The sequence below is a fragment of the Eurytemora carolleeae genome, unplaced genomic scaffold (genome assembly GCF_000591075.1).
Source record: "Eurytemora carolleeae unplaced genomic scaffold, Eaff_2.0 scaffold92, whole genome shotgun sequence".
NCBI classification, from domain to species: domain Eukaryota; kingdom Metazoa; phylum Arthropoda; class Copepoda; order Calanoida; family Temoridae; genus Eurytemora; species Eurytemora carolleeae.
Genome location: NW_019396280.1, coordinates 170,532 through 242,059, shown reverse-complemented (window position 1 = coordinate 242,059; position 71,528 = coordinate 170,532). Strand labels below are relative to the sequence as shown.

The 71,528-nt window shown below is 31.8% G+C and overlaps 6 protein-coding genes and 1 long non-coding RNA gene across 7 annotated transcripts in view; 5 read left to right on the top strand and 2 right to left on the bottom strand.

Annotated features, from left to right (window-relative positions):
- LOC111700052 (G patch domain-containing protein 4) overlaps window positions 1-3,360 on the bottom strand; it is a 5,046-nt gene extending 1,686 nt beyond the window's left edge. The window contains exons 1-6 of the mRNA XM_023470869.1: window positions 3,280-3,360; window positions 2,631-2,718; window positions 2,258-2,336; window positions 1,816-1,898; window positions 1,440-1,524; window positions 294-373 (exon numbers count right to left, since the gene is read on the bottom strand). Of these exons, the coding sequence (XP_023326637.1) occupies window positions 294-373; window positions 1,440-1,524; window positions 1,816-1,898; window positions 2,258-2,336; window positions 2,631-2,718; window positions 3,280-3,346 (482 nt within the window). The 5' untranslated portion in view covers window positions 3,347-3,360. The remainder of the gene's footprint in view (window positions 1-293; window positions 374-1,439; window positions 1,525-1,815; window positions 1,899-2,257; window positions 2,337-2,630; window positions 2,719-3,279) is intronic.
- On the bottom strand, window positions 3,346-6,503 carry LOC111700054 (ubiquitin-like protein FUBI). The gene is made up of 5 exons (XM_023470871.1): window positions 6,398-6,503; window positions 5,333-5,413; window positions 4,721-4,840; window positions 4,329-4,396; window positions 3,346-3,502 (listed from the first exon to the last, which is right to left on the bottom strand). Exons 1-5 carry the CDS (start codon window positions 6,461-6,463, stop codon window positions 3,445-3,447), a joined length of 393 nt encoding a protein of 130 aa, XP_023326639.1. The 5' UTR covers window positions 6,464-6,503; the 3' UTR covers window positions 3,346-3,444.
- Window positions 6,504-7,166: 663 nt separating this feature from the next.
- LOC111700074 (uncharacterized) lies at window positions 7,167-7,780 on the top strand. Its single transcript, XR_002764912.1, has 2 exons — window positions 7,167-7,249; window positions 7,667-7,780. It is a non-coding gene; the product is annotated as an uncharacterized LOC111700074 (long non-coding RNA).
- A 632-nt stretch (window positions 7,781-8,412) lies between these two features.
- Window positions 8,413-22,706, top strand: LOC111700067 (uncharacterized). Its single transcript, XM_023470885.1, has 23 exons — window positions 8,413-8,500; window positions 9,030-9,138; window positions 9,636-9,685; window positions 9,999-10,066; window positions 10,294-10,353; window positions 11,199-11,291; window positions 11,997-12,068; window positions 12,728-12,781; window positions 13,707-13,813; window positions 14,330-14,385; window positions 14,777-14,868; window positions 15,307-15,369; window positions 15,820-15,849; window positions 16,091-16,128; window positions 16,311-16,375; window positions 17,344-17,461; window positions 17,690-17,779; window positions 18,167-18,256; window positions 19,257-19,322; window positions 20,068-20,155; window positions 21,645-21,706; window positions 22,294-22,392; window positions 22,572-22,706. Exons 2-23 carry the CDS (start codon window positions 9,037-9,039, stop codon window positions 22,635-22,637), a joined length of 1,629 nt encoding a protein of 542 aa, XP_023326653.1. The 5' UTR covers window positions 8,413-8,500; window positions 9,030-9,036; the 3' UTR covers window positions 22,638-22,706.
- Window positions 22,707-24,188: 1,482 nt separating this feature from the next.
- LOC111700072 (cell death-inducing p53-target protein 1) lies at window positions 24,189-27,837 on the top strand. Its single transcript, XM_023470888.1, has 5 exons — window positions 24,189-24,332; window positions 24,631-24,816; window positions 25,200-25,342; window positions 25,767-25,815; window positions 27,500-27,837. Exons 1-5 carry the CDS (start codon window positions 24,285-24,287, stop codon window positions 27,557-27,559), a joined length of 486 nt encoding a protein of 161 aa, XP_023326656.1. The 5' UTR covers window positions 24,189-24,284; the 3' UTR covers window positions 27,560-27,837.
- A 3,228-nt stretch (window positions 27,838-31,065) lies between these two features.
- On the top strand, window positions 31,066-35,549 carry LOC111700065 (flocculation protein FLO11). Its single transcript, XM_023470882.1, has 6 exons — window positions 31,066-31,475; window positions 31,695-32,102; window positions 32,647-32,678; window positions 33,600-33,707; window positions 33,993-34,041; window positions 35,057-35,549. Exons 1-6 carry the CDS (start codon window positions 31,068-31,070, stop codon window positions 35,114-35,116), a joined length of 1,065 nt encoding a protein of 354 aa, XP_023326650.1. The 5' UTR covers window positions 31,066-31,067; the 3' UTR covers window positions 35,117-35,549.
- A 10,496-nt stretch (window positions 35,550-46,045) lies between these two features.
- Window positions 46,046-68,310, top strand: LOC111700066 (band 7 protein AGAP004871). Its single transcript, XM_023470884.1, has 12 exons — window positions 46,046-46,209; window positions 50,684-50,755; window positions 51,681-51,781; window positions 53,718-53,752; window positions 54,677-54,797; window positions 62,909-63,006; window positions 63,268-63,344; window positions 64,112-64,179; window positions 64,479-64,495; window positions 66,264-66,342; window positions 67,117-67,203; window positions 67,536-68,310. The coding sequence occupies exons 1-12, from the start codon at window positions 46,197-46,199 to the stop codon at window positions 67,638-67,640; spliced, it is 873 nt and encodes a 290-aa protein (XP_023326652.1). The 5' UTR covers window positions 46,046-46,196; the 3' UTR covers window positions 67,641-68,310.
- Window positions 68,311-71,528: the final 3,218 nt, after the last annotated feature.

The following is a 71,528-nucleotide window of genomic DNA, read 5'->3' as shown; positions in this document are numbered from 1 at the left end:
CCTGTGAATGCACTTGATTTCTACAATTTCTTAAAATGATTTGCTCAAAATTCCCAAGGTGGCATTTTCAAAAATAAAGATTATATTTTAGTAGCCTGCAAATAAACATAATCCAAAGAAAATGTTCAGGTGTTTTGACCTGATCGTACATTTTCAGCAGTGTGCAGACCTCAAAAATTCAAATAATAACGGTGTGATCTTGTCTGCTTGCATTAGACTCATTTAATGCTTCATGAATTTAATTGATAAATAGTTAAAATAATAATCCGCCCAGTGCATAACTTCAAACTTACTTGTGCGCAGTTCGACCACCACAAGCTTTTAATAATTCCTCATCAGTCAGTGTTCGTATTTTTGACAAGTCCTTCACTTCCTATAATTAAATGAAAATAATTTTTTTTTAAAGATTATTTTGATGATACACCGAACGTAAAATTATCCTATCAAAGATAAGAAGTCGCTTTCAAAGATCAATACCAACCCCAGCACATCAAGTAGCAACGTCTTTTGAATTAAGTTGTCAATCCCTTAAAGGGAGTGACCGGCTACGTGAGGTAAACTGAGTATACAGCGTTGGGGAAAGCTTCTTTCGGATTCATTTGAGACGTATGAAACTTTCTAAAGATCTGTAAATCCTGAGTTTGAGTGCAAATTCGATGTTCAAAACTCCTACTTTGGGGTTGGATACGTTTTCAGAATTAGTTTTTTTTAAATTATTAAACAACGACGACATAAAAAGAAAAAAAAGTTTTACAGTAAACTACAAACATCATGTATAGGAACATGTTGAGAAAATAAAAATTAATCTTATCATCGAAAATAAGTAATCTTGTTCAATTATTAGTTTCTATTATATCATTATTCTGGCTTCTAATTATTCACAGATTTTTCGCAGATTTTCTATAATTATTATTGAATTTGAAAAGACGACATTTGAAGAATTTGAAGAAATCTGCGAATAAATTCAAAGAAAATTAGAAATTCAATATAATAATAAAAACGAAATAATCGATTTTAGCATTGATTTATTGACAAATTCCTTTTGAGAAATATGTTCCTAACCCTCTAATTACTGTATAATTTTTACTTTATTTTTCGTTGTCGTTATCTCATAATAAAAAAACTAATTCTGAAAACGTATCCACCCCCAAAGTAGGAGTTTTAAACGTCGAATTTGCGCTCAAACTCAGGATTTACAAATCTTAAAAAGTTTAATATGTCTCAAATGAATCCGAAAGAAGTTTTACACAACACTGCATACTCAGTTCAACTACCTGACATAGCCAGTCACTCCCTTTAAATATAGTCGCTTAAAAAAATTATAATTCAGTTAGTAAAAAGAATAAGCACTCGCGAACTTTAGTTAGTCTAATTCTAAAACCGGAAACAGTCTACTTAAAGTGAAAAATATGTGAACCATAAAAAAGAAGTGCTCTTACCTCAATCGTATCTGCAGTATCATCTTCCACCAGTTTTCCTCCTTCTAGAGTTCCAGATTTCACAAAGTGGGAATACAGTTTATTTCTAAAAAATATTTAAGATATAACTAAGATTAAAATTTTAGCTTGGCTTTCGCGTGGCCTGAACCCGATATCCATGTTAAACTTAATTATTAAGGGCAATCCACAAGATAATCAAGAAATAAGTCAAGAAACGGGTGGCTTAATATTAAGAGAGGAACCAACGGTTACAAACACTGGTTGGATAAGAATAAAAGAAATAAATAAACCGTAGGTGGAGTTAAAAGTACATAAAAAAATTGCAACAATTGATAAAAAAAAGACAAGAGATGTACCAATAAAAATCACAAAATACCTGATTTCTTTCTGCATTTTCCGTCGGAGTTTTTTGGTAGAAACTTCAGATTTATCGCTCAGAAATTCAACTTTCACTTCACCCTAAAATACAAGGTTACGTTACAAATATAAAAAGAAATAAAAGAAACACTGCGGAGATCGAAATTTAAGCATGAGCACGCAAGTAATACTAAGTACTTGATTTATGTAAGGTCAAAAGTTTGGGTGACGCTTTCAGTGGTTTAAGATGTAGGGGTGCATATNCCCCCAATGTTTGTTCCTATGTATGCTTGGCGCGGAGCGCTAATTACTAATTGTAATTAATGCATTTGAGAAACCCAATGAATTTTAAAGAAAACAATGAAAAAAAACTTTCCCTCTGATAAAACTGTTAATTTTTCTCACAGGGCATCAGAAAAAAAACCACCAAGTAAAGTAAGTAAATATTATACTTAACATACCTTGGATTCATCCACCGTGATTCCTTTAGCAGCAGTGTTAAACACGTGATCCCACCAATGAAATTCAAACTCCTCGGCTCTAAAATATATATTTATGAAAATAACAATGTTAAACTTAATTTAAGTGGCACTGATCTTCGCATACGGGTTACTTAAGAAAGGAAAAAACTTTCTTCATTATTGGATGAGAACTAAGAATTTTTTTATTATTAACCAGTTAACTCTATGAAGGAAAGGTCACTTGAATCAAGGCAATTCCTATATATCATTTTTCTGAAGTAAAAACTGATGCAAGAGTTTTTCTGTTCTAAGAAATTATTTTTTTTTATAAAAACAACTCGTCGAAAATAAAAGAAGATTATGAAAGGGTTACCTTGAATGTCCTATCCCTGATTGGTCGAATTTAAGTTTTGGTTTGAGTGCATCCGTTATACCCTGACCCTTTCTACCAAGTCCATCTCCTAAAAAATAAGTCATTTTTATTTACGGTGCTTTTATTAATAGTGAGCGATTTCTCACAAGTTTCATCACAAAAAATCGGATCGTACTTTTATACAACAGTTTTCCACTTGGGATTGTGTCGCCAGTTTAAAAGTACACGCAATGCCCTAAATTTAAAACCAAGAAGTCTATTTTAACGTTCACATGTTTCAGAGAGCTATCCTGTCAAATGTTATTTCAGAACCGGGCTTTATGATAAATTTGTTTAAGTTTAGCGTTGTTATAAAGTGAAAATTCCGACTTTGAGCGCGCAATATCAAGTGAAACTAAATGCTCGATTTACACCAATACCCTTAAGAGCTTTGTCTGATCAAGTACAAGTTATCCAAATCTTGGTTAATTTAGATGCTTTTTTAGTGGTTTCTCAGCCAAAGTGACTTGCTCATTTCTTGCTTAAAAGAAACAATAAGAATTTTCACGAAAAATTACACTTTCCGCTCTTTTCTATTTAAAAAAAAAAACGACGCAAACAAACGCAAATGCTTGGCACCGCAAAAATCTGAAATCATTGAAATTCTGACCTTTTTTCCATCCCTGAGTCTCCATGTGTTTCCAGGCAAACTCTGATCCGGCGCCGCCATTTTTCATTTCTGAAACCAAGAGATGGGGTCAAGGTTGGCAGACACTTATCTTGACCTCATGAGGTCGAGATAAATGATTTAAAGATGGGTCGACACAATACAAGTTTAGGAGTTGGAGTTAGGTCCCTTCTTACGTCCAAAGGTCTCGACAACGTTCACGAACCTGAAATAATAAAAAGAATTTAGTCGCAACTAACAAAACAGTTTTATCATAATTAACTTTTTTTATAAAAAAAATGTTTTCAAGGCTGAAAGAAATTGGATATAACCAAGAATGTGAAGCAAGGAAAGTTAATTGCAGTTGCGTATACTCTGCGTACATATTGAAACCAGTTCTCTCTGGGCGGAATTTAAAAAAAAGAATAGATGCCTCAGTGTTCGTTTAGTGTCCGAGGAGGTTAAAAGCACTGAATTTTGGTAATTTTGATAATTCACTTTATAGCTTCTTAAGACCAGAATATTTTATTGATTATTTAAGTGAAAGACGGATCCCATGTCAGGCTTCGACATCCGTCTTGTGTTTACATTACCGCCCAGGGACAGTTCACTGCAGTACAAAAGATGCGTACACCTCTGAAATAACTTTCCTTGTATTAAATCCTTGGCTATAACCGTTTAATTTCCTATTATTTAAGTGAATTACAAGAAACAAGTTTCACATAGACATTATCAGAGTAAGGTTCAATTCGTCGAGTTTAATAAAAAAACTTTGGTTATAAAGGAGAGTTCTGCCCCCTTTCGATTCATATCATATGAAAAAAAATCAAATTAAATATTAATTATAACGATTTCCCCCCCAACGGAACAGAACAATTAAGGAATCTACTTTAATTATCTCAAATAAGTCATCTAAACCTATTCTTGAATATTTTACTATTATTATTCAAGAATACACCAAATAAAAATGACTTGCAAAAAAAATCTGCAATTGATCGCATTAAACCGACCCTTACACAATATAAAGTAAATTCAACTTGAAAGTGTCCTACCTTCTATTGTACTGGATCCTCCTCTTGGCACGGCCAGTCTTCTTCTTCTTCTTCTCTCCGGCCTCAACCTGAACAAGAATATAATTATATAAACAAAATTCAATATTTGTTAGCCATCTTTTTTGCAATATTTAGAAAAATTAAGTATTATCTTCCGGAATGATCAAGAATGGATTCACAAAAAAAAGTTTAAATGTTGTTTAAAAGAATAAACACGAACATGATTTTAACAATTTGAAATTAATTTGATTATTATTGATTTTTGGAAATATTTTAGATTAGGACAGGACTATAGGTTGACAATAGTGTGCAATTGCTAGTCATTATCAAGACCTGTATCGACAATTTTCATTATGTAGCATTCTATTTAAAATAATTTAACGGATGACTACCTTGGGAGTCTGTCCCCTAACTTTACCAGCACGAGCCAAGGATCCGTGAACCTTTCCTCCTCTCAGGGGGATGGTGAGGTCAACAGCCTGGTTCTCAAGAGCGCTGAGGCTCATCTCATTCTAAGAAACACATACATTATATAATTATCAAATGGGTTCTCTAGGGCACTCCAACTCATCTCATTCTAGGAATAGAAGGAATTAAGGTTCTTTGAAGCACTCCAGACTTCTCATTATAGGATAAAAACGTAGTACAGATAACAGCATGGTTCTCTTACTTGCACACACTTCATGTATCGAATAAATTAACATTAAATAGGGACATAACTTACTTATGTGACCAAGTAAAGCAGGGACATACAGGGTGTCCCACGAAACATGACATTTAAAAAATCGTTATTTTTAGTTAAAACATCGTTTTGCTTCATTATCTTTTACTTTGAAATCAATTTTAATATAACATGACTCCCATATAATATTTTTATTGATCTTTGGTACCAAACAACTTAACAAATTATGGAAAAATTCATTCTAAACTATTCACCAACTGTCATGTTTCGTGGGACACTCTGTATTATTATCTTGTGAACACGGACATCACAAAAATCTCACCTCCAGGGGGGAACCGCAGCAGAAGAGGTTGAGCATCTCTGGCTCAACTCCCTCGAGGAGGGCCAGCTGGGACCTCAGAACCTATTCAAAAAAACATCAATAATGAGGAAATAGAACTCTACAGTAATTTCAATATACTTCTGGCGAACAATGCTAACGAAACAAACTTTGATCCATTACTTGGGAGTGAAGATTTTAGATTCTTTAACATGAAAGCAGCAGAAATTTGACTTTTATACTGAAGGGACGAACACGTGTATTGTATGATTAAATCGGCGGGTCTGTCCTTTTTACAGACCCCCATCCCCTTCCTAACAATTTTATACACGACTTAAATTTCAACTATTTTGAACAGAAAATATTTATTGTTTTATTTCTGGGCTGAGCGGTGAGGCCAGGAAAGACCTTCCATTTCTACAAAATTAGTATACATTTATAGTTGGGTTAAGACACTTTCAGGACTAAGCGCTGCGGCTTAGACAGGCCAGTATAGGCCGCTTCATTTAAGCCAAATCGTACGAATAATAAAGCCTGCCAGGTGGATTTAAGGCTAGATTATCAACCGTCGTGTTTCATCAGAGGTGTTTATCATGGCATTAACGATAATGCTTCGATGAGTTAAGATTTGTAAGTCCACCAGCACGGGTGGATTTACCCTAGATTTGCTACCCTATATCCTTTGATTAATTGGGTTTAGTTTAGATTAGGAGGGAGAACGAGATTTTTAAAAATAAATAAGATAGATGGATAGAAAAAAAGAGATAAAAGATGAAGAAAAAAGAAAACATCAAAAATGATAAAATCTTAAAAGGACTTTTTTGTTTAAAAAAAAACACTTTTCAACAATGAAAGAAACCATTACTACGAAAATATAGATCTTTATTAAAAAAGTATTATCTAAAAAATATTAGTTTAAATAAAAACAATATTTTTCAAAAATATTTTTGTAAAAAACTTAATTTTTAAAATGTTGCATAATATAATTTCACAGATTATGTTCAGAATTATTTTTGTAATTACAATCAATATCTACACTCAAAACCCTTAAATAAAGATCTACCTTACCTCGACATTAGCGTCGGGGCTCACGTCTAGGACGTGGGTAGCTTGCGAGCGAACAATCAACTGCATAATGGACTTCTGAAATACAAAATAAAATCTCTCTGCAACATGCCCAAATTGTGCCATATTTAAAGGAATTTTATAATATCATATGGAATACGAAAATCAAATAACTAACAAGTAAAAAACCTAAATCTTGAGTTTGGCTGTGGTGAAAGACTGGAACGTTAGATGAAAGATAAAGAATTGTACACAGTAAGCATAATTTAGTAGCCAGTTCTAAGAAAGTATTAGGAAGTATTCAGTATCTGTAAAATACTTAGTAAACAAATTTAGTTATAATTCTCAAACTGATAAGTCATTGATCAAAACCGTAACCCAGTTTCAAATGTTCACATTTAATCCAGCATAAAGCATTTAACAACCTAAAGAGTTCGAATCCGCTGATTCAAGAATTTTAAGTTTACTAAACGACGCTTGCACCCTCTCACACGTGAACACGAGGCGAACTAATTTGAAATAGTTTGGTTTGGTTTATTCTATACTCTTAGATATATCGAGTAGATTTATTTTTATCAAGACGACATTTATAACCTCTTACTTTACATAAAAACGTTTATTTTTTCAATCAAGCTTGAATTAATTTTCAAATTCGCCATGCTTTTATTAAAGATTAACAAATGTACCATTTTTAAGCATTAAAGTATCTAAAATCAACAAAAATGTATAATTGTTTAATGTTTTCAAGTAAGCGTATCTACTCGATATAAATCAGAATCAAAACAAAAACAGACGAATATTTACCCACGTGTGTGATGCAATTTTTCAAGTTTTAAAGGTTAAAAATCTAATAAGGTAATGTGAATATTATGGAAAAGACACTATAAATTAATTATTTAAAGGCATTGGGATCCAGTTAATGTGTAGAATGGATTGACGATATCAATATTCTGTGAGATAACTCAATTATAATAAACTTGGTTTTTATCATAGAGTATGTTCTCAAACATTAAGTACGACGGATACTTTGCGGCTAGGACACATGATACAGCAACGTAGCTGTTACGCTTAGTTTATTTTACTAGTTTGTCACAACATTTTTTCTGTTATTTGAAATGTATTATTACTTTTTTTTGACAATTGACCTATATTGTGCTTCATTGAATGTGAATTATTCTTCTTCTTCAAACTTTTATTAAATAAACAAATCAGCATCTTTTACAAAATTTAATAAACAAAAATCACAAGGTTAATTAATTATATTATGAGTAGTTCTAGACCTTCCGAAAATGGAGAATGTTGGAGGACTATTTGAACACTCTCCGGACGGAGACAGGGTTGCAGTTTCTTTCGGAAACAAAATATCTGTTCTCAATTCCGAATCAGGTTCATATTTTTTCTGGGTTAACACACTTAAGAGAATAAGGCTCGTCCCCACCCTATTTCTGAAAATTCTTATTCTAACAAAGTACCTAGAGGTCTAACTTGCTCTTAGTTTTCGATTCTACGTTTCTGGGGGGTCCTCCCTCTGTCTTGATTAAAAAATAAAACTTTTGTCCAGGTTTCTTGTATGCGTTTAGGGGTGTATTTACTAAAATAAGAAAAAGAAATGGTTGAAAGGGACGGAAAAACTAATTTTTATGAATCAAAAGTTACAAGTATCTTAATATTAACATAACACATTACATTAACGCTAATCGGTTTATTATAAATCTGTAAATGTCAATATTAACATCGATTAAATCAATAAATAACATCAATCGTCTCATTTATGCCTGGAATATTAAGGATCAACAATATGCTAGTTTAGTTGATGTTCATTATTTTGTCTTATCAAAAATGTTTTCGACACCTTTTTTAAATGTTTTAAACTTTTTTATTTTATTTCGAAATTTTTGCAGTTATGAGATTATTACATAATCTGAAAACGCCTGGGCGCAGGAATATCTTTAATTTAAAAAATTGAAACGATCAAGTCTTCTTTGTTTAAATTTGTTGACAATTTTTTAAATATTTTAGATCTGAATCTGTGAAGCAGAATGTGGTTGAGAGTTCAGCAGATATCATTGCTCTGGGTACAAGTGCTGGTACTGTTCTACTCTTCAGGTAAGCGGGGGGCCGAATTTAATGAATTTGAGCTACATCGCTGAACAAACTCTCGCCAGGCCTACTCGAATCTTCGGGCCCAGACCACTCAAACTCGTCAAACTCGCATTCACTGAACAAAAAATTATAGTATTTTTAAGAGTGGGGAGAATGTTTTACTGTAATATCATTTTTTTACATTTATTTTGGTTTGATCACGAAATTTTTTGAGGGAAACACGGATTTATTTTGGAGAATAAAAATTGTTAAAGCTTGCGTCTAGTTCATATTTAATTCCCCTTATCATTAAAGATCATTAAAACCCCTCTCTCAGTAAAATTTCTGAAACATAATGTATCAGCTCTGGAAATTGAACATTGGCAATAAATTCAACCCAATTCTTAAACCAAGCTAAGTAAGCTTTCCTGGGTTTACCGAACTCCCCAATCAAAATTTGAGACAAATCGGTTCAAGGGTTTTATTAGTTATGATTGGACAATCAAACAGACAGAGATTACTACTTTATATAAATATAGATAATTGTTTCCAGTGTTGAGATGTGTGATATTGCTGCTAGTCTGAAGGTTTCTCTACCTAATATCCGCATTCTCTCAATAGCCTGGAGTCATTCATGCAAATCCATGATCGTCGGAGCAGAGGTAATTTTTCTCTTTGAGCAGAGGTGATTTAGCTTATGGAGCGCAGAGGTGATTTTGCTCTTGGAGCAGAGGTCATTTTGCACTCTTAGCAGAGATAATTTTGCTCTCCATGCAGAAAAAGTTCTTCTCCCAAAGCACCTTTAAATGGATGATTTTCAGCTAAATGTCATGCGATTCTTAAATTGAGATTATATTTTCAACATCTCTGAGAAACGAGAAAGAAGATTCTTATCTGTATGTGGCGGTGCACACAATTTATTGTTGGATTGGTTTATAATTACTTTGTTCTGTAAAATATTCTACCTTAAGGTGAGATTTCAAAAGAAAAAACCTAAGATAATTTGTATCATAGAATTCTGAGTAAGGGGGCTAAAAGATGTAATTGGGGATATTCCTAAAAAAACACTTTAATTAATTGGATTGACTGTTTCTAAGCCAGTACCATAAAACGTTGTGGCCACAAATCACTAAATGTTATATCGACAATCTTTTTATAGGATGGATTGGTTTCCATATTTTCTGCCCTTGAACTTGAGCTCATGGTTAGGTAAACATTTGAATGATAAATAAGAAATTTTTAATTGAAATATATTTTTTGAAGAACTGGTAGATTATATGATTTTTGAGTAAAAAGTATCAAATGCTTGAATTAATTTTCAAATTCGCCATGCTTTTATTAAAGATTAACAAATGTACCATTTTTAAGCATTAAAGTATCTAAAATCAACAAAAATGTATCTCCCCTTATCCCCGGTTCAACCCATTTTATTTTTTTTTGATTTCCCACCGGGTCAGAACCCTTTATCTGTATTTTGTAGATTCCATACCGAAGCCGATGCAGTTAACCATATTATTTTCAGATTCCGTACTGGAGATGACCCTGTTAATTGTCTTGCGCTTACTCCAGACAATAAAAAGATTGTCGTAGGAAAATTATCATTCAGCATATTTTATAATTTCTAATAATCATTTTTTACTTGATAAATGTTTTTTAGCAAAGAAGAAGGATATTTTTTGTGAAAATTATTCAAAATATTGACCTTTTGTGAATACTAAACTTGAAACATAAAAAATTGATTTTAATTTAATCTGCATCCTGGAAAGATTTCTAGAAAAATCATTTTTTATTAATTGATTGATTGATTTGTAATCAAGGAACTAAAGAACTTCAGGTTTGGGAGATAAGAAACCAAACCCTTCTTAAAACTTTTAAAGGTTAGTATACATCTTTTTGGTCATACAGCGAGAACCAGAAGACTTTGGAATGAAAACTTCGGAATGAATTAAGTGACTACTTTAGGAGCGTCGCTACGTATTATGGGAATATAAAATGTTCAAGAAATTCTTCAGTCGCAAATTACAAAAATCTTTTTTTTCATAATAAAAAAAGAAGACTACGAGTACGAGAAATCTAATGCTTTTTGGTTCTAACTGTGTATTTATCAAATATATTCAAAATTTAGACTGGGCGATAATTATCTAATATTACACCCCGCCCCAGCCAACTGTAAGGGTTTGTTGTTTGTATGAATGTTTTTTTCTCGAGAAGTTTTCTCTAAACATGACTCAAGTAAACAAAAAATCTATTTCGCGAAAGACTGATAAAATTTGGAAAGGAGATTTATAGAGAAAAGGAAATTAAATCCCAAATTGACCAGGACAGCCAAGGATGTAATGCAAGGAAAGTTATTTCAGAGGTTTACGCATCTTTTGTACTGCAGTGTACTTTCTCGGTGGTAATGTAAACACAAGACGGATGTCAAAGCCTGACATGGGATCCATCTTTCACATAAAAAATCAATGAAATATTTTGGTCATAGGAAACTATTATGTGAATTATCAAAATTTAATGCTTTTAACCTCCTCGAATACTAAACCAACATTGATGCATCTATTCTTGTTTACAAATTCTGCCCAAAGAGAACTGGTTGAACTGGTTTCAATATGTACGCAGAGTATAGACGACCGCAATTAACTTTCCTTGCATTACACCCTTGAGGACAGCCCTACCGCAAAAAGTATTGGATGTATTAACTGTCACTTTTGAATTTAACTTTCAGGTTTCTCCGGCGAAGTGACAAAGCTGTGCAGTATTGAAGTAGGCGGTAAACCTTATATCCTAGCCGTAGCCTCAGATCAAATGAACGTGAAAGGTGGGTGACAGATATCAAATTCATAAATTAAAGGGACTGTTATAAATTTTATTGAACCTCCATATTAAAGGCCATCTCCGATTCACAATGAAAACCGTTGAACCTTCATCTGATCAATGGAGGATATTATTTTCCAGCTTTAAAAGTTTTTAATTCTGATAACTATAATTTCAATAATAAAGTTTTTAAGGAATACGCCATGGGTACTTCATTCACTCACAATCAGACAAAGCTTTTAAGGGTATCTTTGCGTCTCGAACATGCCACACTAACAGAGAGTTGTTTGAAATTACGACTACATTCCCTAAAGATTCCTAGCTAAGAATTATAGATTTCATTTTATGCATAATTATATTTGGATGAGGGTTTCCTACGCAAGTGGATTTTATTTGGCGCAATTGCGGAGCCTTGCAATTTCGCACAAATGCGCGCAATTTCGCACACTTTCGCTCAATTACGCGTAGCGGATTTCCGATTGGAAACCCTAATCTGGATAATAAAGTTAGATCAAGGATGGAAATTTTTGACTGAGAAGGTTGATTTAATACACTATTCAGATTTCTCAACCTCCTTTTTAACTGAGGTGGTTTAAAATTTGAGCAGTTCGAAAAAAGTTTTTCAAATTGTTCTGTAATTGTTCCATTAATGCATGCATTCTTCTGAAGTTAATAAAACAATTATTTTAAATTTATTTAAAATTGTTAGTTTGGTCCTTGGATAATAAGACTACTACACCCTATCTCACTCTTGACGTAAATCAATCAATCAATCAAATAGGTAGGTTCAAACCCATAATCTACTTAGATTGATGAAAACATATGATATATGATATGATTATTTATAATTAATTCAAACACGGAAAGTAAAAAATGTATAAAAACGTAAAAAATATACTTTTTTATCAAAACATTGAAAAAACAAAATATATTAAAAAGTGGTTTAAACATTTATAGGGGTGTATACTTTTTAAAAAATTATCATTTTGTAATTGTAAACTCGTTCTGTATACAGATATAATTATTTATCAATAAACTTTATCTTATCTTATCTTCATATCTGAAATTAAAAGTTTAATTTAATTAGTTAAATTTTAGGATGTCATGTATGGAACAAAGATGAAATATTATTTTAGGATGTCATGTATGTAACAAAGATGGAATACTATTTTAGGATGTCATGTGTGTAACAAAGATGAAATATTATTTTTGGATGTGATGTATGTAATAAAGATGAAATACTATTTTAGGATGTCATGTATGTAACAAAGATGAAATATTATTTTAGGATGTCATTTATGTAACAAAGATGAAATACTATTTTAGGATGTCATGTATGTAACAAAGATGAAATATTATTTTATGATGTCATGTATGTAACAAAGATGAAATATTATTTTAGGATGTCATGTATATAACAAAGATGAAATACTATTTTAGGATGTCATGTATATAACAAAGATGAAATATTAACAACAATCACCACATTGGAAGGTAAATTAAAGGGACTGTCGACGTTAATCTGAGTTTAAAGGGTTGTAAACCAAACAATGGGTTTAATTGGTTTGCCAACCACCGGAAGTATCTCCTTGATCCCCCCCGGCTGGGGAAAGCTTGGGGGGATTAAAGGTCGGCAGTGGAACGGGTGCTTCCCATATCTGCTGGCGGTCTGTGGGGTCCACATTGGGGTCTCTTGCAGATTTCGTTATGTTCTCAATACCCCGATACATTTCTTAGCGAACAATAAATAGTTAATCCGATTTCAATCATAGACAATGAAGGAAATCGAGAGAATTTAAAAAATTTAAGACATTAAAGCATCTATAAGTGATTTAAATTAAGGATCACTTGCAATTTGTTATTTTTATACATTTTTGGTGTCTGCAATGGGGTGGGGGGAGGGGAGGGTATGTTTATGTCTTTATTTCCTATTAATTTATCTTTTCTTTCTATAAAATGTAGGGAGCGTACTAGTTTTCAGATATAGATTGAAAGGTACAAAGGAACTACGCTCCAGAGCCCAAAACTTAAAACAGGGTATCGTTATAAAAGCCAGTTTTGAAACCTGGGTTTTACGAATGGGGTTAGGCAGTTTTGTAGATATCAATACTTTTGTTACGAAATATTATTTTATTTAGTTTCTTCGTGTTCTCCTTTTTTTCGAATCTCTTACATAAACTTAAATTTTAAGACCCCAAAATGGAAAAGAGACTCTTTTAAATTTGGGGCTCAGAGCCCCAAATTTAACGTAACTACAGAGTTTCATTTTTGGGGTCTTAACATTTGTGTAGAAGTTGATTTTTACAAGAGTGTTGATATCCACTATCATTCTTGAAGCCCGAGTTTCAAAAATTGGTTTTCATAACGATACAATGTTTTAAGTTTTGGGCTCAAAGTACACTCCTAATATAATGTTTAGGGAGCGTACAAGTCTTCAGATATAGATTGAAAGGTACAAATGGAACTACTCTACTGTGTACAAATCTAGTTCAGATTGCCTCGCCTAGTGGATCCACTGTCACTAAGGAAAATGAACTCAATAGTTAGCAACTTAAGAAATTTTAATAAAGATATATACCTCTTGACAGTTTCAGTTCCTAAAAAAAAATATTTTAAAGATCAATTTAAGTTGAATTTTTATCAGCGTAATCGAAAATTTAAATATGTTAAATAAAAAACAGTTTAACAATTAATTGGTAGACACTTCCTTATCTTTTTATTGGTTTTTGATGTTTCAATAATATCTCTCTTCCTCTTTATGATTATCAAATATTAGAGAGAAAAAAATAAAAATTAAAATAATCCATCCTGAGCTGTGAACTTTTGAATGGTGGATATCGGGATTAATGCTTGATCCAATCTTTTTCTTAATCTCGAGATTAAATATGACTTGTTCTTCTTTTGTGATTAATTAACAGATCGGGATCAAGGATATCCCATTCTAAAGTTTTCAGCTCTGGTTCTCCTTTCCATACTTTCATCTTTATTCCAAATTGAAATTTTGGCCTAATTTCAGTTTTGTATTGAGCGCTTATTTCTTAGATTCCTATCCGTTGCTGTTATTCAAATTCTTTGGACGAATTACACATTGCATATGGGTAAGCAAGATCCTAGAATCAGTAAATAATATATTTCGGTCTAAAGAAATCATCTTTTTGCCAAGTTTTGTATTCAGTGAAAATTTTGAATACTTTGGCTTATTTGATTTTCTTTCGTATTATAAAATTATTTTTCGAAAAAATTCAGCAATTTAGATCCTTTGCGACCTGACATTGAAATATTTTCTAAAATTTTTAAATAGTTTTAATGTGATGCAGACTAAGTTTAGTTTCTGTGTTTATTTTTTTTTTAATCAACCAAGGCTAGTTAACAATGGCAGTCCTCAAAAGCAATCCAGACAACAAGATGATGAGCCCGTGAAGCAATTAATCAATATACTCAATCAATCAGTTGATCAAAGGATTAATCAACCAACCATTGCATTTCTAGGTCATCTTCCGCTCTTGAGCTGGATATCCTGAAGAGTAAGGAGTTAAAACCGGTTCTTGTCATGAACAAACCAATGCCAACATTAAAACATGGTAAGCTAATTGAAACCGGTACTAGTTACATATAAACAAACCATACATCAAAACAAGGTAAGCTATTTAAAACTTGTTAAAACCGGTTCTTGTCATGCATAATCAAACCAATGCAAACACTGAAGCAAGGTAAACTAGTTAGAACCGGTTCTTGTCATAAAGGAACCACTAAAACTAAAACACTTTATGTCTTAATGTTCTTAAAACAAACCCATTCTCTAAAAATTTATTTATTTCGATGTGGTTTCTCTGTTAAAGTGACTAGTGCAAAGACATTGAATGAAATTATAAAAAAAAACATTTTTAAACAAAAAAATATAAAATTTTCCTTCATGTTATTTAAGCAGAAGTCAGTGAATCGATGCCACTTTATCAATGAAGAATCGTTTGAAATTTTCTCAAGTTTTTTTAAAAACATTTATTTATTATATTTTGAAGGAAAGGAAGTGATGAAGCAGCAAGCAGTTTCAGAAAACTCTAAATTCAAGTTTGTTCATCCAGGTGCAGTAAACGTTTCTTAAGATCNCATCCTTGTTCACACTTTCAACCCAAAATTTTATTATTTTCCCCATAAATTTATTTGTTCCCTTTCTGTGGGAAAAAAAGCCACTTCGTGCAAACATGCAAACTTCTGAAGGAGGAAAAAATTATTTCAATGAAGGGGTTGGAGAATGATTTTTCAGAAAAAAGAATGTACACCTCTGTGACCATTTAAAATTTCTTCAACATTATTAAGTTGAAATGATCATAACATATCTTGCATGTATAAGTCGTTTTCACTACTTAATCCAATTAATCGTTGTGTGTACGTGTTCATATTTCTGATTTTAGCGTGAAGAAAATTTTTTTTTGTATACATAAATTTAAATTTACCACAGAGTTTGAAATTTCGACCCCCCCCCTCTCATCGTTTTTTAAATGTAGTTTTATTGAAACTTTTTTTTTACATAGATGCCGGAAACCTGGAGACCATGTCGTTAGGTAATTAAACCCAAAAAAAATACAAATATTTAAAACTAAAATAAAGATCAAAAAATAATTAAGAATATGAAAATTAAGAGAAATAATTTTTTATTTGTTGACAATTAAGTATTAATACAGAATTAAGTTGGACTGAAGTACTGACCAGCAGCAAGCAGATTAGTTCTAGAATAAAATCTGTACCCAATGCTTTCTACGCAATGTATTTTTTTTAATAATGATTTGTTATTTTATTTTTCAGAGGATCGTTTGACAACATTTCAACCTAGCATAGACAAGGAACATTCATTATTATTTATTAATCCATTTACTGATTCGATAATTAATCCATCCATGTTAAATGTTAATCATTGATTTACTTATTCATTATTTTATTTATTTATCCATTTATTCCTTCCTTTATTCATCCTTCATTAATTTATCTATCTATTTGTATTTTGAATGAATGGTTGCTTGAATAGAAATATCCCAACTCGGAAACTCTGGCCCAACTTCTAATTTCTGGGGTTAATGACAAGGATGACAGGTAAGGTTTAAACAATAAATATTTAATAAAAAATTTTAATAGTAGCAAAAGAAATGGCATTCTTAATTTTGACCAGGATCGAGGTCCGGAACATTTATTCCTTCCTTTATTCATCCTTCATTAATTTATCTATCTATTTGTATTTTGAATGAATGGTTGCTTGAATAGAAATATCCCAACTCGGAAACTCTGGCCCAACTTCTAATTTCTGGGGTTAATGACAAGGATGACAGGTAAGGTTTAAACAATAAATATTTAAAAAAAAATTTTAATAGTAGCAAAAGAAATGGCATTCTTAATTTTGACCAGGATCGAGGTCCGGAACGTTTGTTAACGATTTACTGATTTTTTAACGAATGAAAAATATTCATGCATTTTTTTTTTATTTCCGTTCATTCAGAATTTTGGAATTTTTCGTTAATCTATTAACAATTTTTATTTGTGTTTAGTGAACAAACTTATTGGTTTTGGTTGATATTTTGCCCTTTTGTTTGTGGATCCGGATCCAGGAAGCCAAATTATTGCGGATCCATCGGATCCGGATTCTAAGTCTTGTGATTTTTAAATTGCTTCACAGTTAGAAACAAAATATGCTAGTGCATTTTAAGTCACGAGAATCCAAAGAAAATCTGGTGGAAAGGTTTTTTCATAAGTATGTAACCGCTAACAATTCGTCAATCAGTTTAATAAATGTTTTTATTCTTTTACTCTGTATATAATCTTTCAATATTTAGTTTTACTTTTTAATGATTAATGAAAGCATTTTTATGTACCAAATCTTCCTTTATAAAACACTAATAATACTTAATTGTGCCCTCATTTTCTAAAAAGTAGTTCTCGGGGTTTTTCTGTACGCTTCGAGATCATTGTTGTTTTTTGTATTGTTTTGTTTTTCAGACAGAAAATTACATTATTACATTTTGTTGATGATCCTTTTAAAATTGTATTTTAAAACATGCCTTTTTTAGTGTTCTTAAAGATTTATTGGGTCAAGATTTCTCTGAGGAGTTGGTTGAAGAAACAATCGCAAATATCCCTTTAGACTTTGTTATTCCGCTGCTTAGAGCTGTTTATAGTATGATAAAGGTATCTATCTATCTATAAAATATAATTTTTGATTTTGTTATTGCTCAGAATTGTTTAAGGTATAATGAAAGTATCTATCTATCGACCAAATATCCCTCAATAATTTGAATTTCGCTGCTTAGAGCTGTTTCTCTTATAATCTATCTATCAAAGAATAGGAAAATTACCGTGGACAACCTTTTTTATGCTACATTATTCAGCTTCTAACTACCTAACTTTCTTGTTAAGGGCCCGCAGTCTGGTATAACCTCCAAGTCCCCCAAATCCCCCAAATCCCCCAAATCTCCTAAGAAACAAAAGAAGCAAAGCACAACTCAAGTAAGATCTTAAAGTTCTTAAATAAACCAATACTTAAAACCATGATCTCATTGAAAAAAGTTTTTTACACTCTTTGAATTAAGTGTAATTTTTTTATGACAGATACGTTGGATGATACAATTATTGAAAACTGCTTCAGATGAAAGATTAAGAAATTTTACCAAAACCAAGTTTGCTTACAAAACATCCAGAGCGCGGAATGTTATTGGAGTGAGGCGAGGGACAATTAGATAATTGAAATAATTTCTGATTTTCCTCAATTTTACTCCATAGAGTTAAAGGCTTTGTTTTTCTGATTTTTAACATTTTACATATTTGTAGATTATGTTGGGCATTAATTGCTATCCCATCCTTCCTTGACAAAATACAAAATGTTCACTTATTTAGGAGTCAAGAAATCCTGTTATTCTAAACTGGGCGTTTAGACTGATTAAAACACATATTTCATATCTTTCATCCTCCCCGGGAATAAAAGAGGTAGGTTTGGGTTAACGGCGAAATTATGACGGTTGAGCTTGAGGCAAATCAATCTAGGGGTTCATAAGTTATGATCAGACATCCAAACAAACTAACAGAGACTGCTACTTTATATATATAGATAGCTAGAAGTGGCTCTACTATGTTAAAGGGGGTTAAAAGGCTGCTCTATTGTAGTCAAAAAGGCACAGAAAAGTAGTTACTATCAATACTTAGTCCAACTACAGCTTGCCATGAACTCCAAACACAGGGGCCAGGAACCCTATATTTTGTGTTTAGATTGAAAACATGTATTGCAGCTTATTAGAGGGTTATTAATAAACTTAGCATTTAAAGCTTTGATTTTGTTTACATTTCCTCCCAGAAATTGCAGTACAGATACTGATTTATAATAAAAAGGATTTAAATTAGATTCGGATAGTTTTGTCAAGTTAAACCAGATAATTAGTTAATCCGCTGTTTTATCTAGTTCAACTGGTTTCTTTTTATCAATAAATTTTAAACCCATGAACAATTAATTTAAAAAGTAAATTATCATATTACTGTAAAACATCAACATACTCGTTTAAACGTTCTACTTTTTTTGGAGTTTTGTATGGTACAGCGCTCAGGGTTCATTTTATTTTGATGCGGGTCTACCATGAAAAAAATGAAACCGGATCCGGGACATGAACTAGTTTTAGAAATTTACCGAGTTTTTAAACAAATAAAAACAAATTTTATCTTAATTTTTTTTGGCTTATTTTTATGTTAAAACTAGAGATAAGAGAGTATTAAATTTTTAACAATCTAACATTTTTCAAGAGATGTGTGTTTTGTATTGGGTTTTAGTAGGTATTTTGACCCTTGGATTTGGATCCAACCAAAATGTTGCGAATTTAACGTATCCGGATCCTAAGCAGTGGTTTAGTTTTCTAAAAAATTTAAGATATTTCTTATTATTTTAAATAACTATTTTTAGGGTATCTTAGATTACTTTTGAAGAATTTTTTTCTTTTAGGAAATTCTAAATCCTCTTGATGAACTTTGCACATCCAGGATGATAAACATGTTTCAAATTTCAAAAGTAAGTAAAAAGACAAATATATTTGGGACTGTTTAAAATATATATTAGTTTGTTTATTTACTGAGCCCTTTAGTTTCACTACACCATTGTAGTCGCGTAAACAAAAAATAAAAAACAATATTTCTATGAACTATTTTTAAACGTGCCCGATTTGTTCCGACTTTTTGACGTTTCTTAGATACATGATGGATTACGTATGATATCATCAAAGAACTATTGAATGCATAATTGAAGACTAGTCTGGACATTGCTTAATGATTGATAAATGAATTCTAAAACATGATACATGATAAATTACACATGAAATAAAAAAGAACAAAAGAACAATTATAGATAACACATGAAATAAATTACATTAATATTTAAATTATAAAGTTGAAGACTAGTCTGGACACTGCCAAGACCACATTGAACAGTGATACATGATACATGATACATGATACATTATACATGATGCATGATGCATGATGCATGATGCATGATACATTATACTTTATACATGATACATGATGCATTATACATGATACATGATACATGATACATGATACATGATACATGATGCATAATACATGATACAAGATGCATAATACATTATACATGATACATGATACTACAATTGAATATTTGAATTGTTGAAGACCAGTCAGGACATTGGACATTGTTTGATGCATAATACATTAAACATAATAAATGATTGTTAATTTCATACGGTATGTACAAATTGATGAATATTTGATTAATTCAGTTGAAAAATAGTCTGGAAATGTTATACGAGCAGCTGATGGCAAACAGAAGTGGAGTGAAGATGGTTCCAGACGCTACCCCACTTTTAGGTAATACTAGGCTTTTAGGGCGCTATGCGTCCATTTTCTAATTCAATTGTGAACATTTTCTCTTTGTATACATTGTAAAAAGAAATGAAAAAATTCTCGGATTTTATAAAAAAAAATCGTGGATTTTCTTTCAAAATTATCTCAATCGAATTTTGTTAAGAGACAAATTTTTGAAAATTCGATCATCCATAAATCTTCCCTGAAGACATTTGAAGTCCCACAAAAAAATGGGCCTGATCGGTTCAGCCGTTTTGACGTTTATGGGATACAAACAAACAGACAGACAGACAAGCAAAGTATATATAGATGATAGGGGTGTAGATTTCATCAAGGGATCTTTCTGATATGAATGGGGTGGGTGTGAGATTTTTTTTCGTTTTGAATTATGGCTTTATACCTCTGCACTCTGCAGCTAATCAAAAAAGCCAAATTTTTTATTTATACCATTAGAAAAACGACATTTTATTCCCTGCATTCTTCACTTTCTAGTAAGGTTGGAGATCTATTGCAATATGAAAAGTAAAAGATTTTAGCATACTAGGCTTACAGCCCATCTTCTATTTCAATTTTGAACAATTATCTTATGTACACATTGTAAAACAAAAACAAAACAAAATATCGCGGATTTTATAAAAAAATCGTGCATTTTCGAAATTTTCGAAATTCGAATTTTGAGGCAGATTTTTGAAAATTCATCATCCATAAACCTTTCCTGAGGTCACGCAAGGTCCCACAAAAAATGTGGGCCCGATCGATTCAGTCGTTCTGACGTTTATTGGATACAAACAGACAGGCAGACAAGCAAAATATATATATACACTAGGCTTTTAGGGCGCTTCGCGCCCATCTTCTATTTCAACTTTTAATTGTGGCTTTATCTCTGAACATCTTCTCTTTGTACAGTATAAAACAAAAACAAAAAAAGTTTGCGGATTTCATAATATTTTTTTGCCCATTTTCAAAATTTTTCAAAAATAAAAAACTTTTAAACACAAATTTTTAAAATTTTGATCATTCATAAACCTTTCCTGGGGTCACGTGAGGTCCCACAAAAAATTTGGGCCCGAACGGTTCAGCCGTTTTGACGTTTATTGGATACAAACAAACAGACAAGCCAATTTACATATAGATATCTATATATAAATTTGGCTTGTTTGTCTGTTTGTTTGTTTGTATCCAATAAACGTCAAAACGGTTGAACCGATCTGGCCCAAATTTTGTGTGGAACCTCACTTGACCCCAGGGAAGGTTTATGAATGAGCAAAATTTAAAAAATTTGTTTTTAAAAGTTTTTTATTTTTGTAAAATTTTGAAAATGCGCGAAAAAAATATTATGAAATCCGCAAACTTTTTTGTTTTTGTTTTATACTGTACAAAGAGAAGATGCTCACAGATAAAGCCACAAATAAAAGTTGATAAAGAAGAAAAGCCTAGTATATATAGATTTAGCTAATAAAATATTTGATTGATTGATTGATTGATTGTTAAGTGTATCAAGATGATTCCGAGGATGAGATACTAGAAGATATGGCACTTATTAGACCAGCCGAGGTAAATAAGTGACAACTGCGAATATTTTTAAAAATTCAGTCCTGAAAATTAGATGTTGGTAATAAGAAAGATAAATAAAATTCTTTTGGAGAATGAATGTTTATTATCTTTCCGTTAAGTTGAACTCAACCTTCGAGTTGAATCTTAAACTGAAACTTGACCTTCGATTTTATTTTGACGTGGAGGTTGATCGTAAATTTTACCTTGACCTTGATTCTTCCTGTTGTATTTGACCTATTATTTTATTTTAAATTTTACCTTGAATTTGATCTCAATTTTACCTTGAATTTGATCTCAATTTGACCTTGAATTTGCTCGTAATTTGACCTGGTCCTTTTTTCTCATACAGTGGTCGTCGTTTATATCAATACAATGAAGACGACTTTCATATTTACGTTTTTATTTCTGAAAAGCTTTTTTAAATAAAAGTTTACTCGTAAACTAAGAGAAGCTGTCAATTGACAGCTTCTCTTCTCTTTGTTTCCATGATTATGTGTATCCTATTTCCATGCTGTATAAAAGTATTTTATTGATATATCCGACTACGACTGAATTGAAATTGATCTAAATTAAGATTGAATGTTAAGGACGTTGATCCTGATTATCTGGATGAGCTCCTAAACATTGATGATGAAGAGGAGGATGAGGAAGAGAATATTGAATTTCTAAGTGAAGAAGATGATGAGGGACGAATAGATTACGATTTAATATTTTTAACCTTCAACTTGATCTTTTTTAAAGTTTTTAAATTTAATAATTGGTTTACATTTGTTAAAGGCCACTCTCACTAATGTTCGAGAAATAGAGTTAAAAGTTTTTAGGAAATTGATATAAATCTATCCATGTAATCTATGGTGATTTCAAGGAGAATGAAATGAACGGACTGACCAACGGACACAGACACACAATGCAATTAATGGATGATAAATGAAAACTCAAATTTTGTTTAAATTCTATATTTTTTCATGAATAAAATAAATTCATATTGTTGAAAACTTTATTCTTGCTAAACCTTCTTTTACTCTCCTGTAACGAAATATCTCAAGAGAAAATACTTTTGTGATGTACAGTGTTGCCCACTCATATTGGAATCACAGTGGAGTGGAGCACGACGAAATTGTTTATCAGATCCCCCCCCCCCACTCCCTACTGGGAATTTAGTTATTATCTGTTAGTCATGACTCATAACTCATTAAAAAAGCCAAAACACAATGTCGGCACCAAACATCCATCAGTCATTTAAAACCCATTTTAAGACGGACTTAATTTAACAACTTAAGGGTATTCATTCTTCATGTACATGAAGCATTTTAAGTCGTCTTTAGAGTCGCAATAATTTTGTGTAGCCCTTAATATAAAAGTAGAAGGATTCTTGATGTAATTTGGAAACTATCTTTCTAGTAGCGTACACGGGTCACACGGGGAGGGGGAGGCAATGAGCCATACATCGCAAGAATATATCAAATATCGTCTTGGCAATATTTCAATGGGCTTTATACTATTTTACATAAATCTCAGTACTGCGAAAATAAATAAAAAACCATGAATATGCAGGAACATTTTTATAGCTAACGTTCCATATAATCATTTAATTAAAAAAAAAACTAAATATCGGCAACATTTTATTATCAGATAGTAGAAGAATACGACATTTGATGAATTATTCCGATATACATGACTTATTTAGGGTTTAACTGTATTGGATTATTTCCTAGTTTTAATTCCTAACTTCGTAAAAAATGCTCGAAAAACTTGGTATTTTCTGCAAGAATTTTTTTTCCCTTTTTTAAATGATTTTTTTTCTATTTTTTTCTGATAAGTCCTTTAATTCACAATTTATCGAGCTATATGGTACGGTCTAATGTGATATTGGACACCCTGTAGTAAGCCGCCTCGAGCTCCCTGAGCCCGTTCTCTCTAAAGAAAGTGGTCCTGATGAACTGCCTTGCCTCACGTACTTTGGGGGGACGATATATTGGCCGCTAGATGCCTGTTAAATTTTTATCTAAGATGGATTATTTCTCGTTACATTTGACGACCATATGTAGGGAATGTAGGAAACGTCAAGTTTTCGACCAATGTAGATTATGGAATTAGATGGTAATGTTGTCACACTGTCTATACGCAACATCCCCCTACTGAACTTCTGACCTGCTAACTTTCCGACCTACGCCAGCTGTTTATTTTTGGTATTATTTGAAGGTCAGGTTAGGCTAAGACAGTTTCTGGGCCGAGCGGTGCGGCTCGGACAGGCTAAGGGGCCGGTCACAAGTCCATTTAGCAGCTGTAAACCACGTGATAGTAGGTCGGATGTGTAGTATAGCGGATTTTTCGTAGGTCAGAAGTGAAGTATAGCGGATTTGCGTTGGTCGAAAAATATACCACCTTTTTAAAAAATACCTAAGCTTATACCAAAGAGGTCGTCTTCTAAAATAATCGTAACTTAAAGACTTACGGGGCATTCTGCGAATTGACTCATTTACGCCAAACCAAACCTACGTATTATAAATAAAGCTGTTAATTCCTTGGAAAATATTACGTCATATAGATATAATTCATCGTTCTACAATCATCTAAAATGTCTAAGGAAAGTGCTCCTCCAATGGAAAACGAACATTTTCAGCAGGTGTTGTATTTAATTTTTTTTAAATGTGATCAATTTATATGTATTCTGCCTTATCAAAAATATCTTTTCCTCTCACACTTTATTCATCAAAATACAATTGATTTAATGGACAAAATCAGCAAGTTTTCTTTCATGTTAGCTGATTTTTTGAGCTGATATGCTGCGGGCTCACTTCTTGAAATGTTCCAATGATATTTTATAAATAATTGATTATTTATTTTGCAAATTATATTACTACCATGTTTACGGTATTATAGACTAATATAAATGTAAAAATAATGACAATCATTTATTTTAGGGAGGTATGCCGGATGCTCCACCATCTTATGAACAGTCTACAGCTGCCGCTGGAGGATTCTACCCGCCTCCACCCAACGCCGTTTATTCTCCGCCAGCAGCAACCATGTACCCGCCACTTCCCCCCAACTCTGGGCCTGGTGATAAGGTTCCGACGGTTGTGCCGATCGTTACTACGCGTACGCAGGTACAGGTCTTAATAATTTGTGAAAGAGGGATATCAGGGGAGGGGGTTTCTTGAGTTTTTTTCTTAGGGCTAACGATTTTCTTTCATCAAGATTTAAGTTTAAGTTAATGAATGCCGTCGATTTTAGGGAAGCGCCCGCGCGAGTGTTAGTTTTTGATGAAGAATTAATTTGTCACTGTTCTAAAAGTATTCAAGGTTTCGTTTTCTCTTTATATTAAGAGCCTTCTTGAAGATTTATAAATTATAATCAATTACAAACTACAATCACGTTTGCAACAAAATGTTATTTTTTATGAATGTTAATTCTATTCTAAAATTCTTCTACGTTACTTACTTTTAAATTATGTATTAGCTAATTTTTAAAAAAGAATTATATTTTTAAGGTGCAGTATATACCCGCCGTGACCTTCGGTCACCGTCCGCTCAACATGGTTTGCCCGCACTGTCAGCAGAGCATCACCACCACTACTGTCGGAGAACCATCGGTCATGGCGTACGTTCTCTCTGCTTTTCTCTGCTTCGTTGGGTAATAATTTAGATTTTCTTTTCATTTAAAGGGACTGGAAACGTATATGTAAGTGACCTTTATTTTTTGTCACTGCTGCATATCCGCAACTCACTGTTAATTGAGAAGCCACAATTGAAAATGGTTAATTTTTAGATAGAAAATCAGTTTTAAATTTACTGTTCTTAAAAAATAGGAGCAAGTACAATTTTAAAAATCAATGATTTTGTTCTGTTGTTGAATTTAGGGAGCTAGGCAAGGGGACTCAAAGCTTTTTCAATCTTTTCCTCACTCAGTGGGGACTCAATTTTGTGCGAGAGAAAAAACTAAATAATCTGTGCCTGTGTCGTGTTTAAAAACTTGTTGATGATATCCGGCCATATCCTTATAATTATTAATTTAAATACAAAATATGTTTAATAATTAATAATTATTTGTTGTGCAGGTGCTGGATCTGTGCTTGCGTGCCCTGTTGCGTGGATAGTATGCAACAGGTAAATGATCATTAATCATGGCAGGGGTGTTTATTTTCTTGGAAAATCAACTTCCCAGGCCCCATACTTTCAAAATCATGTTTTAAGAGCGCAAATTTTGTTGGTCGTGTTCTTCTCCGGATTGAGGATATTGAATGATTGGTTAGAGGAAATGAATAATTTATTTTAAGGAAAAGTATCAAAAGGTTTTAAAAATAGCCTTTTTATTTTTAATGTTTTAAATTTTCCACCATTAAAATTATACACCCGTGGGTCATGGTCAATTTCAAGATCAAGGTTGAATCTTAATTCATTATGGAGGTCAATGTAGTGGTAAAAACAAGAAAGAATTATTACACCATATGGCCTGGAAGTCAATATCATGGACTTAAAAAAAGGTTTGCAGCCAGCATATTTTGAGAAAGCGTGATATCCAAAATTTCAGGCTCCTGTGACCTCTGGTTCGTTAGTTTTATTAATTAAAAAAATGGCATTAAAATTAGCTTTATGGATAAACAAATATTGCCATAAGAAGTATGCGAAGTCGTGCTAAAATCTGCATCAAGATCGGATCTTTGGGAGGCTGTAACTCACGAATCAGAGGTCACGGTAGTCTAAAGTGTTAATTTACTGTATTCTCATAATATGCTAGAGCTCTTTGAAAAAAATTTCCACACTTTCCAGAGAACAAGGTAAGATCAAGTTTAAAAAGATCAAGATCAAGGTTAAGGTTTAAGAAAGTTTAAAGATAAAGAATAATTAATTTGAAAATTTAAATAAGATCAAAATCTGTTGAAAGGTCTGGCTTAGCTAAGGTCAGTGACGAATTTTCCTCATTACGGTTTTAACTACTTTACTTTGTCCGGTTATTTCTCCATTTCTGTAATCACATTTCACAGACACACAACAGGGATTTGGGAAAGGGGGCACCCTGCAAATGAGAATGTTGATCTTGAAAAATAAATATCGAAATTGTTAAAAACTTTGTGAGGTGAATCACAGTTGTCCAAGTTGCAAACACAATCTTGGAAGATATAGTGGATCTGGGATATAGTCAGGGGATAAAAAGTCTCTATTTTTTTGCGGGGGACTTTCAAAGCTACACTTTGAATTAAAAATGACGTTCTTAAGTAGGGGGGGGTGGAGTGGAGGCATGCGTTATATAATCATTCCTCCAAAATTTTAACGGACTTTCATGTAGAGTGTTATGAAACTTTGATTACATTTTTTAACTGTGGAAGTACAAACTTTTCAAATTACAAGAGGAAAACGTGAAAACGTTAATTTATCAAAATCGTACGAGTTTACAGTATACGATTAGAATTAACATAATTGAATAGGAGAAGTCACAGTCTGGGGTCAAGGTCATAATTAGTTTTCATGCGTCATCTTAAACTAAGCGTACTGCAGTGATCTGCAGTACTCTGTACGATTGAATAGTGGGGTTTAGTGATGAGTGGAGAGCGTATGTCCTAATGGCATAAGATTATTATTTGAAGTGAATGAGAACGTAATTTCACCATTTCAAGATGTCGACATCTGTCAATATGTTCAGTTTTCTTTGCTAGATAAATCTGCAAGTCACATTTACAGAAAATCGAGTATTTCCTTGGCATTTTGGTTCAAACAAACCGGTTTAAAGGATACCGTTGTAGATCGGACATGTTCCGCTCACGATTTAACATTAACTTTTTCCCTTTTTCAGGTGACTCATAGCTGTCCTAGCTGCAAACATCATCTGGGAAGATACAACGGATCTGGTTAGATCCTTAAATTTGGAAAATTCCGGAAATTCACAAATATTTTGCTGTTTTGGTTTAACGTGAATTTATAATAATTCAGCAAAACGTATATAAGCAGATCTGAACAGAAATTTCACAATTCACAAGCACGCAAAAAAAATAAAAAATGCGCAAATGTGAAATTGTCGAATAAGGTATAAATCAGTCGAATTATGTATAATCTGATCGACAAAACTGAAAATTTACTAATTTTGACAGATGAATACAACTTCACAAAATTGCGAGAAAAAAAAACATTAAATTAAGTTGAAGTTTTTAGTTATGATCTTTTTCGGGATTGGATAAAAATATATAAAATTTTTGATAAAGGCAAAAAAAAATCTTTTTCCTTTTTCGCTCTATCTATAGTTGTATTCTGTATAGTGTATATAATCATATATATATGTCTTAAATTATATTAATTCTTACTTGTATTACGAATAATTTAATGTTTCTCCTTTTAATCAACAATTTTGCATTTTTTTTAAACTTTACCCTTTTGAAATTTCATCAACACTCCATATATTATATACATCTTAACTTTAAAAATTGAATCCTTTAATTTCCATAAGTCATTGTGAGATGACTTAAAAGGCATTCATTTGATTAAAATTTCCAAATTAAAAGCACGATGTTGAAAAACACATTTACACAAGCAGAAAATAGTTACTATGATCGCACCCCATTTACAGACAATATTGTACATTTTTATGTTTAATTTTTAAACTTTTGAAAGCTTTCCTTCTTGAATTCTTTACGCTTTGAATATTTTCTTGCACAATTAACTCCCAAAGACGTCCAAATAAAATTAGATTATAAAAATGATGTAAAAATATATCGATTATATAAATTTGGACATTTTGATTTTGTTCCTGAAAGTCAAAAAACGAATAAGGCAAGCTTTTTGAATTAAGATGTACATTTTAGTACACATTTTACATGTTGTTGTTCATCATGCTTATTTTAAAGCTTGTAACTGTAAATTAATTATATTTGGACCGTTGTAATAAATGGAATTTTGTAAACTTTGTATTTTCTAGTAGAAGAAATACCAGGCAGTTAGAGAAAGGTACAGGGCCGCCATGTGTCACGAAAAAGTGACCTCCGAGCCTTCCAAAATCAGCTTCTCTCTGGTGTTTCCCGGGCCCATTAGTCCTCTCATTTAGTTTAAAAGAGTACCGTATGAATCTGACATACCACTCTGTAGATGCATGCTTCATTGCAATATAGGCTGTTAAGCTTTCTAATCAGGGAGTAAGGAATAGAAGGGAGATATAACTGACGCGGTTCGCCCTACCATATGATTATACATGCTTTGCAGATTGGTACTCCATTTGTATAAGTAATATTCGGATAAGGTTATTGTATACGCGGTAACTGTACATCAGACAAATATTTCTTATTCAAATGAAGTACCCGTCTGCAAAGCATGTATAATCACATGGTGGGCGAACCGCGTCAGTTATATCCCCTCCAATTCCTTACTCCCTGTTTCTAATCTAAATGTTCTGTTTAAAATTAGATCAGATAAATAGCTTTTCGTAGAAAAATATCTTCCAGTGAAGTTAAAAAAAAAAGTGGCGTTGACTACTATTTCCTATGTACTTTCAAAAAAAGAAGAAATGTTCGTATGCTGCAGGAATTTTCAATTCTTTAAAAATGTTTACTTGCCCTTTAAAAAACGATTATTGATAAAAACACCAACTATGAATATAGAAATACAACATTTTAGCATCCTTGTGTGTATTTGATCTTGTTAAAAGCAAATAGTTTCAAGAATTAGAGGGATTCAAATATCCCTTTAAAGGGGTTTATAGTTCCACTGGAGGAATATTTTAAACCCCCAGGAAGGATATCTGAATCCCTCCAGTGGACTTTTAACCCCCCTGGAAAGATATCTGAATCCCTACAGTGGAATTTTAATCCCCCAGGGAGGATAACTGAATCCCTCCTATGGAATTATAACCCCCTGGAAAGATATCTGAATCCCTCCATTGGAATTACAACCCCCTAAGAAGGGTATCTGAATCCCTCCAGTGGAATTATAAACCCCCAGGAAGGATATTTGAATCCTTCCAGTGGAATTATAAACCCCTAGGAAGGATAACTGAATCCCTCCAGTGGAATGATAACCCCCCAGGAAGGATATTTGAATCCCTCCAGTGGAATTATAAACCCCCAGGAAGGATATTTGAATCCTTCCAGTGGAATTATAAACCCCTAGGAAGGATAACTGAATCCCTCCAGTGGAATGATAACCCCCCAGGAAGGATATTTGAATCCTTCCAGTGGAATTATAAACCCCTGGGAAGGACAACTGAATCCCTCCAGTGGAATTATAACCCCCCAGGAAAGATATCTGAATCCCTCCAGTGGAATTATAACCCCCCTGGAAAGATATCTGAATCCCTCCAGTGGAATGTAAATCACCCAGCGTAAAGTTTTAAATTGTAAAAAGCATTTTTTCAAACCCCTCCAGTGAAACTAAAATCCCTCCGGTGATATCTATCTATCTATCTATCTATCTATCTATCTATACGAACTTCTTTGAGTCACAAAACAAGCCAAATTTTGCTCTCGCATTTAATTTTCTTGGATGTACACATTAGATTTAGTTCTCAATGTGAATTAACCAATATTTGGTCAAGGAAAAACATAAAAAGATCAGATTTTTTGAACAATTTGAGAAATCTAAAAGACCTAATATTTGAGTAGTGCTAGCAGTGCTGGGTTTTAAGTTAGTTTTTATCATTAAAAATATGATCAGTCAGATAGTTATTTTGAAATAAAACAGTTGGACAATATTTTGTCGAAGGCTACCTCGAAGAACGAAGGATTGAAACTGCTCTGATATATAATAAAAATATATAATTCTCTTTAACGAATTTTAAATTCAATACAGCGTTTGTTTATTTTTCTATGGATAGACTTTCATACAAGATTTATTTATCTTCCCTATTTACCCTGACGTCTGGTTTCATGTCTGGTTCCCTAAATTTACACTGATCTTAAAATAGTAGGACATTATCCTTTCACTGAGAAAGATACATATAAAGGTATAATTTTAGCTTTAATAAAATTTGTAAATTTTATCCATTTTGATCTAAAAGTTTCAAAAAACCCACCGCAGATTTGCAGTTTTAACGAATTCATCTAATTTTGAATTTTTCTTTAGAATCTATTTTATCTGTTTTTGTGAAAAACAATATAATTTTATTTTTACAATATTTAACTTAAAACTTTGAAAAAACGAAGAAAAGAATCGTTAATTCTCGATTAAAAAAATAAATAAAAAAGCTTCTTAAATGCTTGTAATATCAATTTTCTATTTTCTGTATTATCTGCAAAAAAAAAGAATATACATAGAACTTTTAAGATGTAATCTATATAGTTAAATAGATGTTCTAAAAGTTATAAAAAGTTTACGATGATACAATTATTTTCATTTTAATCCCATTAATGAATTATGATGTTAAATAAATTTCAGAAACAATGTTTGAACGTAATATTTCACCCGCTCCATCCAATCCTACTCAATCGTTATATAATGTTTCGATACTTACTCCATCCATTCCTACTCCATCCAATTCAACTCAATCAAATCCTACTCCATCCAATCCAACTCATTCAAATCCTACCCCATCCAATTCAAATCCATCGCTATCTACTGTATCCAATCCTACTCCATCCAATTCAGCTCCATCCAATCCTACTCCATCCATTTCAACTCCAACGCTATCTACTGTATCAAATCCTATTACATCCAATTCAACTCCATCACAATCTACTGTATCCAATCCCACTCCATCCAATCCCACTCCATCCAATCCCACTCCATCCAATTCTACTCAAATGCTGTCTTCATCTGACACTGGTTTAAAGACTCGGAAAATAAACCAGGTTTTCATTTTTTTATAATTTCAAACTTTTACAATTCTGAAGTTTTTCAATAAAAAGATAATAAAAAATAAAAAATTAAATAATGTTTGTTGAATATAATCAATTCATAATTCAATCCAAAAACAGAATTACATATATATTATAATTACATAATGTTAATTGTAAATTTTCTATTTGATTTATTTCTCAATAATGAATGATTAAGCAAAAAACTTTAAGGACAAAGACGTGAACACCAAGTTGTTCTTTTCTCCGCCAAGTTACGATGAGGCAATTATTTCTCCTAAAGGAGTTGTGGCTCCGCCGATAAATCAGTATCCACCACCGGCAAGTATTTATCCATACCTGAAGCCGGAAAACCAGTCCCCGCCTGGGGAGGAAAACCAGTCCCCGCCTGTGGAGGAAAGCCCCGTGACTCCGCTGTCGGAAACTCAATCAGCCGATGATAATTCATCTTCCAAAACCGGAAATATATCGCCTCACAAGAACGGAAATATATCGCCTCACAAGAACGGAAATATACCGCCTCCAAAAGCTGGAAATATGCCGCCTCCAACAGGAAGATTGTCACCGTCTCAGGATCGTCGACGTCATCAGTTACATGAGTCCGGGGAGTCCGGGTCGCAGGTTAGATTCTTAGTTTTCATATTGAACGTTATCGGCAAAAAAAATTAAATTAAAAATTTAACTTTTCGCAAAAGTATACTCTGGTGTGCATTTTTAGTTATCATATTGACCTTCAAGTTGCCCTTTCTTACAAGTCTTAATATGAATGTGTTTGTAAAGATCAGTAGATAAGAGATATACAGGAAAATTTTTTTTTTTATAAAAATAATTTAAAATATTCTAAAGTACACCTGTCAATTGTTTACTTTTTGTAAATTTTAATTTTTAATTTTATTTAATCACAGAAATATTTTTAAAAAAATCTTTTTTTAATTATTACTAATGGTTTATATTTAACCGATTAACTATATTTACTGACATGTCCTAATCCAAAAAAGAGAATAATTATAAACATATCCTGTAGATCGAACACAAAATTAGGTCTGATATTTTTACTGAAACATCAGAAAAAATTGATGACAGTTATTTATGCTTTCTTTCTCTTTTCGCGAACACTTCCTTAAAACAATATTTTAAAATTGGGCGAACAATCTCTTTATTATAGGTCGTCTATGTCACTGATATTCTCGGGCCAAGGTATTTCTTATTAAATTAATTTTATTATTTTTATTGTCGGCAGTAATCTAATTTATCATGAACAAAAAAATTTTTTATTTTATTTGTACTTCCTTTTTTAAAGGAATTCTGCTAGACACGAACAAATAGAAATAACAATAATTAAAAGCTTTAGAGGCTGTAAACGTGATTTTAAGTGACCCTTCATGCAAAATTGGCGATACCCGATTCACAACGGTACCCTTAAAGCTTTTTATGCTCAAGCATGAATAATATACCCATATTTATATTTTTGAAAACTGATTACTTCCAATTGTGGTTTCCTACAAAAGTTAATTACGTATGTATGTCACTGCAGAAGAGCACATCGTATTTATCTGAAATAAACCCTTTTAAATCTAAAAACAATACTATTTTCCATATTATTTATAAGACAAAAGTTTCAAGGGTACCGATGTGAATCGGTAATTGGAGAATCACTTGAAATCACGCTTACAGTCTCTTTAATATGATAAGAAGATGCTTATAAATATTTAATAAGAGTAGAACATGAGAGAGGGATAATGTTGTTAACATTGATTGTGACGTATTTTTACATTAAACGAACTATGCTTAGTTGTAATTAGTATTAAAACTTTTAACAATCATTAGAGCGGGAATGCCGGGCCTGAGCTATTTCTTAAAGTTGTTTGTTTGCATTAAAACCAGTTCTAGAGCTGCCCGTATACGTCACATTTGATTAATTTGTGAGCAAACCATATCCCTCTCTTCATAGTTAATTATATCCTTGAAAAGAAACATAATACATAAGTTTACCTATCTATCTTTTTTAATCTATCTATCTATCTATCTATCTATCTATCTATCTATCTATCTATCTATCTATCTATCTATCTATCTTTCTATCTATCTATCTATCTATCTATCTATCTATCTATCTAGACCTGTAGATGTGTCATGTCCATGCTGTCTCCTAACTGTTAGAACTGTAACAGATAAAGAACCATCAGCTATAGCCTGGGTTCTTGGTGTTCTTCTCTTTTTATTTGGGTAAATATATACTACAGTCGTCGTCGCATATATCAATACAGTGAAGACGACTTTTGATTTCAATTTCGATTAATATCAAGTATGAGTCAGGTATACAAGTTTCTCATTTTCACGTTGTGGTCTCTCTATACAAGGGAATTGCTATAGAAATAATGGAGTTGATTGTCATAATGAAATTCTTTCAACTATATTCTCTTTATAAATAGAGGGTTTAAAAATACGTATACAGTCCCTTTAATCACGGAAATAAAAAAGTTTAGAATAAAATATTTTCTATAATTCTAGATGTTGGCCGTGTGCGTGTATACCCTGCTGCATTGAAAATTTACAAACGGTATTTTTTATTTTATTTATGATATTTTTTATAAAGAGGTTAAAAGTTTAATTTTTAATGATTTAATCAGTTTCATTGAATTCAAAGCCTATGATGACTTTTTAATGATCATTTTAAAGTACTTCGGGACCAGATTTTATGAATTACGAAAAGTCGTTGATCTGATATACTTAGTTTAACCATTTCTCTTTTACGCCGGTTTAAGTTTATTAGAAGTGGTTCAACAGTTGTCTAGATGGTTTAACTTCTTCTTGATCCAAGGACGGAGAGGGTGGTATTTACGATGAGAACCAGAAAACAATGGAATTCTCGTCGTCTGTTTTGCTTTTGATTATAAAATTTCGCCAAGAATTTTGTAATTTGCATGGAACTATTTCAAAACTAGTTCCCTCTAAATGTTTTTAGAGATAATATAATTATAAGTTTCAAATTACAATCAAAATCTTTCTGATATTTTTTAAGATACTATTTTTTTAAGTGCCCTAACATATCACTTTTAAATACTGATTTCAACCATTAAAAAAATTTATATTGAAAAAATGAAATGTCCACCTCTCCTCGCCCCGGCCCGCTTCTATTTCACTTTTAGTAAAACAAAAATTAATATTGAAAGTTATGTATAAGCGAAGTGTTATCAACGGTTGAATTTAATAAATATGAAGAAGTAGTTTAACTAGGTATGGATAGTTGAACCAAATGCAATGCACTTTTTCTACACTAGAGCAGTAGCGGTGAGAACCAGAAAACGTGTGAAACGGAAGACGACATTATAACAATATTTAAGAGTTTTTGATGTTGTTAAACTTAAAATAGTTTCACCGATAAATTATTAAATTTATATCTCTTATTGAGTGAAATGGGTCTGTTTACACTGCACAATTGGTTTATTTCATGTTCATTGGACTATTCAAAGTCAAACGTTGAGTTTAAAAGTCGTCTTCCTATTCCATAGTTTTTTGGTTCTCACTGTGCTTCTGGGTATTCATTAAATTTGACCTCTATATATTTTATTTAGGTGACGCACAGTTGTCCCGCTTGTGGTGCACATTTGGGAATATACAATGCGGCACTGTAGAGAAGCTTCTAGTGCAGTACTTTAGTGTACATTCGTACAATAGTGTTCATAAACAAGTCGGGCGTATACAAGATTTTCCAGGGGGGGGTTAATCTTTTTAACTGAAGCTATATTTTTATATCAACTCAGGGGGAGATTCAGGCCCCCTAACCCCCCTGTATACGTCCCTGACTAGTTGAGTTCTATACTGTAGAGAATTAGTATACTATATTAGTAGTTAGTACTGCTTGATAATTGTTATGATAAAACTGCAGTACAGCACAAAACAATACATTAAACTGTATAGCAATAATCCACCATAATTTCTAAGCTAATTTTTACTATTTTAATTTAAAAAAATAGTTTTTGATGTATATATGAAATACAGTTTTTCTTAAAGCAAGTACGATTTATAAATCTTTTATAACCGTAAAATATTGTATGTCCTATTTTAATGTGTTTGTTCAATTCATATTTACTATAATATAGATTAATTTTTTATTTAATTTTTTCCCGTGCTTCAGGTAGAGATGTTAACGTTTTCAATTTTTTGAAAAAAATCGTTTCGTTATGAAAACGACTACGAAAAATCGAAAATGAAACGATCGTTTTTTAAAGTTCGTTTTTAAAAATGGTCGTTTTTAAAACGATCGTTTTTTTTGTTTTATTAACGATCGTTAACGACGACTCTTCGGTAACGATAGTTTTTGAAAACGATTGAAAAACGAAATAAAAAACGATCGTTTAACGACACTAGCAAAGTAATATATGCTTCCAAACGAAGTATCTAACATTTATTGTATCGGAAACTTATTTTGATATTTAAAGTGTTGTGAGACAATATGAAATTTATAAAGCGTATTTTTTGCCTTCAACTATAAACTTATCATAATATTACCATTAAAAAGTAGTATGATATAAAGTAAATAATAAAGCCTAAAACTGACGCATAGGAAAAAATGTATTTAAAAGTAAAAGGTAAACAAATAAAATGATACTAATGAATCATTGACTCGTAGAAAGCAGGAGCTATCGTGGTGGATTCTCCGCCTTTCATTCGCCTTGATTTGGGTAACTCTTCTTCCCCTAGGTCACAACTGATCTCGTTTCGGTTTTAGCGCAGGTCATGCCTTGTTTTCAAGCCCGTGTCTATCCCCTATTGGAAGAATTCAACGGTGGCTTGCTTTTCCACGAGGAGTGCATTTCTTAATGGATAAATATCCCTACATGATATAGATGAGGAGACTTGTCATCTGTCCCACTGTCTGTCTGACCCATAGCTATATAAAAAAACGCTAATGCGTTGTCTTGTTTATAGGCCGGAGTACTTAGCTCCGGGTCCGTATGAGAACTGAATTGGTTACATCATTAGAACTATCCACTCTGAGTTTAGCTCCGGGTTCGTATGAGAACAGAAGGGGTTACATCTATGGAACTATCCCTATACCGAGCTATTGAGCTCATACTGGTTACATCTTAGCTCTGGGTCCGTATGAGGACTGAAGAGGCTACAATAATTCTTATTTCAGGTCCCCATCATTTGTGGATATTACTCTGAAGAGGTTACAATAATTCTTATTTCAGGTCCCCATCATTTGTGGATATTACTCTGAAGAGGTTACAATAATTCTTATTTCAGGTCCCCATCATTTGTGGATATTACTCTATATATAAATATAACTGACAATTGATCTCTACCCTTTCTCCGATCTCAATCGATTCAGGTCCTCATTAGAGTCTCATTCTTTGTGGATATTTCGCTCTATATATATATATATATAACTGACAATTGATCTCAATTCAAGATGAACAGTTAAGACTGACAAGTTTACTTTGAGTGTAAACAAAATTAGCTTGTCTTACTAAGTACAATCCTATGCAATCACAACATAAACATGCAAATTCTAAACTTAACTCAGGAGCTATCAAAAATCATGGATAATTTGACGATATCAAAATCGTTACTCAATTTTTATGTTTATTGAATCATCCTGTATATACATAAAATACTAGCTTGGAAACCCAGCGTTGTACAGGGTACTCATAGTTAATCCCGCCGTTTACCCGCACTTTAACGCTTTTTTTACCGGGAAACTAACTTTTCGCTATAAAAATCGACCCACTCAACTTTGACTCTCAAAACCAAACTAAGAACATTCCCGCGGTTCTCTTGAGGTCCCTAATCTAAGTTTGAGGCAAATCGGTAAAGGGGTTTCTAAGTTATGATCGGAAAAACAAAAAGACAAACAGAGATTGCAACTATATGTTAGCAAATTCAGTTTATTTGAGCCATATTCCAATATGGTGTTTTCTAAGGAAGCAAAGATAACTTTAACTGAATTTGCGCATTTTTGGTTTTAGAATTGTGAATTTTCATTGCATACAAAAAACGTTCATATTTTGATTACTCAATTTTTTTTACAGATTGGAAAAATTCCGATCAATAACAAAGTTATAGCAATTTAAAAATCGGCAAGATCAAAATGACACCCTGTATATAGATATGTAATATAAGCATCCTATAGAAAATCAACTTTTTAGTGTTTTAATACAGGTATAACCAGAAAACTGTGAAAAGAAAGACGACATTTAGACCACTTATGACTTTAATTAGTCCAATGAGCATGAGACACAGCAATTGTGAAGTTTAAACAGACCATTTCACTAAATGAGTGATTTAATGAGTGTCTAGTAAAACTTTTTGCTTTGTAACAACATCATTAAGTATTACTGTAAATTCGTCTTTCTATTCCAGAGTTTTCTGGGTGTTATTGTGAAAAAAATCGATTAATTAAAATTCACAGCACTAATCTGCAAAATACGAAATTTTAATTACTCAGAGACAGCAAAGGTTAAACAATAGTTTCAGTCGTCTGTTTTTAATATAAAGACACTAAGACATAACACTAAAAGAATTCTTAAAGTTCAAAGATAATTTTAGTAAAAAACCGGGATTATTGTTCATTATTGTTTATTATGCATGATGAAAAATTTGTTGCAGGTTTATTCCATCCAGCTTTATAAACATGACGTTGTATAAACGGGAAGGTATATTATCATAACGAGGTGTTTGTTTTCACATTTTGTAGTTTTGGAGAAAGAAAAAATTATAGTTTATTTTTTACATATTTAGATCATCCATCATCATTAAGGTTTCGTAAAAACAAATTTCAGTTTTAAAAGCATTATTCTAGAAGATAGACATATTTCTTAAAACAGAATTAGCAAATATTAAATATTTGCATTTAAATGTTTCCTAACCCTATTTTAAGAAATATTTCATAATTTTCTCCTTTCTTCTTTTATGCTGTTTGATTTCAAACTAGGCTTTCAGGGCGCGGGTCTTTTTCAAATGTGTACATTTTCTCTTTGTACACTTTGTAAAACCATAACAAAAAAAGTTCGCGTATTTGAAAAAAAATTCGCGGATTTTTAAAATTTAATGATCATCCATAAACCTTCCTTAGGATCATGTGAAGTCTCACGTAAAATTGGGCTCGATCGATTCAGCCGTTTTGATTTTTTTTTGGATTCAAATAGACAACTTAAGTATATATATACTATGGACTTTCAGCTATTTAGATTAAACACTTTTTCTTCGTATACATTGTAAAACATCCAGAATAGTTCGCAAATTCTCAAAATTTAATGAAAATCAAATTTTTGGAAGCTAATTTGAAATTTTGATCATTCATAATTTCATAAACCTATCCTGGGGTCATGTGAGGTCAGGTCCCACACAAAATTTGGGCCTAATCGGTTTAGCCGTTTTGACTTTTATTTGATTTAAACGGATAGAAAAACAGACAGACAGACAATGAAATGGGCACTGTGTAGAGTGTACAAGTGCTGTGGTTTATGCATGTCTATAGGTCTATTCAAAATCATGGCTTGAGTTTACCAATAACAGTCGTCTTCCTTTTCCACAGTTTTATGGGCCTCGCTGTAGAAATGGATGTAAAAGAATATCCTAAATGATTTGAATCGATTTATAAGTTCCGTCCTGTAGAATTCCTATTGCAATGTTCTTACATTATTTTGTATAAGAAATTAAGCAAGTTTTTCTGTTCTCTGGTACATTCCTCGATTCTCTTAGTAGCATCACGCAACCTCTTGCAGAAATCAGAGTTTCATGTATTGCATATACTTACTTACATACAGGGTGTACCACATCACATATACTTACTTACATACAGGGTGTACCACATCACATTCGATCCTTTATAGCTCTTCATTCCGACTTTTGGGACAAATTACAAGACATAAAAAGATCAAATCATTTTAAAAAGTAATATAAGGATAACTAAAAAACTGCATGGCAGAAAACACTAGTATTTTTGAGTATTATGTGCGTATTCTAGCTTAAAAGCTTGGTGATAATCCGATATGATATGAGATTCTCTGAATATAGACATAGTGATGAGCAAGAAATTAATTAGTTTTTTCGAAAATTTTTAAGGGTTTTAGATTTTTTTAAAGACACACACAAATACTGTAAACATATGAAGGATCTAACATTTTGAAATTTTAGATAACAAAAATGAAGAAATCCTTAAATTTTGAAAGGGCCCACATTGGATATCGAGATCAAGTATTCAAGATAAAGGATTCTAAATACCAAAGTTTAAACCTGCAAAGTCACTCTGAATTTCGTCTTTATTACTAGTATATAAATGTTCTTTTTTTGTTATGATCCTTTTATTTGTTCATGAACCTTTTTTCAGAATGTCGTCTGCCATTTCGTACTTTTGTGCATCCAAAATTATCAGTGAAATAAAGATTTTCGTTCAGATTTGAAATTGTTTAATATAACCATAAATTATCTGAATGTATAATACTAGCCTTATAGGGCGCTTCGCGCCCATCTTCTAAATTAATTGTGAACATGTTCTCTTTGTGTACATCGTAAAACAAAACAAAAATAATTCGCGGATTTTCACAAAAAACTTCGTGGATTTTCAAAATTTTCAAAAATTTAATGAAGATAGAATTTTGATGGAGACAAATATTTGAAATTTAGATCATTCATAAACCTTCCCTGTGGTCACGTGATGTCCCACAAAAAATTTGGGCCCGATCGGTTCAGCCGTTTTGACGTTTATTGGATACAAACAAACAGACACACAAACAAACAGACAGACAAGCCAAATTTATATATAGATTCAAAGCAGGTAACACTAAATTATTGACACGTGATTGATAAATTAAGCTTGTTTTTGAGGCACACTTTGTCAATCAATGCCACATAGAATCAGACTGCTTTGAACATTTTTAAGACTGCAGGGTCGATTTTGAATGATATACCCTTTAAATCTTCATCTGATCAATACTGTTGTTGCACATCCTCGTTTAATTTTATTCTAACAATATCTGAAAGTGTCACATGACGTTCTATACATGGAGAAACCACAACGTGGGTAATCAAGTTTTAAGGAGAAAAAATGGATATCTCATTCATTTTTATCAGACAAAGCTTATAAAGGTACCAATGTAAATCGGATAGTTCACTCCATATATGGAAAATCACTTAGAAGTACATCTTATACAGTCCCAGTAAACAACTTTAACATAATATCCAAACAGAATTGAAATGCGATTTAAAGATTTATTTGCACATTGTAGTTTATTATTTTGTCATTTTTATTCCTTGGTGTGCCCTCCTCCTCCCCCTGGTATCCTCGAGGTTTATCTATCTATCTACCGGAGGTTTAGAGGCTGAAGAACCTGTTGGAATCCTCGGTAACCTCCGCACCCTTCAGTTCTATACAGGCCTCATACAAATAGGGACAGGATACAGAAACTTGGCATTTGGGGCGCTTCGCGTAACTCTTAACTCTTAAATGATGCCTATTCAAGCCACCATTTGGTTGAACCTCATAAAACTACAGATTTCGCGCATTTATCTGTTCAAAATAATGGATTTCCAAGATATAAAAAAATTCAATTTTGACTGGCGATAACCCTTTCCGGGGGATTAATGTGATTTGCCAAAAATATTTGAGTCTGATCACTTTTCCCGTAATTAGGTTTATTGGATAAAAAACTTAACGTTTTGTTGGTAATATTGAACTACACCAAAACCATTTTGAACCTAGGGACATTTTGTTCAAAATCATGAACAGAACGTTAGAGATTTCACACACATTTTTTATCCCTAACATTCTGTTAGTTATTTTGAAATGTCGATCTTACGGACAAAAGTTTTCTTTCTAGGGGGGTAGCACCCATTGGGGCCCATGATTTCACTGACCCAGGAGGGGGAGGTGGCTTGAATTTAGAATTTTTTTCAAAGAGTCTATAAAAAGAGATCCTACTTCTATTGTTATGTTTTAAAAATACAATATCAGAATAGAAATATGCATTGAAATATTCTTTATTTTTATGATATATAATCTATCTATTTGAGATCAATAATAGCTCTGGCTAGCGAATGGGGAAAAAAGCTAAATTCTTACGACATTTAGGAAGATTAAATCTAAAGGAAGATATTTTTAAGATAAAATCGAAAGAAAGTTATGATTTCTAAAGGTGGAAATTTGCACGATAAAATCTTAAGAAAGATATAATCTAAAGGAAGATATTTGAAAGATAAAATCGGGAGAAAGATGTAAAGTAGAGGTAGAGATTTGCAAGGTAAAATCTTAAGAAAGATAAAATCTTAAGGGAGATATTTGCAAGATAAAATCTAAATTGAAGAGATTTGCAAGATAAAATCTAAATTGAAGAGATTTGCAAGATAAAATTTAAAGAAAGAAATTGGGAATTTAAAAGCTGAAAGGAGAACGAGAAATTTGTCAGACAAAATATTCAAAGGAAGATATTTTCATCTAAAGGAAGAGATTTGGAAGTTAAAATACAAAAGATAATATTTACAAGATAAAACATTCAAAAGGAGATACTTCCAAGATAAAATCTAAAAGATAATATTTGTGAGATAAAATCTACAGGGAGAGATTTGCAAGATAAAATATAAAGTGAAGAAATTTGCAAGTTAAAATAAGGTCTTCAAACAGATATTTTTAAGATATAATCTAAAAGATGAGATTTATCAGATCAAATCAAATTAAGGGATTTGCAAAATAAAATATACATGAAGATATTTGTAAGTTAAAATTTACAGAAAGAGATTTTTAAAATAAATCTCAAGATGAAATTGTATGGTAAAGATTTGCAAGAGGAAATATATGGGAGATATTTGCAAAACATCTTCTTACAAGAGAGTTTTGAAAGATAAAATCTTAAAAGAGAGATTTGCAAGATAAATCTAAAGGTAAATCATGGCGGTCTTGCGAAAAAGAAGTTATAGCTACAAACTTGTATTCTAACTATCTATCTATCTATCTATTTATCTATCTAAATATCTATCTATCTAAATATCTTTCTACATATCTATCTATCTATTTATCTATCTAATCCTGATTGCCCTAATGAAAGACAATAATATAATATATGAATACCAATCTTCACTAAAATACACAGTGAGAGAAGATCAGAAAAACAAGGAGGGGNTTCTTCTTCTTCTTCTTCTTCTTCTTCTTCTTCTTCTTCTTCTTCTTCTTCTTCTTCTTCTTCTTCTTCTTCTTCTTCTTCTTCTTCTTCTTCTTCTTCTTCTTCTTCTTCTTCTTCTTCTTCTTTTTTGTTTTTCCTCTTCTTTTTCTGTCCCTTTCCCCCTCTATTTTTAACACTGGATGATCTCAAATATAGTAAAACCTAAACCTGTTTTTTATATGTTTTGAATTTCAGAATTAAAATGATCGTGAAGTAGAAAAAAAACAAGTTAGTTGATTAAAAATGGAAGCAGACACGCTGAAAAAATGAAAGACAGCGACAAACAGGAAAGAGATGGAAAAAACTAAATCAAATAAAATTTAAACTAGAATAAGTCAAATTTAGGGAACGATCACTTTTTTTAATAAGTACCAATAATCTGAATAAAAACTAATTTAGTCTTGCGAAATATTTTTGAAAGAAGAAAATAGTTTTAGTGCCATCGAGTAGCCTACAGGGATTGTAAGTGTAGTTTTAGGTGATCCTCCGGCCATAAAAAGATGCCCGATTTATAACGGTACTCTTGAAACCTTTACCTAATCAATAATGTGGGAGATATTGTCGTTTTTCTAGGTTTAACGCGTTTAACTCTGCTAATTCCTGTATGTTTTCCTACTGTTAACATGTGCAAGTCACTTTTGCATTAGAAAAAAAAAACAATTGAAACTTACAGTTTTAAAAATTATAAATATTGATATCTAATTCTAAATGAAAAAGACAAAGCTTTTCAGGGTACAGCACTGGTGTGATTTGTAATATTTGCATGAAGTGTCAATGTTTCTTATTGTGAAAATAAGAATATGATGTGTATGTTTTTTAATAGGTTTTGTTTATCTTTTCATCGTTTTCTTTATTTCTTTGAATAAAGTTTTGCATAGTTCAATAAAAACAAAATCGTAAAACTTGCAACTCAGATTTATGTTCAATTTATTTTAGGGTTTAAAAAAATTGAAGTTTAAAAACTGAATTAAAATTGATGGATAAATACTTTAAATGGAAACCTAAGCAATTACCTAAGCTGTTTTTCTGTGATTCCTGTATCGAAATTTTTAATTATCTTTTTCCAAATGAAAAATCACTAATGCACTTTATTGTAACCAAATATTATGCAATCAAGATGAAATTTACTATTTAAACTATTTTTTTTTAATTTTCTTTTTTGTTAAAAAATTTACGATTATGCTTTTTTCTTGATATGTCTCGGCTCGGATCATGCAACTTTCAAAGTGGTGTGCCCATCCCCCGAAAATGCACGATATTTTTTTGGCTGTTTTTTTAAAAGCCATACTGCCCTGCATTTGTGTTTTTTAATGTATAATAGAGGGCAATTTTGGTCTTATGTAAAATCTATAATATAGCTCTACACTACACCCAATCTTCTCTTGGGGAAACTTTGTGAATAGCTTTTGCTTTAAATATTAAGATAAGGTCAACTCTAGGGGCTGTGAGCGTAACTCAAGTGACTTGACTACAGACTTTTCCTTATTTACCTACAGAATACTTGTAATTGTTCAACAATTTCTTTGCAAACTGTTTTAAATTGAAGAAATACTAAAAAAATATTAAATACTAGCTGAAGTGCCCGGCATTGCCCTTGGAAATTTTTTTTTTTAAATAACAAAAAATTTCGAATTTTTTTATCCTACAACACAGCCGCCCATGAGTGTCCACAAAAAATGTCAGCCCATTTGTTCCGCCGTTCGCCGGCTATAGGTAACATATATATATATATACGAATGTCTTGTTTTATTATATAGATTAAATATTACTTTCTATAAGTGGTATAAACATAAATATTCGATTGTTTTAAAACCACATGGACATTTATGACATAAATGTGACGTCATATGAGTACGCTAGTGTTCACTACACTTTTATGGCTTTTGAAACAAAGTTTAAGGCATTTATACTCTTAGATCTCTATCCTTAATAATCAGTTAAAGGTTTAAAGGGTACCGTTGTGAATCAGGAATGTCATTCTTTAAATAGAAGGTCACTTGAAACTTCGCTTACAGCCCCTTTAAAGTTGTGTTAACAATTCCTCTTTTTAACCAAATAAATGGCGATTTATAAACATCAAAAGTATAATTTAAGATTATTATTTATCATCCTTTATCCATTTATCAATATACACTGAAGGTTTATTGGAATAAAAATCTCATTGAGGATTATTGTGCAAGTAGCGTAAAAGATAATTATGGGTTTTCTATAAGAAAATTTTATACAGAGTTTGAATGTTCATTCATATAATCCTAAAGATGTATGATACAACAATTGTCATAAATTTCTAACGCAAGAATGGTGATGCCTTCCCCCCCCCCTTCCCCGGGTCAATTTTCAGGTATTTTTGTTCCTTGAATGAAAAATTAATTGATATAAGAATATTAAACATAAAAGACATTAAACCTGAAATTCTGTGCATAATTTTGAAAAAAATGTCGTAATATCAAAATAAACAAATGAAAAAAGAACAAAATGTTATGGTTTCCTTTAACAGTGTAGTTCTATAGCGGGATAATTCTAAGGAAATGTGGTGTAGAGCAATAAATTATTTTCATGGCCCAGGCTCAAAGAATATAGATTATAGAAAAAAATGATTATCATGCATATTATGTTTATTCTTCTATCTTGTTTTTTATGCCAATTTAGTTCTAAATTTTTATTAAATAAATTTATTTAATGTGTTTTTTGAGCATATTTTCTCTTAAAACTAATTCCTGCACTTTTGAAACGACAAAACAAAATTCAAATAAAAACTTATTATTTTCTATTTTTGCAACCTAATGTTGTAGACCTTTGAAATCTCATACAATAAATTCTGCAAGATCGAATTAAGTTGCTGTTTTAGATCATATTAAAGGTTTCTACCATCAAGATGGTATAGGGATAAGACAAATTTAGTGAAATTTTTCTTTAATCATTTTACAGAAGCAAAATATTATATTTATACAATATGTGCCCCTTGAAATAGCTGTTAATAATAAAGAAAATCAGTAGTGTTAGTGAAAATGGAAAATTTTAAAACCTTAATAATATGAGGGAACAAACCGGAGTTCAAAACAATTTACAGAATTGAAAAATAGTTAAAATTGGGCAAGTTATGGTAAAAAATCGTTTTTCTCTAAAAATTTATTTAAGACTTTAACCTATTCGGTCAAATTTCAATATTTTTCGATTCTGTAAATGAATTCAGAAATTCGACTCGGTTCCCATAATACGCAATTTAATAAGTTTTTTAAAATTTTAATTTTCACTAATGACTTTTTAACATTAAACGTTATTTCAGGCTGCCATTTTTTATTTTTGTGAAAAATGAATTTGATAAACATGGTTTAGTATTCCTAGTAGAATACTGTTTTGCTTCTGTAAAATTGTTTCAGAAAAATTTCACACCCTAGGGGGAGGCAAGAGAGTTGAAGTGGGGCTAGAAAATAACCCCCCCTACCCTCTACCTGCTCATGTTCCCCAGCCGAATATAGTTACTATAGTAGGAGAGGATGGGAAACCAAGACCAAAGGCAGCAACTATTTATGTACGGAAACCTGTACATAGAATGCCAGCTCTAGGTATGTTATTGTATATTGTACAATCTGTACTACAATCCTCCCACCCCCCTCCTTCCACTCAGCTTAGGTCTAAAATTGGAAATCTTTGCTTGCTTATTGAAAGGTGTTTTCCTTAAATGGAAACTGTATTGGCGTAATTTCAAGTGCGCATTCGTTTGTAGATGGCGTGTCCGATATAGAGGTACCCTTTTCACAACTTTAACACGATCAACGAAGAAACCGTTGTTTTTTTCAGGCTTAAATAGTGTTGCATTTGATAATTTCTACATTTTTTCCAGAGACAGAAATGCGCAAGTCACTTTTGCAGAGAAACCATAACTGAAAACTATCAGTTTAAGAAAAAATGTGGATATATCATTTACACTTGGTCAGAAAAAGCTTTTAAGATAAATCGTTTTTGCCATGGAGGGTTAAGTTTATAACGATAATAACGTTTATAACGTTTATAACGTTTATAACGCCACTTTGACAATAAATAAATTTACTAATAAATGAAATCAAAATTAAGGTTGGAAAAATGCATTTCCATTATGAAAGTTCGTACAAAGAATTCCATACAGAAAGTACAAATTTTGCGATGCTCTTAAAATGCAGAAATTGAAAGACTTGCGCACAACTTCTTTTATCCACTAGAAAATACTATTTGACACCTGAAACATGCATATCACAGAATTTAGCATAAATTGATTGATATCAAATAAATAGATATATCGATAAATATTGATTGATGTGTTCTTTATAATGATTGATGGAGATATCCTATATAATGATTGATGGAGATATCTTATATAAAGATTGAAAGCTTGTTTTATGGTCGTTATGTAGATGCACTAGGACATAAAACAGATTGCATACTTTGACATAAACATAAATATGTAGGTTCAATACAGCGTGTCTTAAAATTCTATAGAAAGAGATAAATTCGCCATATTTCCTTTCTAACTCTACGGAGCATTCAAAACATCTTGCGCAAGTAAAAGACTTTTTTGCTGTTAATTTCATAAATAAATTTAATGTGATTTTTCGCAAATATTGTTTATTTTTTATTTATCGCATATTAAATCTTGCTTTGTCTGAGTCTTAAAAAGACTCAGTTTTATAATTATTTTCTTTTCTCTTTCATTCTTCTTTGATGTGCATTTTCTGGATCTAAAATATTTTTCTTTTTAAACTTTTTTTATCCATTTAGTCATTCTTTCTTTCTTAGTTTTCCATTTAGTTTTCCGTTAAATGTTCGTTTATTTTCCGTTTAATTTTCCGTTTATTTTTCCGTTTCATTTTCATTTTAGTTTTCGTTTAGTTTTCAGTTTAGTTTTCCATTCAATTTTTTTAGGTTTCCGTTATATTTTCCGTTTATTTTTCCGTTTCATTTTCTGTTTAGTTTTCCGTTTATTTCTCAGTTTATTTTTCCGTTTATTTTTCAGTTTAGTTTTAGTTTAGTTTTCTATTCAATTTTCCTTTACTTTTCCGTCTAGATTTCTGTTTTAATATCCGTTTAATTTTTCCTTAAGTTTTCCGTTTCGTTTTCTTTTAGTTTTTGTTAAGTTTTCCGTTCCAATTTTCTTTCAGTTTTCCTTTTAGTTGTCTGTTTAATTTTATGTTTCAGTTTACGTTTAGTTTTCCGTTTAGTTTCTGTTTCAGTTTACGTTTAGTTTTCCGTTTAGTTTCTGTTTCAGTTTACGTTTAGGTAAACTTAAGGTTTTCTTTTGTTCTTCGTTTTTAGTCTGTTTATTTTTCCGCTCAGTTTTCCGCTCAGTTGTCCCGGAATGCAACTTGGAATAGATTTAATAGAAGTGATCTACAATAAATACATATAAAGTGACAGTATACAGTAAACAGTTTACAGTATACAATATACATAAACTTTATACGTTTATTTATACATTACATTAAGTGCAACATCTGCAATATCAATTTGAGACAAAATATATAGGCTAAAACATATCTATTGATTTTTAATCAATTCAAGTTGTAGGGTTATCCATCAAGAATAATATTCTAATTGATGACTGTTTCTGTAAAATAAAAAAACTGTAAACTCAGCTACATTAATACAACAAAATTAGGTTTTTTACATAAGACAGGAAAGATAATGATGTCATAAAAGAATCTTAAATCGTTAACATGACTGTAAGCGTAATTCCAAGATAGCTATACCTGATTTACAACGACACCCTTAATACATTTATCTGATCAATAGTGTGGAAGATGTTTTCATTTGTCTGGGGTTAAAAGTGTTTAATTCTGATAGTTCTAGTATGTTTTGTAGAAACCCCACAACTAAGAATAATCATTTTTCAAACTTGAAAATGTAGCCTATGCTGATCTTTCTTCCCTTTTGTCCGAATAAAATTCTATTTTTGTTTGTATTTTTTAATGTTGTATTACTAAGTGCAACACATCTTCACACTTCTATTTTTCTAAATACATGTAAGTTATTCAATATAAAATATTTACATACATTCCATGAAGCCTTGACGTACGTCGTTTCACAGCAGGTTCTGCAAACCCCTTTCCCAGACCCCTGGCTTGACCAGTTCTTTAGTTACTACGTAAATACTTTTCTATGCCTTTTTGGCGTGTATGCCCTTTCTTTATGCATGTAGAACAATTAAGGGCTTGTTAGTTATATTTATGCAATTTTGGGCTTAAGTATGAAATCTGTTAGATCGTTTATATTTCAAACTTATGTTGCAAAGACATAGGGATTAGAAAATTTGAGCTTGTGGCAAAAACTTTTCTCCCTAAATTCTAAAAACATTTTGGAAAAAATTTATTTAAAGATAACCTTATGAGAGAAAAGGTTCTCAACCTTCTGTGTACCACTGTGTTCTTAATATTTTGTATATATTTATACCCCACTTTAAACCATTGTGTTCTCAACCTCCTCTAAATATATCTAATCCCATTTTTAACCATTGTGTTCTCAACCTTATGTACATACATTTTACCCAACTTTAAACCATTGTGTTCTCAACCTTCTGTAAATATATCTAATCCCATTTTTAACCATTGTGTTCTCAACCTTATGTACATACATTTTACACAACTTTAAACCATTGTGTTCTCAACCTTCTGTAAATATATTTAACCCCACTTTAAACCATTGTGTTCTCAACCTTTTGTAAATACATTTAGTCCCACTTTTAACCAATGTGTTCTCAACCTTATTTATATACATTTCACCCCACTTTAAACCATTGTGCCGTCGTTTCTCAATAAATACACATTTTCAATTCTGAATGGTAAACCTGGTATTTGGTAAATGAAGAGGGTTGAGTTTGCCAAGATAGATTTGGAAGCTCCCCCGCCTCACTTTAAACATTAATCTCAGGGATTTAAATCTTTTTACAGAGACAGACATGGGAGCCAAACATAGGGAGATGAATATAGGGAGCCAAACATAGGGAGATGAATATATGATATAAGGAGTTAAACATAGGGAGATGAATATAGGGAGCCAAACATAGGGAGTTGAATATATAATATAAGGAGTTAAACATAGGGATTTGAATATAGGGAGCCAAACATAGGGAGTTGAATATATAATATAAGGAGTTAAACATAGGGAGCCAAACATAGGGAGTTGAATATATGATATAAGGAGTTAAACATAGGGAGATGAATATAATGAGCCAAACATAAGGAGTTGAATATGGGAACCTAACATAGGGAGATGAATATGGGAACCTAACATAGAGAGATGAATATGGGAACCTAACATAGGGAGATGAATATGGGAACCTAACATAGGGAGATGAATATAGGGACACAAGTAAACCTAGGTACACAAGTAGATAGAAACAGGCATGGATAGAAACACAAGAAGATAGAACCACAAAAGGCAATGTCAATTTAAATGTCTTTGTAACACAAAATCAGAACTTTTGAGAAAATTAGAAACACATAAAAAAAAACTCTTCCTCCGTGAAGGCTGTAGACGGGAATGGATTTATTGATGGCATTTGTTGTAAATGTGTATAATATACTACATACTATACCCTACAATACCACAGGGGATACTAGCTGCTACTTTCGTTAAAAACCATCTTTAAAAAAAATTGAATAAAAGTTAATTTCTACACAATAATACTGCTGTTATATAAAGATACTAGCTTGGGAACCCAGCTTTACCCGCAAATATAAAAAATTTCCCGGCTTCTGAAACGCGACTCTGATTGGTTGAATTTTATACACTTTTCAAGATTAGGTTAGTCTCAAGATTGAGCCAAAGAGAGGATCAAGCATTGATCTCGATATCCACCAATCTAAAGTTCCCAGCTCAGATTAATTAACCTATCAGGATTGAGGATATTTTAAAGTTTTCAGCTCAGGACCTGTAGCTGTTGAATTGTTTGCTTATATCGATCTTAAATTTGATCTTGATATTGATCTTGATTTTGATCTTGATCTTGATCTTGATCTTGACTTTGACTTTGATCTCGACCTTAATCTTAAACTATCTTGTTTTCAGGCCATGTTGCTGTTGGATTGTTTGCTAAAGCCGACAAAGAGGATAATGACCTGTATGGCAGAAATCCATCAAGTAATAATCTTTTTAAATATTTTTTCATCAACCATTTTTCTGAACTGAACTCTCCTCAATCGCGATTTTTATATTTATATCTTTGCTACAGTAACTCTGAAATAGTAAGACCACGTTTAAACTCTAGTTATGACTTTAAATAACACAAATCCATTTCTCTTAATGACTGATTTAATGAGTGTCTTGTAAAATATTTGCTTTGTAACAACCTCAAATTATCTTAATTATTTTTTTTAGTGTTTAGTGCTTTTTGGTTACCACTGTAGGTTTACAGCCTCAAGTTGCAAACATATAAGGATTATAGAATTATAGTTTACACTTTTTTTGCACGAAATCTTTCATCTGAACATACAAGATATCTAATATCATGAATCTGAAAACAGTTCCACGAAAAAAGACAGTTGAGCGACGACTTGAAGGTCATCCCACAAGGATAATTCTCAAAACAAAAAAACTCCCAAATTTTGAAATTTGACCTAGCTTTTTTGAGCTTTGGAAATCACGATACAAATGGAAAAAATACAAATAGTTTTTTTAAAGAATTTTAGGTTTAAAACTATGTTGATAAATGAATGCTAAAACTCATTTCAATCTTGTTTCGTGGGATACCCTGTATCATAGATGATTATTAATTTCTTGATAAACTTTTAATTAATGAATCACAGTTTAGGTTTCCATTCACCAAGTATTCCTTTGTTATGTTTTTCATTGTAAACTGTTTTTGAAAAATATTACAAGACTAAATTTCCAAAAATGGTTTGAAATGACAAAAACAGAATTTTGAACCTTTTATATATCTAACTATTTATCTTTCTATTTATCTCAGTATCTGTCTATCTATCTATCTATCTATCTATCTATCTATCTATCTATCTAGCTATCTATCTATCTATCTATCTATCTATCTATCTATCTATCTATCTAGGGGACCAGGATAATGCTGGTATCTGTGCTATGATCCTGACAAGTTTCTCCTTCCTTGTATTCCTCGCCACTATGCCCATCTCCCTCTTCATGTGTGTCAAGGCAAGCAAATTAAAGGGACTTTATGGACAACATTTAGAGTGACTCTTCATTTAAAGAGTGGTACCCTTTAATAAGTACAGCTATATATTCTGAGTAAAAATGATATTAACTTCATTAACTTTCTTTTCATAAATTCAAAATTAAGAGATTAAACAGAATTTGCCAAAATTGTTCTCCATGTTGCACCAAAAAAGTGAAAAGGTGAATTTTTAACTCCGCAAGGTGAATGTAACTCCACAAATGGGGAGTTCCTTAAAAGGTGTTGACAGTCCCTTTAGACAGTGCATTGGAAAAGTTGACGTTCTTGCTCTTTCGTTCAATAATAAATATTTAAAAAGATTTTTGTAATTTAAAACAGAAATTAGAATTAAGAAGTAAAAGCCAACAATAAAACTAATTGCTTAACAACAACATGAGAAGTATGCACATAGGATTTAATCATAGAGAATAGAATATATAGAGAGGAATTTACTAGAAAAAAGTGTAAAACGGCCATTTTGTTGTACTGTTTCCATACTGCAGGTGTACTTCACATATGTATGCTTTTTAACCTGTTGGGCCCTGGAATATCATTTTATAGAAAATCTAAAATTATTGTTAAAAGAAAACCAAATTATGAAATAGGCTGGTTTTATAATTGACCAATGATCATTTCACATAGACTCTATGCCTTCCACTTCACAAACGATGATTTTCCGTTATAACTATAAATCAAATGATGTTTTTTATTCACTTAATTCATTATAAAGTTTATTTAACAGTTTAAAAAATTCGAAATTGAAATGAATAGTCTAGGGAACATACTGTATTAATGTACTCTACTGCATATAATTTGTGAACATTTACATGATTTGTACACTTTGAACTCCCTTTCAGGCTGAAAGGGACTGAAAAAATTCATACCGAGAGATTCTTTTAATTCCTCTCTATATATTCTATTCTCTACGGATTTAATAAAGGGGGTTTCATCCTCCGTGTATCATTTGGAAAGGTAACTTAAGGCCATATTTTGCTGTCTCAAATATGCAGAAATCTATAGAATCTAGAAAAGACATGGCAGCGTGCATTAGTTACAATTTTCAGAAAGTTTTGAAAAAATATTTATATTGTGATAAATGTTAAATTTTTGCGACATTACTAGTAAGAATTTGTGACCTCATTGCTTCTCTAGTTTGGATTTTGCGCCAGAAGTGTGATTTATCCGGTTTACATATTAGAAGAACTTCAAAACATTTTTGCTCTTCTCAATACGTGAACGAGACTTTTGATATATCCGACCTGTGGCCGAATTTAAAGAATTTGAGCGGCGGTTTAAATTTGAGCCGCGGCTTAAATATGGTTGGTTCCACTTAAAATTGTATCAAATGTTTCAAGATTTAAGCCGGCGCTTAATTTAAACCGGGTTTTGGCAGATTTAAACCGCGGCTCAAATTCTTTAAATTCCATCTCTGGTCACAGTTAGTTGGAGAGTTCTCGTTTTAATGCAAAACTCAATTCTAAGAAGAAATTGCAGTTATAATATTTTAATTAACTCTTCCCTAAAAAATAAAGACAAAAATATGACAGACAATGAAGTTAGAATATCTTAAACTTTAATTAGAAATATGCTTGTCAAACAAAACTCCTCATATTGAAGAAGTATTGAGAGGAACTAAACTGTTTTAAATATGTAATATTAACCTAATAAATTTGCTTGTGTCATGCTTGTGCATAAAATTTATAGAGGAGCAATAATGTTACAAATTTGTACCATTAATTTCCCTTAAATGTGACCTTATTCTTCTGTCTATGACGTTAGAAAATAGAAAATCAGGGCTTGTGGGATTAGAACTCATTTCCTTTCAGAATTAAAAATATTCCTTGTTAATCAAATAATCAATTTACAAAATTATTTACAGCAAATTTGATAAAATAATACAAATATTAATTTTCTCAGGTTGTTCAAGAATACGAGAGGGCAGTGATATTTAGGTATATTTGTCCTTTATTTAATGTTTTATTTCACGGCTCTCAATTTTCTCGGTAATCTTAATTTATTAAAACTCTCTTCCATTTTCTTTATCTTTTTTTTAAAATTTTTATTGGTTTCTAATTTTCTAACTTAATTCATTTCTTAACTTACCAAGCTTCTACAATTATACATATAAATGCTCCCCTCCATATTTTAGTTATTTTTTCAGATCTTCATTTTTAATTTTCTCCTTTTTTTCGATAATTAATGTTTTTCAGTTTTTCTTTTTTATTTATTCCTTTTTAATAATATTTTGTTTTTTTATTTTGTAACTGCTCAAGCACATATTTAGCAAGATTTTATTCTTAAATTCTCGTTATTAAAGGGACTGTATAGACATAAATTTAGGTTATCCTCCATGCTCCATTTAAAGAAAGCTAGATATCCAATTCACAACGGTACCCTTTAAATCTCTACTGGAGGAACAATAAAAAAGATATCGGCGTTTTTTCATTTAAAAAAATGATTATATCAGTTAATTGTTTTAATGCAGTGGGTCTCTGAAACACAAAACGCCTAAATCACTTTCATAGAGAAACCACGAAAATAATCAATATTTAACTAGACAGCAGGATTTCTCTTTCATTCTTGAAAAGACAAAGATGAATCAGACATACTTCTTTACAATCGGAGGGTCACTTGAAATTTTGTCGGCAGTTTCTTTAAAAAAAATTTTATCAGTTCCTATATTTATATTATTTCGATCGATGACTTTTTATCAACTTTGATTAAAAGTAATTTTCTCAAAATTAATTAAAATAATGTGAATTTTTCCTGATTTGTATTAGAAAGTATTAATTATTATAGAAATTTTATTATAAAATATAAACTGTCAAATTTTTGGTTTATAATTATAACTGGATGAAAATAGTGAATTTGTTTAGGCTAGGACGGCTACGAGCTGGTGGCGCGAAGGGCCCCGGATTGTTCTTTATAATGCCGTGTATAGATTCCTACAAGAAGGTGGATCTTAGAACTGTTTCTTTCGACGTTCCACCACAGGAGGTATAAACAGATTTTTTATATTTAAAGGGACTGTGTAGACGTTACTTAAAGGGACCCTTTGTTCAATTAACTACGGGACCCATCCAATTTTTGTCTACTCATTGATGATGAAAATTACGGCAAATATTTCCCGTTTTAGTATTCATAAAATTCAGAATATTTCATGTTTTGAAAACTTGTATTCAAATGTTTATTTTCTTTGACTCCCGGAAAATATATAATAATATTTTTTAGATATGCAACAGTTTGCATAAATAGCATGAATATTTTTTAACAACGCATTTTTGCGGCTTAACACATCATTTGTACGCAGATAAAAGAACTGTTAATCTATCAATCTAACTTTCACCATGCTTAATGAATTAATATGAACAAATATTTTCATGCAAGATTTATCAACATGCAGTGCCTTAACCCTATTCCTGCTGGTCAAATTGACCCCCCCCCTGTAGTTTTTTTTATTGGTCTGAGGCTGTTGAAATTTTCTGACTTTTCCTACATACCCAAAGCCCTCCCTTTAGGCCTAAAACTGGGTTTTAATACTAACTGCCTGAGTCCTCAGGCACACTGCCTGAGTCCTCAGGCACACTGCCTGAATGACTGCTTTTTCCTGTAACAAACTAAATCTTTGTTTTGACCCACTTCCACTTGTCAGCTTTTGATAAAATTTAGCTTTTTGGAAAGCCTTTGCCATAAGGAAACGAAACGCATAAGTTTTGCGAAAAAAATTGCAATTTTTTTGCAAACAACCTGGCAAAGGAAATTTGCACATTTTTAGTTTTTCTTGATTGAAAATCAGGTTATTTAAAATTTTGCAAAAATTTTTGCATATTTGAAATTGCATGGTCAAGGGCTTTTCAAAAATTTATAATTTTTCATTTTTTGGACAATTTTTTTCTGCAAACATTTTTACTATATAACTGGATTTTGCGATAAAAAATTCAATTTTTGCAAATTTGCAAATTTTTTTGCAGATTCTAAATGTAAAGCACAATAGCTTTCCAATAATGCATCATTTGTCATATTTGGACATCAAACATGGGATTTAGAGGGGGGGAGGTCAAATTGACCCCCCCCCCAGCATATCCTGGTTTTCAAGTATCCCAGCAGAGATAGGGTTAAATGATAGATAACTATGTCTGGTTGGCTTTAAATTGAAAAAATATTGGTGATAAAAGGATAGAAATGACCAAATTGCAGCAAAAGGCAATAAAATTATAACATAACAACGCAACATTAAAGTATAGGAAGACATTTTTTACCATTTGTTTTTGAAATTTCTTTTTGAAAATTATCTTCCCTTGGTTTCCTCCTGCTAGGGAAAGCTCGAAATTATTTCCCCATGGTTTTTTCAAAACTAGAGGGGAAATCATTTCCCCTGCTAAAAGAAGCTGGAAATTATTTCCCCTAATTTTCAACTTGCTAGGGGAAACTAGAAATTCACCCCCCTGGTTTCTCGTAGCTAGGGGAAACTAGGAAATTCACCCCCTGGTTTCTCGTAGCTAGGGGAAACTAGGAAATTCACCCCCTGGTTTCTCGTATCTAGGAGAAACTAGGAAATTCACCCCCTGGTTTCTCGTAGCCAGGGGAAACTAGGAAATTCACCCCCCTGGTTTCTCGTAGCTAGGGAAAACTAGGAAATTCAGCCCCCTGGTTTCTCGCGCTAGGGGAAACTGGAAGTTCACCTAGGAAATGATTTCCACTGCAGGGGTGAAAAGAGAGTGTATAAACTCCCTGCTTTATATTCCGTCAGTTTCTTCAATAATTTTGGAAAACTTGAACTCTTCTTATGACATCTTAAAGTTGTTTTGAGTTTCTACAGGGGGGATGGGGGAGGGGGGGTTGGTGATAAAAAATTTATCATTTTTCAAGTAACTCTTGAAATACATTCAGGAAGGTAAAACATGCATGATTTTTGTAAGATTTTTTTTCACCCTGTGTGGCTTTAAATTTTATAATTTAAGTTATATCTCTGCTGCAGTATTCAGGTTCCTCATGTCTAGGAGCGTTCCGGTATCGAACGACAAGTTTTTGAAAATTAATGGAAGATTTCATTAAAAAAACGGCAAAACGACAAAAAATGGCGCCGTTAACGTTTTCTAAAATATTTTCCGTAAATACCTTTAATCGAATTGAGATCGTTTACGAACTGTAACTGTCAGAGAGAACGGAACTTATGGTAACGAACGGAACGTTCCGTTCTTAGCTGAGAAAGAATGGCTAACTGAAAAGTTGGTGCGTTCTTATTATTTAACCAACTGTTAAAGGGACTGTAAGCGTAATTTCAATGTACCCTCCATGCAAAGATGGCATTGTCAAGTTTACAACGGTACCCTTCAAACCTTTATCTGATCAAAAATGCTGTCGTTTTCTGACTCTAAAAGTGCTTATTTCTATGAGTTTCTCCATTGCATCTTTTGTGGCCTATGTACATTGCGCATGACCATTATAACTAACCCCATTTTACCATGAACACATTTTAAGTATAATGTTTTTGTGATTTACCATTTGGAGGCAGATTATGACGTATTTTGACACAAGCCCATTAGATTGATTTATCAACTTGTATTACCATTTAAGTTGTTTTTCATTTTCTTTTCAAAATGTTATGAATGTTTTCATAAATACAACTGACTGAAATAAGACTGAAATTTATTTTTTCAAATAAAAATGTCCAAAACGATTTGAAAAAGGGAATTTATTTCTTTTTTAACTTTTCATTACTTTTTCTGGATTATGTGAATAAAATTTCATACACTTTTTTCACAGTGGTCAAATTCTCTGAATTTACGAGGTTAACCACAAAGGAAGAGACTTCAGAGACGACTGTACGAAATTTATTCAGTCTTTGTACTTTCACTTAAGTTTTCCTGCAATTGTAAAATTGGTTCTTTCTTAGAGAAATTATTGAATAGATAATAAAAGACGTATAGTTTAGGTGCAAATTGAAATGTTCAGGTGGTTTTATTCAAAAGTTTCAGGCCATTATTGAAGTCTCATCCTTTGTGCGTAATTTTATATCTTTTAATGAATATTTTAAATATTTTGTTGTAAACAATCAAATATTTCTTTTTACAGAGGTAATAACAAATCATTACTCATTAGAAAGCATATTTATTTATATGAAGATGTAAAGTATATATGTCTGTATATGAAGATGTAAAGTATATATGTCTGTATATGAAGATGTAAAGTATATATGTCTGTATATGAATTATCCAGTTACATTTTATAAATTAGAAACATTCTATTCTTCTCAAAACCTCTTCAAAAAGAGGAGTTATGATTGAAAACATGTGAGATATTTCAATTTGAAGTGCAATTTACTTTAGTTTGGCGTGGTTACATGATTCTGTTTAGAGAAAATTATTTTCCTCATCGGTAAATTGATTTAATCATAAACAGTAAACTTTAAAGAATAATGAAAAATAAAGATCTCCGATGAAATTTGGAAACATCAAAACAATTCTCTATCTATATATAAACAACGACGTGGGAAATAGTCTGATTTTATTTTATGTTTTTACTATGTTTTTTCTTTATATTTCCGATCGTAACTCATTAACTCTTGAACCGATTTGCCTCAATATTAGATCAGCGTGAATGTTCTTAGTTTGGTTTAAAAAGTCAAAATTGGTGACTTTGAAAAAGAGGTTTATGAGTTGGGATCAGACATTTAAACAAACAGACAGGCAAAGAAAAAGGAATTACTTATTTATATAAATGCAATTGTTTTGAAAAAAGGGGGAAAAATAGACAATTGAACACTTATGGAACAATTTCAAAATTTATGTATTTCACAATTTTTTATTACAAATCCAACTTTGCTTCCGTAGTTCATATTTTTTCGAGAAAATGTATGAAGCGAAAAATGCGAAAACGAAGCAAAATTTCGCGAAAAATTCATTTGCGAAAATTCGTAAAATTTTATTCTGAAAATTTTGCCTTTAATAATGAATTTTCGCGAAAACTGAAGCGTAATTTTGCGAAAAAAATGCGAAAATTTTCGCATCTTTCGCGAGTGAACGAAATGCAAAAAAATGTGAAAAATTTCCTTTTTCGCTGGAAACCGTAGGGGACAGAAGGAAATTTCCCTTCTACTTTTTGCGCATGGACACCCCAGTTATCAGTTATAAAGAAAAAATCACGGCCCGCTTATAGATATGATTCTATCTATCTATCTACACTGAACTCGGCCACAGTACAAATTTTATTTTGTTTTTTACTGAATAGTCTTATCAACCATTTTATAAATACTACTGTTGTCGTCGCTTATATGTCAATATAAGGTAGACGACTTTTGATTTTATTTTTTTTTCTGCCAAGCTTTCAAACAGCGTGGATTCACATGAAACATGGAAACAAAGAGAAGCTGTCATATATGCATCTTCTCTTTGTTTGATCGTAGACTTGTAATTTTAAAAAAATGCTAGAATTCAAAACTTTGATAGAAAACTCGTCTTTACTGTATTGATATAAACGCCGATTCAAATATTTATTTTGTATAAAGTTCTACGTGTATTTATCGCAACGATATTATATTAAAGAGACTATAACAATAATTTCAAGCAACCCTTCTTGCTTATTCGAAACGATGCAGAAATTCGCAGAAATAAACCCTTATGGAACCTTCCATTTTTTATCAGAGTTGGGAACTTTAGAATGGGAAACCATTAATCCCGACTGTTTAATCCGAATATTCAATGTGGACACTTTTAATTTCTTGCTTAATCCACTCTTTTTTGGATATAGTACAGAAAAATCAAAAACCAGTTTTTTAAAATTAAGAGTCCTTTCCGTTTCTGTATATAATCTTAAATGGCACGCAAAATTTAAAATTTACCGGCTTTTGATACGAGGCTCTGATTGGTTGAATTTTATACACAAGATTAAGTTAGTCTCGAGATTAAGAAAAAGATCGAGGATTAAGCATTAATCTCGATATCCACCATTCTAAAGTTCCCGGCTCAGATTAAAGTTTCAAGAGTAAATGGGGCATTGCTATCTTTCCATGGAGGGTCACTTAGAATTGCTTTTACTGTCCCTTTAAGAAGGCATTACCAATGATTCATGAAACCTGATTATTAAAAAGATAATTAAAAATCATTCTAGTTATTTTACGGTTTATGTCCAATAATAGTTGATTCCCCGCATATAACATGCATACATTAATACATTATACAATTTACTTTTCCCAATTACGCTTTATGCTTTGCTTAGTAGTTATTAATGAATTAGGGAGGTAACAGTGTATATTAATTAATATACACTCCACTTTACACTCCAGGATAAGGTTAAAAAGTGATAATATGATAATATGTATAATATGATATTAAATATAACTAGAAGTTTTTGATAATTTTAACAGAACTGGGAATTTCGTTTGGATACTCATATCGCTTGATCTCGATATCCACGGTAGTCACTTTTAATTTAAGGATGAATGCTTAATCTCTTCATTTTAGTTATTCCTCCCCCAACCCCTGATCAAAGCTTCCTTCAACCCCTGATCAAAGCTTCCTTAAACTCCTGATCAAAGCTTCCTTAAACTCCTGATCAAAGCTTCCTTCAACCCCTGATCAAAGCTTCCTTCAACCCCTGATCAAAGCTTCCTTAAACTCCTGGTCAAAGCTTCCTTCAACCCCTGATCAAAGCTTCCTTAAACTCCTGATCAAAGGTTCCTTCAACCCCTGATCAAAGCTTCCTTAAACTCCTGACTAAAAATACACTTCTACTCTTCATTGTGAACGATTACCAAAAGATTAACGAAAGATCGAGATCTAGTTTTGATCTTACGGATATCTACAATACTATCTTTTCCATGATAAATTTCGTGAATTCATTAGAACTAACAAGTCTTAAAACAAATGGGACATTTATTGAAATATTAGCAAGACCCCCATAAATTTCACTAGCACACGTGGATTTAACGGTCCTGTCAATATTCCAGAAAGCTGTGACTTTCGATCACATTTTAACCCATCAAACATAATTTGTAAGCCTTTTTCCTTTTATACTTTTTTTTGGCATATACATTTTGAATGAAAATGTATAGAATAAACAAATCCATAAAGTAAAAGATTGTTGAATTAAAGACCAAAATACATAGATAACTTAGAAAGTATAGACATTTAGTTCCAAGTACATAGATAACTTAGAAAGTATAAACATTTAGTTCAAAGAACATAGACAACTTAGAAAGTCGGGATCTCCAAACCAAAGATATGTCTCTTAGTCATAGGACAAGCTAAATAGTAAATTGTGATTTTTTTATTTGTATTAACTCGTGCTTTGTAGTTGAATAAAATATGAATATGAATAATAGAAAATGTGGATCTGATCCGTTTTCACAGTATTTATTAACAAAAGATTTGCATATATCCTCCCTCAAACCCAATATTTTTTATTATTATGTAAGAAAAGCAAGCTGGACTGGGAACTTTAGAATGGGATACCATTAATCCCGACTGCTTAATCCGAATATTCATTTGATTTCTTGCTTAATCCACTCTTTTTTGGATATAGTACAGAACAATAAAAAACCAGTTTTTTTTAAATTAAGAGTCCTTCCCGTTTCTGTATATAATCTTAAATGGCACGTTAAACTTCAAATTTACCGGCTTCTGATACGAGACTCTGATTAGTTGAATTTTATACACTTTTTAGGATACAAGTACAAGATTAAGTTAATTTCGATATCCACCATTCTAAAGTTCCCAGCTCTGTATCCAAATAGATTTTGGAACTACTTTTAAGCCAAAAATCCTTTGAAGCTTACTTTAAACATTTATATGATTAGTAATTGAAAAATATAGTCTACTTTCTAGCTTAAAAGTATTGATTTCCAATAATTCATTCGGCAGAAATGCGCAAGTTACTTTTCTTAATAAACCATAATTGAGAAAATAATCAGTTTTGGAAGAGAAGAACAAAGATAACTTTAGAATGGGAAACCATTAATCCCGACTGTTTAATCCGAATATTCATTTGATTTCTTGCTTAATCCTTATTCGAAACGATGCAGAAATTCGCAGAAATAAACCCTTATGGAACCTTCCATTTTTTATCAGAGTTGGGAACTTTAGAATGGGAAACCATTATTAATTCATTCGGCAGAAATGCGCAAGTTACTTTTCTTAATAAACCATAATTGAGAAAATAATCAGTTTTGGAAGAGAAGAACAAAGATGCATAATTCATTCATGATTATACAAAGCTATTCATAGGACTGTTGTGAATCAGACTTGCCACTCTAAAATGGGAGTACCTTTAATTTTTAAAAACTAATTAAATATGAAGACAGTAGGTTACTTATCTGAAGGCAAAACTTGTCACTCAGTGCTCAGCTAAATGCTTCATTCCCCCCCTCCGGGAACGACGGGTCAATATTAAACAGTATTGGAAACCACATCCATGCCACATCAGTACCGGCCGGTCTAGTGTACCTATAAGTAAACCCAGCGCGTTTTATTGCACAAAATATATGCTAAAGTCGGAAATTTTGTGTTTTTAATCTCGGGATTTAAAGTGCTCCGATAGGATATCGAGATCAAGCGTCAAAATTAACGATACTCCACACAAAAGCTCTGTATCTATGTGTATCTATGTGTATCTATGTGTATCTATGTGTATCTCTAACAATATCCATTTGATGGTTCTGATCTCCGGTTTTCTCTGAGTTGAAGTTAAAACTACAATTACCGAAGCAGGACCCAAGAGATCACTATATAGTCCTCTAAGGAGATAAAATATTGTTATTTACTCAAATTGGATTTTAAACTTTAAAAATCACCATTTTGATAAGGATCTCCGTGTAAAAGCAAAGTTAAAGATACACTTCAATTTGGCAGACATTTTTTAAAAGAAAACCTATGGGTACCCTGGGGGTAAAATAGACTAAAAAAATTTGAAATTTTATTTTTAAATAAGAGCGTAAAATTGTTTAAAAATATTTCACCAATTGTTTCAGTCAGTAGATGAAACGTTTTTAAAAATGCTTACTGATTCCTTCAGTTTTATTCTACAATACTCCATTAACAACTCACTCACCATGTTTATCCGGTCTCTCCCTGAAAGTGGTTTTTAATTAAAAGAGACTGTTCCCTGTTAAGGTGTTATCCCGTGACTCTGTAACAGTGAGTGTTGAAGCTGTAGTTTATTATAGAGTATCAAACCCAACCTTAGCTACAAATAATATAGAGGACTACAGGTAATAGTAATGAATACTACTGCTACTACTGCTACTACTACTACTACTACTCTACTTCTTCTACTACTACTAATACTACTACTACTACTACTAATAATAATAATAATAATAATAATAATTATAATGATAATCAAACGATTATGATAATGTTGATTTACATAGCAATCATGATAATAATTACGACAATGATGATTATGATGATGATGATAATGATAATGATAACAATAAAGATGATTACAATGATAACAATAATGCTTGTAGTCACTCTACCCGTCTACTAGCCGCCACAACACTAAGAAATGTTCTAGGAACAAGAAATCTTGCAGAGATACTTTCAGGTTATTCATTTATTCATTTATTCATCCTTTCATTCATCCTTTCATTCATTTATTTTTTAATCTTACTTTCATTCACTAATTCATTTATTGAAACTTTTATTCATTTATTCATTAATGTATTCTTACTTTCATTCGCCCATTCATTTATTTATACTTTCATTCATTTATTCATTAATTTAGTCATACTTTCATTCACTCATTCACCTATTAACCCCTTTCATACTTTTATTCACCCATTCATTAATTCATACTTTCATTCACCCCATTAATACTTTTATTTATCCTTTAATTTTCTTTATTAACTAATTCATTCTTTTAATTGAGATATTTATAATTCTAGTTCAGGCGCAAATACACAAACTACGCGAAATGACGTAACGTGCACCCTATCATACGCAAAATGGCAAACATTTGGGCAAAATTGCACGCATTACTTAATTACTAATTGCATCCAAAATTGTTGCAATTTACACGTAAAATGCGCGTTCATTAAAATTTGATTTAAAGAGTTTACATGTTTATGTGCACACATCAAAATGAACAACTAGTGCCTAATTATAAACAGTAAAGAAAATTTGCCAATCAGCAGGAAATTATTTTTTGCAAGTAAATTCTGGTGTGAAATTATTACAATTTTGTGAAATATGTACAACAAATTTTCGCTCAAAGGTAGCAATTGCGTTCACACTTGTTTTTGGTGGTAATCTTAATAATTATCAATATTTCAACAATCGTACATTTTTTGTCAAGAATTTTCTTATTTACAGAAAGAGAATCCATATCCAAAGTAATGCAAGACGCATTAGATGAAGCAACAGATTCGTGGGGAGTTAAGGTAAGGGTAGGAGTAGGAGTAGGAGTAGGAGTAGGAGTAGGAGTATCGTTTTCAAAGTTAAAATTTCCTCACTTTTAAAATAAAAGAAGTTAAAATTCAAACAACAAATTATTACAATCAAAGTGCCACGGAAGATAAGAACTTTAATTGGTCAAATTATCTTTGTAAATATCTCTTTTTCACAAATATAAAATGCAGGCTGTGCTATAGAAACTTTTAAATTACATCTATAACTTAAACTATTTAAAAAGCCCTACTATAATATATGAACAAAATATGAATGAAATGTTTGTGTTTAGGCCGAAAGAGTGGAGATGTAAGTATACTTTTGTAGTAATTGTTCGTAAGCTAGGGTAATATGAGGTGATACCAATTTTTACACAGGGGATTTGAAGTATGGTTTTCTAAGTATCCAAGAAATGTTTACTTAACCCTATTCCTGCTGGGGGGGGGGGTCTGAGGGTCAAAACGGGCCTTTAAACTGACTGCCTGAGTCTTCAGGCACACTGCCTGAATGACTACTTTTTCCTGTAATAAGCTAAATCTTTGTTTCGACCCACTTTTAGTTGTCAGATTTTGATAGTTTTTGACTTTTTGGAAAGCCTAGACATAAGGAAACGGATTGCGCAAGCTTTGCAAAGAAATTTTTGCAAACTATTTGCATACAACCCTTCAAAGAAAATTTGCACATTTTCTATTTTCTATAGAAGTTTTCTGATATTTTCAAAGATTTATTAGTTGCAGATATTGCAATTAAGTCCTTAACGCCATTCCATAGTTTTCTAGTTCTCACTTTATGAAAATTTTAAAATGTGGGTCCAACTTTAAGTGATTTTGGTCGTCTTTCTAATCCATTTTATTCTTGCCATATCATATTAAATAAACATATTGGAAACTAAATCTTTCTTTTATGTTCATCAGCGTACAAACATAATTTACTTATTATTACTACTTTTCTTTTTTTTAAAACATGATATCTATATTTTATCATGCAAATTTCATTCAATTTATTGAATAAATCACAAACACCCGGTGCAATCCTAATCAAAGAGTCAAATGTGGAAAATGGAAAAAGGGATTTGATCCTATTCCTGCTGGGGGAGGCCCCCCCCCCCGTAGTATTTTTTACATAACTCAACAAGTATTGGTCTGAGGCTTTTGAAATTTTCTGTCTTTCTTGAATACCCATAGCCCTCACTGTAAGAGTAAAACCGGGCTTCTCTCAGTTCTCAGGCACACTGCCTGAATGACTACTTTTTCTTGTAACAAACTAAATCTTTGTTTTTACCCATTTTTAGTTGTCACATTTTATAAATAACTTTTACCTTTTGGAAACGGATTGCACAAGTTTTGTAAAGAAATTTTTGCAAATTAGTTGCAAACAGCAATAGATAAATAATTGGATACAATTCCCGTTACTAGAAATTTAAACATTTTTTAGTTTTTTTTTAACGAAACATCAGGTTATTTAAAATTTTGTAAAAATTTTTACTTATTTGAAATGACATGGTCAAGGGCTTTCCAAAAATGTATATTTATCATTTTTTTGCAAACATTTTTACTTTATAACTGGATTTTGCAAAAAAAGAAATTGGAAATTTTTTTGCCGATTCTATAAGTAGAGCATGAGAGCTTTCCAATGATGAATCATTTGTCATACATCGACATCAAACCCTCCCCCCGCCCAGCATATCCTGGTTTTCAAGTACCCCAGCAGGGATAGGGTTAAAAAATGTCTATTTTTAAATGATTATGATGTATATGAAAGTACTTGACACATATACACAAAAACAAGACCATCTCTTTCAACATTATTCATAGTTATGGAAATTCTTTATTTGATTTCATATCAGTTTTCGGCAAGTCATCATGGGGATAAAATAATTATTTTGGGCTATTTCGTGCAAGGCTATTTCGTGCAAATAAATGTATCTGAAAGGAACTTCTAGGGGTAACTAACTTTAAGTGTCTCTTTTTTAAAAGCTTTGAATGCCAAAATCACAACTCTTTGTCTGATCAAGGATGCATGATCAATCATAAAAATATATAAAAAATAATTATATTTTAAATTTTTTTCTTTATAGAAAAGATGTCAGACTTCCAGTTCATTTACAAAGAGCAATGGCAGCCGAAGCAGAAGCAGCTAGAGAAGCTAGAGCTAAGGTATCTAATATCTATACCAAGTAAAACTAACAACATCAAGTCTGTATTGGAATATTTTCCGTCATATTTTGATCTCTCATTCAAAATTTGCCAAAAATGATTAAAAGACCTTATATTCTTAAATATTTTAAATGCAACGCCTTTCATAAAAGTATGAAATAGCAAATACGAAAAATCTACACTTAATGGGTGAATATGTTTTCTAGCGTTAAGAATCTATAGAAATCTTTAAATTATTTATTTTGGATTAAAAAATTAGCATCTGAAGGGTTAGACCCGAAGCTAGAGTGGGGGCATGGGCACGCATGAATGTAAAAACAAAGCTGAATAAGTTCTGCACAGCCGTTTCTGAAGTCATATCCTTTGTGTTTTAAGAGCCCATGTGGTCCTTCATGCAAAGATGTCAATGCCCAACTTACGTCGTTACCCTGAAAAGGTTTGTCTGTTCAATTATCTATGTTTACAATGACGTAATTTCAATTGACCGCTGAATTTAAGATTCCCAACAAGAAAAAAATTGTGGTTTTTATATTTTTAAACATTTAGAGCTTTGACAATTTCATTCCTTATCTTTTCCTCGTGATACCGCCAATCATTTGTATAGAGTAACCACAAATTGAGAGTTATCAATTAACAGACAGAAAAACAGCAAAAGCTTTGTGATTTTTGCCAAAGGACGGTTTAAAGGGTATTGTTGTGAATCGAATATGTCTCTTTTTAGATGAAAACCCGACTTGGAACTCATTTAACTGGCTTTAACCCCTATGTGTTAAGGTGATAGCAGCAGAAGGAGAACAGAAAGCTAGTCGAGCACTACGAGAAGCTGCAGATGTTATTGCTGAAAGCTCAGCTGCACTGCAGGTACAGGATACAGGGGTTATCAGAATTCAATGGGTTGTTCTTGTAATCCTAGCTTGCTTATTCCCCCTCCATATCTCCCTACTTTATTCTTAAGCCTTGCATACTTGAACACTAGATATTTTAAAGCAAAAACACTTACATATATTTGTGAAAATCCTTGATTTTTGTTGGTTTTTATTGGGGCTAAACGGTCGAGCTGGGAAATTACCATAAGGCAGAATACTGTACCGGAAAAGTTCATGTGTTTTAAGGTCACTGGAACAAATTATTCGTTTCTTTAAAATTCTTTAAATTTTAGTAAATTTTTAGTTTTTGATTTGTTGATATTTCAGCTTCGCTACCTGCAGACCCTGAGTACCATATCAGCTGAACACAATTCAACAATTATCTTTCCAATGCCAATAAATATTTTCGATCAGTTTATGAGGAAAAAATAATTATTTCATCTCAGAGGAAAAAATATTATCATTTCTTTTAATGAGAAAAAAATTACTATCTATGCCCGGTTCATGAGGAAAAATAGATATTTTGAAAAAGTTCTTGATGAAAAATTGATCATTTTGACAATATATGAGGAAAATATTAACATTATCAAACGTTATTCTAGGCGCACAGGGAAAAAAATATGCATATAAACACAGAGTAAGCAGTTGTATTGGCATCCATTTAATTGCCCAATGGACCTGGAGAACACAGTCACGAAAGACAAACTTTAGAAAGACGATTTTCGTTGGGAACTCGCTCTAAAATTGGCTTTAACTCTAGATTGGTGCAAGGACCCTATTGCAAACTTCAAATCCCCCCAAATTGGTTTATTCCAAATTGAATCTTTTCAGAAGTACTTCGATGTCTTTTATTGTACTCCAAAAGTTAGTTTTTGTCAGAGTTTGTCGTCTCTAAAGTTTGCGATTAAAAAACTCTTTTCCAAAGTTTGTACCTCCAGTGCTTGTATTTAGAGTTCGTTCCTCTGAAATTTGTCTTTCCGACATTTGTATTTCCGAAATTTCTTTGTGTACTATTTTACCTCTGAGTCTAGGGTTGTTAATCGTTTTTGAAAACTATCATTAAACGATCGTTTTTTTCGTTTTCCTATCGTTTTTGTTTCGTTTTCCGATCATTTTAAAAACAATTGTTTTAAAAACTTTAAAAAAACGATAGTTTTTAAAACGATCGGAAAACGAAACAAAAAACGATAGGAAAACGAAAAAAATGAAAACGTTAACATCCCTACCTCTGACTGTACATAAAGTTGATGATTCGTTGTACTGCTTGAGGTTATTCTTTACATTGTACGTACATTGTAGGCCATGAAAAGAGCTGACTCTCTGTGTTCTAACAATAGATAAATCATTAAATCTGTGTATCTATATCTATGTATTTATATAACAATGATCCTTCTCCTGTCATTTATTATGATTGTACAAATATCCCTATATACTAACTTACGTAAATTTAACGTAAAATTTACGTAATATTCGGTTAATTTACATATTGTTGGTGATTTACGAATTTTAGTACATGGGGATACTCCATGTTAAAAGTATTACTACACTGTAACTAATTTCAGAGCCATTTATGGGTTACTGACAAAAATAGATGTTTTTAAATTTGAAACCATTTTAATAAAGATTTTTTTGTATTAGTATGTTATTGTTAAAATAAGAGTTATATTAATTATTTTGGCGTGCTATAAGTTTAAAGGAAAAGAGTTACTCAACGATTAACTTTATTTAAAAACTTAACTTAACTAGTAAAATAATTGAATATATAACACATGATTTTATATCAGCTGATCTGGAAACTCCTCCTTGGATTTCTCTAGAATATTCAGGAAGACGATATTCATATCCGCCACAGTACTCCCCCCAGAAGGATGGACTGCATTTATGTAGCCTTTACAAAGGTACAGACATTTCAAAAAACTAACTTTGATTTATCTTCAATCCAATTCAATTGATATATTATCTCAGTGTCATCTTTGATTGTTAATATTTTATGAATTATGAAGATAAGATAGACTTTGAAAGAAAAAAGCTATTGTGAGACGAGCTTATTTCGGTAATTGTCTTGAAATTTCTCTCAGATAAAATATTTGTTTGTCAATATTCTGGAATTTCTTGCTTCTTTCATTTTTAGATGTCAATTGTCAAGTTTATATTTATTACCAAAGAATCAGTTTTGTTTGTTGTTCGGTCTGTCTGTCCATCTTTTTGTCTAATTGTTTCTCTGTTTGTTTACCAAAGAGTACGAATGATGTGCTTTCTCTAATCATGATGATTTTTGTTTAAGGATGGGTATTAAAACCTTTTTAAAGAATTGGACATAAAAAATACTCTTTTAAAAAAAAAAATACTAAATTACAGTTTACAATTAAATCAAAATTATTTTTTTCTGTTCATTCCTCTGAGTTCAGTCATAAAATCTCAAATGTATTTAGATTCTCGTACTCCAAGTAAACTTCTTCCGCGGTCCCAAACCTTCTCTAGAACGCTAACTTTTAGGTGGTAGAGTTCATGTCCAGGAAGTTTGAAATGTTCTCCTGTAGGCTGGTTTGTATGGAGATTTCTAATGTAACCAATATGTTCTCTCACTCTTTCATTTAAAGATCTTGTTGTCAGTCCTATATACTGTAGTTTACACTGCTCACATTTCTGGTCTTACAGTTGAAAGTTCCATTAATCTCAATCTTCTTACTGGTATTAGAGGGTTGTATAACTGTTCCAGGCTCTATGGAGGGACAAGTTGGGCAATTTAAACCACAAGGTTTCATACCAGGTATTAGCCTCTTTGGCCTCATTCTAGGAGGATCTGGAATTTTGGCTCGGATGAGTTTATCTCTGAGATTAGGAGGTCTGCTATAGGTAACCATAGGTGGATTTTGAAAAACCTCCTTCATCCAGGGATCCTGGACCATGGTTATGTTTCTGTATGATTGAGGAGATACAAGGCAGCTGGGGATTAAATGAGATAGAGAATATAACTCGATCTGGTTTCTCCTTTTTCTCCACTTTCTTTAAAGCAACTTCTATAGGTATAGCTTTAGTTCGGACTATAGCAGAGTCAACAATTGAAGAATTGTAATCCTTGTAATCCTGAGAAGCTAATCCCTTAGTTTTGAGAATTGTGCATCCCTAAGTTCTGGTTTGCTGCAAATTCGTACAATTCTGTATGCAAGTGAATAAGGTATGTTGTTAGAAATATGTGCTTGGTGGCAAGATGATGTAAGAAGGTACATAAATCTATCTGTGGGTTTTCTGTAGAGATCTGTTGTGATTTTTCCATCTTTAATGTACAGTTTTGTGTCAAGGAATGGAATACTTTTTGTTCTGGCACCAACAGTCATGTTCATCCTTTAAACCACAATAAAATGGAGAACTATGTTCTGGAGTAAACTTGATTATAGGATGAATTTTATTGACATCATCCAGGAATTGATATAATTTCTCAATAGAATCTGTCCAGATTCAAAAACAATCATCCAGAAATCTTTTCCAGGTCTTCAGGGGGCACTCATCAATTATTATCATCAGTTATTTCGTATGTATTTACAATTTGATCATCAAGCTTAGCCATAAAAATGTTTGCATAGGAAGGGGCTGGATGTATTCCCATTGCTGTTCCTATCAATTGTTTGTACAGTTTACCACCAAATTCAAATATGTTATTTTTCAAAGAAATGTTTAGCAGCTCAATCATTCTCAAGATGACGTCTTGCAGTTAGGGTTTCCAAAAAGTTGATTTTACATGTGTGCAATTACGGGCCTCGTAATTTTCGCGCAGTTCCGAGCAATTTCATGCATTTTCGCGCAATGGAACTTTGATTGGAAAACCTACATTTAATTCTCATCGTATTAAGAAATTATTGTGTTTGTTGGGACATAACGTACAATAATAGCAAATGTTTTTTCAAACTTAAAGGAATTGTTGACGTAATTTCATGTAAGCCACCATTTGTAAAGTAGCATGTCCGATCCCTATGTTACCCTTTTAGCCTTTTATCGAGCAAGGTGACGCTATATATAATCTTATACAGGATTACCCACAAAGGATAAGACTGTAAAGACGACTTGAAACTCTTTCAATATAACAATCCCAAGCTTTGCTTTAGCTTCTTCTTCCTGAAATGTGGTCTTCATTTAAATGGCTTATTCAATGATTTGGCAAGAATAAAGTGTATAGCTGCGGGGAAACATACAGTGTAAAGTTTGTCCAGTCGTCTCTAATGTTTTATTCTTTGTGGGTAACCCTGTAGCTGAGTATTAAGTTTAGAGTTCTTACATTGGTTACAGTGTACACAAGGCGGTTTCCACATGGATATTTATTAA

Excerpts from the sequence above, each read along its gene's own strand:
- LOC111700065 (XM_023470882.1), top strand. The coding sequence starts at position 31,068 with ATGTTTGAACGTAATATTTCACCCGCTCCATCCAATCCTACTCAATCG. Across the intron at positions 31,476-31,694 it reads AGACTCGGAAAATAAACCAG|GACAAAGACGTGAACACCAA; the intron begins GTTTTCATTTTT and ends AAAAACTTTAAG. Across the intron at positions 32,103-32,646 it reads CCGGGGAGTCCGGGTCGCAG|GTCGTCTATGTCACTGATAT; the intron begins GTTAGATTCTTA and ends TCTTTATTATAG.
- LOC111700067 (XM_023470885.1), top strand. The coding sequence starts at position 9,037 with ATGTGTGATATTGCTGCTAGTCTGAAGGTTTCTCTACCTAATATCCGC. Across the intron at positions 10,354-11,198 it reads CCTTCTTAAAACTTTTAAAG|GTTTCTCCGGCGAAGTGACA; the intron begins GTTAGTATACAT and ends TTTAACTTTCAG. Across the intron at positions 22,393-22,571 it reads TAAGTGAAGAAGATGATGAG|GAGAATGAAATGAACGGACT; the intron begins GGACGAATAGAT and ends GGTGATTTCAAG.
- LOC111700072 (XM_023470888.1), top strand. The coding sequence starts at position 24,285 with ATGTCTAAGGAAAGTGCTCCTCCAATGGAAAACGAACATTTTCAGCAG. Across the intron at positions 24,817-25,199 it reads TCGTTACTACGCGTACGCAG|GTGCAGTATATACCCGCCGT; the intron begins GTACAGGTCTTA and ends TATATTTTTAAG. Across the intron at positions 25,343-25,766 it reads GCTTTTCTCTGCTTCGTTGG|GTGCTGGATCTGTGCTTGCG; the intron begins GTAATAATTTAG and ends TTTGTTGTGCAG.
- LOC111700054 (XM_023470871.1), bottom strand. The coding sequence starts at position 6,463 with ATGCAGTTGATTGTTCGCTCGCAAGCTACCCACGTCCTAGACGTGAGC. Across the intron at positions 5,414-6,397 it reads GCCCCGACGCTAATGTCGAG|GTTCTGAGGTCCCAGCTGGC; the intron begins GTAAGGTAGATC and ends TTTTTTGAATAG. Across the intron at positions 4,397-4,720 it reads TTAGGGGACAGACTCCCAAG|GTTGAGGCCGGAGAGAAGAA; the intron begins GTAGTCATCCGT and ends ATTCTTGTTCAG.
- LOC111700066 (XM_023470884.1), top strand. Across the intron at positions 51,782-53,717 it reads CCCTCTTCATGTGTGTCAAG|GTTGTTCAAGAATACGAGAG; the intron begins GCAAGCAAATTA and ends TAATTTTCTCAG. Across the intron at positions 66,343-67,116 it reads CTAGAGAAGCTAGAGCTAAG|GTGATAGCAGCAGAAGGAGA; the intron begins GTATCTAATATC and ends CTATGTGTTAAG.